Here is a 72,089-nt window from a genome sequence, read left to right as displayed (position 1 = left end):
GAACTCAGGGAAGGTCAAGAAGGCTGGATGAAGCCTATTTCCTACAAACAAGAACAGGGTACATGGAAAGGATTTGTACCCAAGAGGACCCCACAAGGTCCTGCTCAGTTTCATCCCTTTTTAATGTTTCTCTCCTCCCTATATCTGTTCTCTTTCTATCTTGCTTTCCTCTCTTCCTCTTCTTTTCTCTCAATTCTTTCTTTTAGAAAGGGAAGCCCTGAAACTGAGCAGGACCCTGTGGGGCTCTCAGGCACAAACGTCCTTCTGGGTCCCTTTTTTTTTTTTTTTTTTTAATTTTTTTTAAGGAAATCAGCTTCATTTAGCCTCCTTGATTTTCCCTGGGTTCCAAAGGGCAGATTCAAACAGTTGCTAATCTCAGAAGGGAGGGAATGCAGAAACAAAGGAGGAGCAGTCAAGAAACAATAATGCAACCTTCGGGCAGGGTCCTGGTTCCTCCTCAAGGAATATACATAACAGTATCTTTGAGTTCTTCTGCAGGAATTAAGGCCCCCACCCAGGTGGAGGATGATAACTTCTGGCTGAGCACAAGATACCTGGAGCACTGCCCTGTTACCTCACCACCAACCAATCAGAAGAAAGTCACACACCCTGTATCCCTCACCCCAAATTTTGCCTATAAAAACATGTCCCCTCAAACCATCAGGGAGTTTGGGACGTTTGAGCACAAGCCACCCATTCTCCTTGCTTGATCCTGTGATAAAACTTTCTCTGCTCCAAACTCTGACGTTTTGGTTTATTTGGCATCAGTGTGCATTGGGCACATGAATTTGTGTTTGGTAACACCCCCATAACATGGATGGATCTAGAGATTATCATACTAAGTGAAGTAAACCAGACAGAGGAAAACAAATACATAAGCTGTTACTGATATGTGGAATCTAAAAGAAAAGAAAAAGAAATAAAAGATACAAATGAACCTATTTACAAAACAGAAATAGACGCACAGACATAGAAAACAAACTTACGGTTACCAAAGGGGAAGGAGCGGGGAATAAATTAGGAGGTTGGGATTAACATATACACACTACTCTATATAAAGTAGATAACCAAGAAGGACCTACTGTATAGCACAGGGAACTGTATTCAATATTTTGTAATAACTTATAAGGGAAAAGAATCTGAAAAAACTGTGTGTGTGTGTGTGTGTGTGTGTGTGTGTGTGTGTATAACTGAATCACTGTGCTGTAATGCCTGAAACTAACACGACATTATAAATCAACTATACTTCAATTAAAAAAAAGAAAGAAAAAAAGAAAGGGAACCCTCAGAATTCTAGCAACTGACTGTCAGCTGCTGCTTCCTGGGAAGCCTATTGCACAGATGAAACTGTTCAGAGTGCTCCATGTCAAGGTAGTTCTGTGACCTTGGCCATTTGACTGAATTCCTATACCTGAGGTTTCTTATTTTTATACTTGAGATAATTACAGTTATATATCTCATGGAGCAATTTGTGAGAATTAAATTAGACAATTCTAAAGTGCTTACATATTTAGTAGTAACAGTAATAGTTAATAGTAGTAGTACAAGCTCAATATGTCAGATTCTTTTCTTCATTAGTTAAGGAATTGACAGTTTAACCTTTGTGTCAAAGCTACAGTTTTATCTCCTGATTTTGTTTCTTATTCCTCTTCATTAACACCCGAAAAAGGAGATGAAGATGACAGCTGCAGGTTTCTTCTCTTTTTCCCCTTCTCTAATTTGATTTAAGTGTATATTACAAAACATTCAGCATGGTGCCATACCCTATGAGAACTAAAGAAGAATAAAACAATTTATGGGGAGGTGAAAATTGGGGGAAGGAATGGAAAGGCATTATAATCAGGAGACAAAACATTATGTACAGCATCCCAGACCCTTCATAGCAATCTCATCCAAACTGTCAAGCTCCTAGCCTCTCTTCTTGAGATGTACCTACTTCAGCCACATGGGAAGGCTTTCCATGCCCCAGACTTTCCAATATCTGTGCAATTGCTCATTCTATTGTTTTTAACTATAATGTCCTTCTCTCTTCTCTACCTATCAAAATTCTACTCACTCTTCAAGGACCATCTCAAATGTTACCCCCTCTGGGGACCTTACCCTGGTTCTGCCAGGTAAGATTAATTACCGCCTCTCTCTGGCTCCACAGCTTGCTTATAGCACTAGAGTAGCCCCAAAACTTCCTGAAAATGGGATCTTGTCTTATTAATGCATTTATCCCTAGCAAGAAAATTCAGTTAATTTTTATAGAAGATTTAAAAATAAAGATCTATGTAGCAAGCATCCTACAGTCACATTGTTCTTAAATTTATTTTAATAATATTTTATGATGTTGAGTGCTTAAAAGGTATTTCTTCCAGCTTGCCTACATAGCACCCAATTTTTAAGATTCCCTCATGTAAGCACAGTTCCTAACAAGAAACAGAGAGGTTTGGAGAAAACACTAAAATGGTAGAATGGAAACCTGGTTCTATCCCAGCTTTGCCACTCACTAACTGTATCACTCTGAGAGAATCATGTCTTTGGACCACAATCAACACATTTGTAAAATAAAAAGTTAAGCTAGATGACTTCTAAGGTCCTTTCCCGCTGTATAGTCTACCATTCTACAAATACCAGTCCTGAGGTCTTACCATTACATTGCTTTCACCCAAGGATTTACTGATAATACTGAATTTAAATAAAAGCTTAAAGTAAGATGAGGGCGGTGACTTCAGAACAACTGGAGAAGAGTTATCTGCGGGACTTCGCTGATGGTCCAGTGGTTAAGACTTCGCATTTCCACTGCAGGGGTGTGGGTTCAGGAGCTAGGATCCTGCATCTGTACGGCCAAAAAAAAAAAAAAGAATTATCTGCGATTGGGATGCTGTGCCATTCCGTTTTTTTTCTGAAAAGCTTGGGAAAGACACCAGTGTTTGTAACCAAAAGTGGGGTCCAACTGCTCGCCGGCCAAAAGCCAATAAAGAGGCCAGGTTGGTGGAAAGGAAAGTTTGCTTTATTTTGGATGCTGGCAACTGGGGAGTGGAGGGGGGAAGGGTGGACACCTGTCCAAAGGCCGACTCCCCCCGACCTTGACAATAAGGGGACAAGAGCTTTTATACACAGAGGGAGGGGGCTACATGTAGAAACAGTATAGTCAGCTCTGACAGTCATCATCAGTGGTCTGAACAGCGTCATCTTGACTGTGTTAGGTACAGTTAATCTTCAGTTCCAGGGTCAGTTTGTTTCCATTTCTTTGAGGCCAGTTCTCGGAATTGTGGCATCTTATGTCATGGCTACAGCCTGGTCATCATGTAGTTAACTTCTTCCACCTGGTGGGAGTTTCAGTATCTATAAGACAGCTCACAGGATATGGCTCAGAATATTATCTATAGCCCTTAAGGAGGAACTAAATGTTCTTGACTATGCTTAATGACTAAACTATTATTATTTGGTCTCCTTTGACCGTTTTCCTTTGTTCCTGCATTTTCTCACTTCTCTGATTAAACTTATTCTTTGGCTAAAGTTTTTCACAGAAAAAAGGCAGGCTGAGGACATGGGGTGGGGAGGGTAAGGACCATAGGGTCCTGCTCCATTTCCTGTTGACATGTGGTCTTGGTAGCTCTGAGTGTGCAATCGATGAGATCACGTTCCCTAGAAGAGCCAGAGATGGAGATACCTGTTCAAATGCCTTGTTGGAGGAGTGTTCTCAGGAGTGGGGGGGGTTGGGGGGCGGTGAGGGAAGAGGAATAGGCAGGGAAAAATAAAGCTGAGCAGGGATGTATTCTCAGCTAAACAATAGCTTTGATCCCATGGAGAAGCTCTGGAATAGGAATTACACCACAGGTTTCACCTTGAGGTGAAGGGGCTGACTTTTGGACTCCTATGTCAGTCAGTCACTGGCCAAGTTTGGGAAGGTATAGCCTCCAAGGCAGGTCAGGTGGCTCCTGGCTGCCTCTTGACCTAGGGCAATTCTCTGTAAGAGAATTTCTCTATAAGAGAAAGGGGAAGCTTTGATTTGTTAGTAGTTAACACCCGGAGCCCTTGTAGGATGGGTGCTTCAGCTAACAAAAGGAATCTAGGCAAGCACCAACACCATCCTCTGATTAAAATTGCTTTACTTCCCAGAGCAGAACAAGTACTCAAAAAAGTAGAAGTGTTAATACTAGAATATTCTAAGTTCTGAGTGTAGCCATGCATGTACTCATTCATTTCTTCATATAATCAATTAATAAACATTGAGTCCTGCTTACTCTGACCTGCTCCAGTAAACAATGCAACTATGTTCAAGTCAGATGCCCTTGAATGTGCCAAACTAATGGTTTTTAGTGATTTGGTATAAGAAATCATTTTTTGTTGTTACTGTTTTTTGTTTTGTTTTGGGGGTTTTTTTTTTGGCCGCAAGGCTTGCGGGATCTTAGTTCCCTGACCAGGGATTGAACCCGTGCCCTGGCACGGTTTGGCAGTGAAAGCACAGAGTCCTAACCACTGGACCTCCAGGGAATTCCCAAGAATCCGTATCTTTTTAACAAAAGTGTTTATCACTGGATGGGATGGATCCTTACACTATCCTTTCTTCAAAGGGCTTCAGGAGAACTGAATGGACAGCTTAGACTGAGCTGTCCACCCAAGGCTGGACCTGAGCCTACCAGGAGCACCAACCACTGACCTGTTGGTGTCAAGACCCAGGATCCGTGAATATTACCTTTGATATAAACAGAGCTCTTGGCAGTATGAGTCCCTATATGACATAAAAGAACATGTGGGGCTTTGAATACATTTGCTCTGGAAGTTATATATTATCGGTTTGCTTTTGTCCTCTTGCATAATACGTGTTTTTTCCTCTTGATTAAACTTCTTTTGCGTTATATGTGGCCAGTATGCTTGCAAGTAAGGAAGCTGTAGCCAGCCTGCTGGAATGTGCAGAGTTCACTACAACCCTCAATGTAAGCTAGGTCCTGTGGGTCAAAAATATCTCTAATAGCTATGGAAACATATTTAAATCACTTCCCTCCTGAAGACAGTGACTGCAAAGAATGACTCCAAGAATTCTAGCATAATGGAGAACAGTACTGGCAAGTGAGACAGAAAATACTGGAAGAGGAAGCTTGCGAGACAAGAATTTGAATTGGCTCAGAGAACTTAGTCCTTTCCCATGCATGCACATGTCTCTTAAGAGTTCTCCCTTTGTGGGAGGCTTTGCTTCTTCTTCTTCTTTTTTTTAATTTAGTTTAATTTATTTATTTTTTATACAGAAGGTTCTTATTAGTTATCTATTTTATACATATGTGTATATATATCAATCCCAATCTCCCAGTTCATCCCACCACCACCCCCCCGCCACGTTCCCCTATTGGTGTCCATACATTTGTTCTCTACATCTGTGTCTCTATTTCTGCCTTGCAAACTGGTTCATCTGTACCATTTTTCTAGATTCCACATATATAAGTTAATAGACGATATTTGGTTTTCTCTTTCTGACTTACTTCACTCTGTATGACAGTGTCTAGGTCCATCCACATCCCTACAAATGGCCCAGTTTCATTCCTTTTTTATGGCTGAGTAATATTCCATTGTATATATGTACCACATCTTTATCCATTCGTCTGTCGATGGGCATTTAGGTTGCTTCCATGACCTAGCTATTGTAAATAGTGCTGCAATGAACATTGGGGTGCATGTGTCTTTTTGAATTATGGTTTTCTCTGGGTATATGCCCAGTAGTAGGATTGCTGGGTCACATGGTAATTCTATTTTTAGTTTTTTAAGGAACCTCCATGCTATTCTCCATAGTAGCTGTATCAATTTACATTCCCACCAACAGTGCAACATGGTTCCCTTTTCTCCACACCCTCTCCGGCATTTGCTGTTTCTAGATTTTCTGATGATGCCCATTCTAACCAGTGTGAGGTGATACCTCATTGTAGTTTTGATTTGCATTTATCTAATAATTAGTGATATTGAGCATTTTTTTCATGTGTTTGTTAGCCATCTGTAGGTCTTCTTTGGAGAAATGTCTATTTAGATCTTCTGCCCTTTTTTTTTTTTACATGTACATGAAATATTTTTATTGTTGCTAGTTTTACAAAGTTCTGCCCATTTTTAAAATTGGGTAGTTTGATTTTTTAATATTGAGCTGCATGAGCTGTTTATGTATTTTGGAGATTAATCCTTTGTCCGCTGATTTGTTTGCAAATATTTTCTCCCATTCTGATGGTTGTCTTTTCGTCTTGTTTATGGTTTCCTTTGCTGTGCAAAAGCTTTGAAGTTTCATTAGGTCCCATTTGTTTATTTTTGTTTTTATTTCCATTACTCTAGGAGGTGGATCAAAAAAGATCTTGCTGCGATTTATGTCTAAGAGTGTTCTTCCTATGTTTTCCTCTAAGAGTTTTATAGTGTCCAGCCTTACATTTAGGTCTTTAACACATTTTGAGTTTATTTTTGTGTATGGTGTTAGGAAGTGTTCTAATTTCATTCTTTTACATGTAGCTGTCCAGTTTTCCCAGCACCATTATTGAAGAGACTGTCTTTTCTCCACTGTATATCCTTGCCTCCTTTGTCATAGATTAGTTGACCATAGGTGCGTGGGTTTATCTCAGGGCTTTCTATCCTGTTCCATTGATCTATATTTCTGTTTTTGTGCCAGTACCATATTGTCTTGATTACTGTAGCTTTGTAGTATACTCTGAAGTCAGCGAGCCTGTTTCCTCCAGCTCTGTTTTTTTCCCTCAAGACTGCTTTGGCTATTCAGGGTCTTTTGTGTCTCCATACAAATTTTAAGATCTTTTCTTCTAGTTCTGTAAAAAATGCCATTGGTAATTTGATAGGGATTGCATTGAATCTGTAGATTACTTTGGATAGTACAGTCATTTTCACAATATTGAGTCTTCCAATCCAAGAACATGGTATATCTCTCCATCTGTTGTGTCATCTTTGATTTCTTTCATCAGTGTCTTATAGTTTTCTGAGTACAGGTCTTTTACCTCCTTAGGTGGGTTTATTCCGAGGTACTTTATTCTTTTTTGTTGCAATGGTAAATAGGATTGTTTCCTTAATTTCTCTTTCTGATCTTTCATTGTTAGTGTATAGGAATGCAAGAGATTTCTGTTCATTAATTTTGTATCCTGCAACTTTACCAAATTCATTGCTTAGCTCTAGTAGTTTTCTGGTGGCATCTTTAGTATTCTCTATGTATAGTATCAGGTCTTCAGCAGACAGTGACAGTTTTACTTCTTCTTTTCCAATTTGTGTTCCTTTTATTTCTTTTTCTTCTTTGACTGCCATGGCTAGGACTTCCAAAACTATGTTGAATAATAGTGGTGAACATCCTTGTCTTGTTCCTGATCTTAGAGGAAATGCTTTCAGTTTTTCAACATTGAGAATGATGTTTGCTGTGGGTTTGTTGTATATGGCCTTTATTATGTTGAGGTAGGTTCCCTTTATTCCCACTTTGTGGAGAGTTTTAATCAAACATTGGTGTTGAATATTGTCAAAAGCTTTTTCTGCATCTATTGAGATGATCATATGGTTTTTATTCTTCAGTTTGTTAATATGGTGTATCACATTGATTGATTTGCATATACTGAAGAATTTTTGCATCCCTGGGGTAAATCCCACTTGATCATGGTGTGTGATGCTTTTAATGTGTTGCTGGATTCTGTTTGCTAGTATTTTGCTGAGGAAATTTGCATCTATATTCATCAGTGATATTGGTCTGTAATTTTCTTTATTTGGTATCAGGATGATGGTGGCCTCATAGAATGAGTTTGGGAGTGTTCCTCCCTCTGTTATATTTTGGAAGAGTTTGAGAAGGATGGGTGTTAGCTCTTCTCTAAATGTTTGATAGAATTCGCCTGTGAAGCCCTCTGGTCCTGAACTTTTGTTTGTTGGGAGATATTTAATTACAGTTTCAATTTCATTACTTGTGATTGGTCTGTTCATATTTTCTATTTCTTCCTGGCTCAGTCTTGGAAGGTTTTACCTTTCTAAGAATTTGTCCATTTCTTCCAGGTTGTCCATTTTATTGGCATAGAGTTGCTTGTAGTAGTCTCTGATGATACTTTGTATGTCTGTGGTGTCTGTTGTAACTTCTGCATTTTCATTTCTAATTGTATTAATATGAGTCCTCTCCATCTTTTTCTTGATGAATCTGGCTCAAGGTTTATCAATTTTGTTTATCTTCTCAAAGAACAAGCTTTTAGTTTTATTGATCTTTGCTATTGTTTTCTTTCTTTCTATTTCATTTATTTCTGCTCTGGTCTTTATGTTTTCTTTCCTTCTACTAACTTTGGGTTTTGTTTGTTCTTCTTTCTCTAGTTCCTTTAGGTGTAAGGTTAGATTGTTTGTTTGAGATTTTTCTTGTATCTTGAGGTAGGATTGTATTGCTATAAACTTCCCTCTTAGAACTGCTTTTGCTGCATGCCATAGGTTTTGGATTGTCGTGGTTTTGTTGTCATTTGTCTTTAGGTATTTTTTGATTTCCTCTTTGACTTCTTCAGTGATCTCTTGGTTATTTAGTAATGTGTTGTTTAGCCTCAATGTGTTTGTGTTTTTTACATTTTTTCCCTGGTAATTGATTTCTGATCTCATAGCGTTGTGGTTGGAAAGGATGCTTAATAAGATTTCAATTTTCTTAAATTTATCAAGGCTTGATTTGTGACCCAGGATGTGATCTCCCCTGGAGAATGTTCAGTGTGCACTTCAGAAGAAAGTGTAATCTGCCAGTTTTGGAGGGAAAGTCCTATAAATATCAAGTTAATCTATCTGGTCTATTGTGTCATTTAAAGCTTCTGTTTCCTTATTTATTTTCATTTTGGATGATCTGTCCATTGGTGTAAGTGAGGTGTTAAAGTCCCCCACTATTATTGTGTTACTGTCAATGATCTCTTTTATAGCTGTTAGCATTTGCCTTATGTATTGAGGTGCTCCTATTTTGGGTGTATATATATTTACAATTGTTATATCTTCTTCTTGGATTGATCCCTTGATCATTATGTAGTGTCCTTCCTTGTCTCTTGTAACATTCTTTATTTTAAAGTCTATTTTATCTGATATGAGTATTGCTACTTCAGTTTTCTTTTGATTTCCATTTGCATGGAATATCTTTTTCCATCCCCTCACTTTCAGTCTGCATATGTCCCTAGGTCTGAAGTGGGTGTCTTGTAGACAGCATATATATGGGTCTTGTTTTTGTATCCATTCAGCGAGCCTGTGTCTTTTGGTTGGGCCATTTAATCCATTCATGTTTAAGGTAATTATTGATATGTATGTTCCTATGACCATTTTTTAGTTGTTATGGGTTTGTTTTTGTAGGTCTTTTTCTTCTCTTGTGTTTCCCACTTAGAGAAGTTCCTTTAGCATTTGTTGTATATCTGGTTTGGTGGTGCTGAATTCGCTTAGCCTTTGCTTGTCTGTAAACCTTCTGATTTCCCCGTTGAATCTCAACGAGATCCTTGCCGGGTAGAGTAATCTTGGTTGTAGTTTCTTCCCTTTCATCACTTTAAATATATTGCGCCACTCCCTTCTGGCTTGTAGCGTTTCTGCTCAGAAATTAGCTGTTAACCTTATGGGAGTTCCCTTGTATGTTATTTGTCGTTTTTCCCTTGTTGCTTTCATTTATTTTTCTTTGTCTTTAATTTTTGTCAGTTTGATTACTATGTGTATAGGTGTGTTTCTGCTTGGGTTTATCCTGTATGGAACCCGCTGTGCTTCCTGGACTTGTGTGGCTATTTCCTTTCCCATGTTAGGGAAGTTTTCGACTATAATCTCTTCAAATATTTTCTCGGGTGCTTTCTCTCTCTCTTCTCCTTCTGGGACTCCTATAATGCAAATGTTGTTGTGTTTAATGTTGTCCCAGAGGTCTCTTAGGCTGTCTTCTTTTCTTTTCATTCCCTTTACTTTATTCTGTTCTGCAGCAGTGAATTCCACCATTCTGTCTTCCAGGTCACTTATCCGTTTTTCTGCCTCATTTATTCTGCTATTGATTCCTTCTAGTGTAGTTTTCATTTCAGTTATTGTATTGTTCATCTCTGTTTGTTTGTTCTTTAATTCTTCTAGGTCTTTGTTAAACATTTCTTGCATCTTCTCGGTCTTTGCCTCCTTTCTTTTTCCGAGGTCCTGGAACATCTTCACTATCATTATTCTGAATTCTTTTTCTGGAAGGTTGCCTATCTCCACTTCATTTAGTTGCTTTTCTGGGGTTTTATCTTGTTCCTTCATCTGGTACAAAGTCCTCTGCCTTTTCGTTTTGTCTGGGGTTTTTCTGCGAATGTGGTTTTTGTTCCACAGGCTGCAGAATTGTAGTTCTTCTTCCTTCTGCTGTCTGCCCTCTGTGGATGAGGCTATCTAAGACACTTGTGCAAGCTTCCTGATGGAGGGACTGGGGGTGGGTAGAGCTGGGTGTTGCTCTGGTGGGCAGAGCTCAGTAAAATTTTAATCCACTTGTCTGTTGACGGGTGGGGCTGGTTTCCCTCCCTCTTGGTTGTTTAGACTGAGGAGACCCTGCCCTGGAGTCTGCAGGCTCTTTGGTGGGGCTAATGGCAGACGCTGGGAGCGGTCACACCAAGGAGTACTTTCCAGAACTTCTGCTACCAGTGTCCTTGTCCCCACAGTGAGCCACAGCCACTCCCTGCCTCTTCAGGAGACCCTCCAACACTTGCTGGTAGGTCTGGTTCAGTCTCCTATGGTGTCACTGCTCTTTCCCCTGTGTCCCGATGTGCACACTACTTTGTGTGTGCCCTCCAAGAATGGTGTCTCTGTTTCCCCCAGCCCTGTTGAAGTCCTGCAATCAAATCCCGCCAGCCTCCAAAGTCTGATTCTCTAGGAATTCTTCCTCCTGTTGCCGGACCCCCAGGTTGGGAAGGCTGATGTAGGGCTCAGAACCTTCACTCCAGTGGGTGGACTTCTGTGGTATAAGTGTTCTCCACTTTGTGAGTCACCCACCCAGCACTTATGGGATTTGATTTTATTGTGATTGTGCCCCTCCTACCATCTCATTATGGCTTCTCCTTTGTCTTTGAATGTGGGGTATCCTTTTTGGTGAGTTCCAGTGTTTTCCGGTTGATAATTGTTCATCAGTTAGTTGTGATTCCGGTGCTCTCACAAGAGGGAGTGAAGGCATGTCCTTCTACTCCGCCATCTTGAACCAATCTGCTTCTTTTTTTTTTTTTTATACATTTGTTTTTAAATTTATTTATTTATTTTTGGCTGCACTGGATGTTTGTTGCTGCACACAGGCTTTCTCTAGTTGTGGTGAATGGGGGCTACTCTTTGCTGTAGTGCGCAGGCTTCTCTTTGTGGTGGCTTCTTTTGTTGCAGAGCATGGGGTCTAGGCATGCGGGCTTCAGTAGTTGTGTCTTGCGGGTTCTAGAGCACAGGCTCTGTAGTTGTGGCACATGGGCTTAGTTGCTCCGCGGCATGTGGGACCTTCCTGGACCAGGGCTCGAACCCACATTACCTGCATTGGCAGGCAGATTCTTAACCACTGTGCCACCAGGGAAGTCCAGGCTTTGCTTCTTGAGCCTGATAACTCCTTCTTGCCTAACATCATTCCTATCATCCCTTTGGGTTCAGTTCTTACTTTTTTCTCCCTAATTGCAAAATTTCAACCTGTTTCTTGCTTCCTTAGCCACTTTCACTAGTGTTACAATATGTGTTGTTCTGTATCCATGCTTCATTTATGCACTGGGACTAACCTCATTTTTCCATGCATAGCATTGAATTGAGGAATTCCCCAGTCACCAGGGAGAGGAAATATTTTATATATCCTGGGGCTTCAAGTCTTCAAGAGATTTTGGATCTCTGAGACAGTGGTTCTCAATCAGGGGCAATTTTGCCCCTGGAGAGATATGTGGCAATGTCTGCAGATATTTTTGATTTTCACAGTTGGAAAGAGAGTGCCACTGGTGCCTAGTAGGTAGAGGCCAGGGATGCTGCTAAGCCTCTTATGGTGCACAGGACAACCCCCAGGAACAAAGAATTAACTGGTCTAAAATGTCAATAGTGCTAAAGATCAAATCTAGTATACTAAGTATATTAGCGTCTCTCACTTCAAGCCTACACAACTTGGCTCTTCTCTTTACTGGGGTTGCAAAATCATCTCTTCCAGGTAACAAGAAGACATCTGTCTTTACTAACAAAGGGCTCCCCAGTTTCTGCTCAGGCTACTTGCAGCTGCCAATGAATGAATTGACCAAGGAGTTCCTTAGTGGACTTGCTACTCCTCTCCATGGTCTGATCCCTCCCTCTAGTGGTAAGCATTGCAAATGCAGCTGGAAGGACTGAATTCCCCATGCGCTGGCACCAATACAAGCAGGGTGGTATTGGGAATTGGATTATAATATTTAACAGACTATCCCCCATGCCCGAAACTTCCAAGAACAAAGATATTTTAAAAGATGTGTTCTTTTTTCTTAAAAGAAAAAAAACACATCAGGTAAGCTTGAAAGAAATTTCATTTATTCAGTTTCAGTGTAAAAATTATGCATATTTTATGAAGATAAAAATGAGGGCTTCCCTGGTGGCGCAGTGGTTGAGAATCTGCCTGTCAATGCAGGGGACACGGGTTCGAGCCCTGGTCTGGGAAGATCCCACATGCCGCGGAGCAACTAGGCCCGTGAGCCACAATTACTGAGCCTGCGTGTCTGGAGCCTGTGCTCCGCAACAAGAGAGGCCGCGATAGTGAGAGGCCCGCGCACTGCGATGAAGAATGGCCCCTGCTCGCCGCAACTAGAGAAAGCCCTCGCACAGAAACGAAGACCCAACAAAGCCATAAATAAATAAATTAATTAAAAAAAAAAATGGAAACCTACCACTATCAAGTATAACTCGTCTGTTTCCTTTCAGCATTTTAGAAACCAACCCTGGGATTCAGAGCATGAATTTGAGCTCAGGCATTTACTAACTGTGTGATCTTGGTAAAGTAATTTTCAAAGCCTCATTTCCTTCATTTGTTAAAAAAAAGAAAAAAAGCCCCTTTATCTGTTTAATAGTACCTATCCTATAGGGTTTAGTGAGGAATAAGTGAACTGTTGTGTGTGAATCACTAAGAATTAAGTTATCTGGACACGCTAAGCTCTGCGTTTAGACGGGCAGCATTTGTCACCTTCTTGCTTTGCGTTAGGTGGGGAAAATAATAAGCATGCAGTGCCTCTCCTCTGTCCTGCTCAAAAACTACCCCAGGTCATTGCAGCACAAAGCTGCCTGCTTTGTGACTCTATAAAAACGTTCTCTCACAGTTACTATTGACAACCCCATCAGAGGTTTCAACCTGGAAACCTCTGCCTACATCTCTTTCTTGTGAGAGTTGGCTGCAGCAGTCTCCTTGGAGGTTTGGATGCACTGCCTCCCCAAATAATGTCCTCTCATGATCTGAAATTTCAGGGTGTGGCAGCCACAAACTCCCACCAGAAGATCCTTTGGTCAGAAAACTTTGTAACCTTTTATCCCGCTTGAGCCAGCAGATGGAATGAAAATTATTCATAAATAAATGTGTAGAAAATAAACTCTGAATATATTTAATGTGTATGTGTATATATATATATATATATATATATATACACATACACATTAACTATATATTTAAACAATAATAGGAATTACAATAATTCCAAAATCTTGCAGAAAGACCATTTACATAATAAATGATTTTTATGATTGCAATCGAATGCTACTATACATGAATATAATCTCTTCACACACAATGGCTTTGACATAATTGCTGACATTCGTGTAACTCTTCACTTACTTAAAGCAAAGAATAATTAACATATTCTAATCATAACAAAAACCTGTTCACTGACCTATGATAATTTAAAAGCTTTCTTACCTTTCCAATTTTAGGAAATTTCTTTAGGGGTTATTTTTTAATCCCTTCAACAATTCATAGGTGGTGATTGGATGAATGAACAAATGAATCACTCTGTCAATCAACAGATTTTATTTATGGCTCCTATAGAAGAAAAATACTCTCGTGAAGCAAATAGAGCTGACAACTGATTTCATAAGGGACACATTGAATGAGACAGTGTACCTGAAAGCACCTTAGAATGATGTTTGGAACATAGTAAGGATTTAAGTAAGGTTATTAAAATTTCAGTCTAAATGTAAAGCACCTCTCAGTTGCTTATTGTAACATAGGTAAAAATATGGAAATTATAGAGACAACAATATTCTGAATAAAAATTCCTGCCATAAAATAAGCATTTCAAAAATATTTTTATGAATAAGTGAATTCCAACAGTTCTTAGAACTAATTATTATTTTAATAGGTTTTTCCTCATTTTTTTCTGCACATTTTTTATAGAGGTGAGATCATACTCTATAAATTATCTCATATTCTGCTATTATGGCTTTCTATTTTAAAATGTTCTTTCCTCATAAGCACTAAAAACCATTTGAAAATATTATTTTAATGACTCCCTAAAATACTTTATATTCCTTAATTTACAATTTCCCTGTTGTTGGACAATAAGATTGTTTATGTTTTCTTGTTTTCTGGTTTTTAGCATTAAAACTAAAGCTGTAATAAACGCTGATGTAAATCTGCATCTATTATTTCTTAACATTGATTCATAGGAGTGTTATTAAAGGGTGAAATTATGTAGTAAGTATCTATTGATTTTTCCTGACTGGCCTTTTTTCCCCTTCTTTTGGTGGCAGCACCTCACTTTGTATCCCAAGATGTTTGAGTAAAGTCATCTCCATCCCTCCTGGCTGCAGTTACTCATTCAGGACTGAATGGGAGACCCAACACAGGCACCGAGATTCAGCCCTGGTTTTTCTAAGAACTACTGTGGAAGAGTCATTCCCTTTCATTAGGGATTGCTAATGTGATCTGATACAAGCCCAATTTTCTAGTGCCACCGGAGAGAGCCTGCCTTGGTATGAAGCTAACACAGAAGAAAGGCAGAAGCTAGAGATTTAAAAAGACAGATTCCTAATAACAGAATTTCAGTAACAGGTTCCATCCGAAAACTAGGATATAATAATTTCTTTTTTGACATAAGCAGGTGTAAGGTGAGAGTTTCTACAACTTGCAATCCTTAGAGACCAGACTAGTTAAAAGAGTGTAGCATGTTTAAGATTGATGCTTTATTGCTACTTTCAAGAAATTGTAATTTATATACACAGTGCCATTTAATGAGGGTATCATCATATCTTATCAGTGTTTCATATTGCTATTTTTAAATCTCTACTAATTTTATAGGGGAAATGCTATTTTATTTTAATCTATATTTCTTAAACTAGTGGTGGTAATTTTTTAAATGTGTTAACCATTTTGATGTGTTTGTTAATCTACTTTTCCCATTTATATATGATGATTATTGATGGGGTTTTATGCAACCTCTATTAGTTTTATACAAAGTTTTCTAGCTTTTCTTTTCCATATGTGTTACATTTTTAAAAATCTATTGCTTAACTTTTAGATATGTGATATCTATTGTTTCCCCTAGTGAAATTTCTCCAATTCAAACTTGAGAAAGAGAGAGATTGGGTCAAGATTGCAGAGTAGAAGGACATGCACACATTCCCTCTTGCGAGAGCACCAGATTCACAACTAACTGCTGAAGAATCATCGACAGGGAGACACTGGAACTCACCAAAAAAGATACCCCACATCCAAAGACAAAGGAGAAGCTGCAATGAGATGTTAAGGGGGGCTCAATCACAGTAAAATCAAATCCCATAACTGCTGGGTGGGTGACTCATAAAGTGGGGAACACTTATATGACAGAGGTCCACCCACTGGAGTGAAGGTTCTGAGCCCCACGACAGGCTCCCCAACCTAGGGGTCTGGCAATGGGAGGAGGAATTCCCAGATAATCAGACTTTGAAGGCTAGTGGGATTGATTGCAGGACTTTGACAGCACTGGGGGAAAAAGAAACTCCAATTTTGAAGGGCACACACAGGGTACTGTGCACATCGGGATCTGGGGGAAGGAGCAGTGACCCCATAGGAGACTGAACCAGACCTACCTGCTAGTGTTGGAGGGTCTCCTGCAGAGGTGGGGGGTGGCTGTGGCTCACCACAGGGACAAGGACATTGGCAGTAGAAGTTCTGAGAAGTACTCCTTGGTGTGACTGCTCCCAGAGTCCACCATTAGCCCCACCAAAGAGACTGCAGGCTCCAGTGCTGGGTCGCCTCACAGACAACCAACAGGGAGGGAACTCAGCCCCACCCATCAGCAGACAAGAGGATTAAAATTTTACTGAGCTCTGCCCACCAGAGCAATACCCAGCTCTACCCACCACCAGTCCCTCCCATCAGGAAACCTGCACAAGCCTCTTAGATAGCCTCATCCACCAGAGGGCAGACAGCAGAAGCAAGAAGAACTACAATCCAGCAGCCTGTGGAACAAAAACCACATTCACAGAAAGATAGACAAGATGAAAAGGCAGAGGGCTATGTACCAGATGAAGCAACAAGATAAAACCCCAGAAAAGCAACTAAATGAAGTGGAGATAGGCAACCTTCCAGAAAAAGAATTCAGAATAATGATAGTGAAGATGATCCAGGACCTCGGAAAAAGAATGGAGGCAAAGATCGAGAAGATGCAAGAAATGTTTAACAAAGCGCTAGAAGAATTAAAGAACAAACAAACAGAGATGAACAATACAATAACTGAAATGAAAACTACACTAGAAGGAATCAATAGCAGAATAAATGAGGCAGAAAAACGGATAAGTGACCTGGAAGACAGAATGGTGGAATTCACTGCTGCAGAACAGAATAAAGAAAAAAGAATGAAAAGAAAAGAAGACACGGGGCTTCCCTGGTGGCGCCGTGGTTGAGAATCTGCCTGCTAATGCAGGGGACACGGGTTCGAGCCCTGGTCTGGGAAGATCCCACATGCCGCGGAGCAACTGGGCCCGTGAGCCACAACTACTGAGCCTGTGCGTCTGGAGCCTGTGCGCCGCAAGACGAGAGGCCGCGATAGTGAGAGGCCCACGCATCGCGATGAAGAGTGGCCCCCGCTCGCCGCAACTAGAGAAAGCCCTCGCACAGAAACGAAGACCCAACACAGCCAAAAATAAATAAATAAATAAATAAATAAATAAATAAATAAATATTTTAAAAAAAAAGAAAAGAAAAGAAAAGAAGACAGCCTAAGAGACCTCTGGGACAACATTAAATGCAACAACATTCATTATTATAGGGGTCCCAGAAGGAGAAGAGAGAGAAAAAAGACCAGAGAAAATATTTGAAGAGATTATAGTTGAAAACTTCCCTAACATGGGAAAGGAAATAGCCACCAGAGTCCAGGAACCACAGAGAGTCCCAGGCAGGATAAACCCAAGGAGCACCACGCCGAGACACATAGTAATCAAATTGACAAAAATTAAAGACAAAGAAAAATTATTGAAAACAACAAGGGAAAAACAGCAAATAACATACAGGGGAACTCCCATAAGGTTAACAGCTAATTTCTGAGCAGAAACTACAAGCCAGAAGGGAGTGCTGTGATTTAACCCATTTAAAGTGATGAAAAGGAAGAACCTATAGCCAAGATTACTCTGCCAGGCAAGGATCTCATTCAGATTCAATGGAGAAATCAAAAGCTTTACAGACAAGCAAAAGCTAAGAGAATTCAGTCCCACCAAACCAGCTCTACAACAAATGCTAAAGAAACTTCTCTAAGTGGGAAACACAAGAGAAGGAAAGGACCTACAAAAACAAACCCAAAACAGTTAAGAAAATGGTCATAGGAACATACATATCGATAATTACCTAAAAAGTGAATGTATTAAAGGCTCCAACCAAAAGACACAGGCTCACTGAATGGATACAAAAACAAGACCCATATGTATGCTGTCTACAAGACACCCACTTCAGACCTAGGGACACATACAGACTGAAAGTGAGGGGATGGAAAAAGATATTCCATGCAAATGGAAATCAAAAGAAAACAGAAGTAGCAATACTCATATCAGATAAAATAGACTTTAAAATAAAGAATGTTACAAGAGACAAGGAAGGACACTACATAATGATCAAGACATCAATCCAAGAAGAAGCTATAACAATTATAAATATATACACACGCAACATAGGAGCACCTCAATACATAAGGCAACTGCTAACAGCTGTAAAAGAGGAAATCGACAGTAACACAATAATAGTGGGGGACTTTAACACCTCACTTACACCAATGGAAGGTCATCCAAAATGGAAATAAATAAGAAAACAGAAGCATTAAATGACACAATAGACCAGATAGATTTAATTGATATTTCTAGGACATTCCATCCAAAAACAGCAGATTACACTTTCTTCTCAAGTGTGCACGGAACATTCTCCAGGATAGATCACATCTTGGGTCACAAATCAAGCCTCAGTAAATTTAAGAAAATTGAAATCATATCAAGCATCTTTTCTGACCACAACGCTATGAGATTAGAAATGAATTACAGAGGAAAAAACGTAAAAAACACAAACACATGGAAGGTAAACACTACGTTACTAAATAACCAAGAGATCACTGAAGAAATTAAAGAGGAAATCAAAAAATACCTGGAGAAAAATGACAATGAAAACACGACAATCCAAAACCTACGGGATACAGCAAAAGCAGTTCTAAGAGGGAAGTTTATAGCTATACAAGCCTACCTCAAGAAACAAGGAAAATCTCAAATAAATAATCTAACCTTACACCTAAAGGAACTAGAGAAAGAAGAACAAACAAAACCCAAAGTTAGCAGAAGGAAAGAAATCATAAAGATCAGAGCAGAAATAACTGAAATAGAAACAAAGAAAACAATAGCAAAGATCAATAAAACTAAATGCCAGTTCTTTCAGAAGATAAGCAAAATTGATAAACCATTAGCCAGACTCATCAAGAAAAATAGGGAGAGGACTCAAATCAATAAAATTAGAAATGAAAAAGGAGAAGTTACAACAGACACCTCAGAAATACAAAGCATCCTAAGAGAATACTACAAGCAACACTATGCCAATAAAATGGACAACCTGGAAGAAATGGACAAATTCTTAGAAAGGTATAACCTTCCAAGACTGAACCAGGAAGAAATACAAAATATGAACAGACCAATCACAAGTAATGAAATTGAAACTGTGATTAAAAATCTTCCAACAAATAAAAGTCCAGGACCAGATGGCTTCACAGGTGAATTCTATCAAACATTTAGAGACGAGCTAACAGCCATTCTTCCCAAACTCTTCCAAAAATTGCAGAGGAAGGAATACTCCCAAACTCATTCTATGAGCCCACCATCACCCTGATACCAAAACCAGACAAAGACACTACAAATAAAGAAAATTACAGACCAATATCACTGATGAATATAGATGCAAAAATCTTCAACAAAATACTAGCAAACAGAATCCAACAACACATTAAAAGGATCACACACCATGACCAAGCAGGATTTATCCCAGGGATGCAAGAGTTCTTCAATATATGCAAATCAATCAATGTGATACACCATATTAACAAATTGAAGAATAAAAACCATATGATCATCTCAATCGATGCAGAAAAAGCTTTTGACAAAATTCAACACCCATTTATGATAAAAACTCTTGAGAAAGTGGGCATAGAGGGAACCTACCTCAACATAATAAAGGCCATATACAACAAACCCACAGCAAGCATCATTCTCAATGGTGAAAAACTGAAAGCATTTCCTCTAAGATCAGGAACAAGACAAGGATGTCCACTCTCACCACTATTGTTCAACATAGTTTTGGAAGTCCTACCTTTGGCAATCAGAGAAGAAAAAGAAATAAAAGGAATACAAATTGGAAAAGAAGACGTAAAACTCTCACTGTTTGCAGATGACATGATACTATACATAGAGAATCCTAAAGATGCCACCAGAAAACGACTATAGCTAATCAATGAATTTGGTAAAGTTGCAGGATACAAAATTAATGTACAGAAATCTCTTGCATTCCTCTACACTAATGATGAAAAATCTGAAAGAGAAATTAAGGAAACAATCCTATTTACCATTGCAACAAAAAGAATAAAATACCTAGGAATAAACCTACCTAGGGAGACAAAAAACCTGTATGCAGAAAACTATAAGACACTGATGAAAGAAATTAAAGATGATACCAACAGATGGAGAGATATACCATGTTCTTGGATTGGAAGAATCAACATTGTGAAAATGAGTATACTACCCAAAGCAATCTACAGATTCAATGCAATCCCTATCAAATTACCAATGGCATTTTTTACAGAACTAGAACAAAAAATCTTAAAATTTGTATGGAGACACAAAAGACCCTGAATAGCCAAAGCAGTCTTGAGGGAAAAAAATGGAGCTGGAGGGATCAGGCTTCCTGACTTCAGCCTATACTACAAAGCTACAGTAATCAAGACAATATGGTACTGGCACAAAAACAGAAACATAGATCAATGGAACAGGATAGAAAGCCCAGAGATAAACCCATGCACCTATGGTCAACTAATCTATGACAACCGAGGCAAGGATATACAATGGAGAAAAGACAATCTCTTCAATAAGTGGTGCTGGGAAAACTGGACAGCTACATGTAAAAGAATGAAATTAGAACACTCCCTAACACCATACACAAAAATAAACTCAAAATGGATTAGAGACCTAAATGTAAGACCGGACACTATAAAACTCTTAGAGGAAAACATAGGAACAACACTCTTTGACATAAATCACAGCAAGATCTTTTTTGATCCACCTCCTAGAGTAATGGAAATAAAAACGAAAATAAACAACTGGGACCTAATGAAACTTAAAAGCTTTTGCACAGCAAAGGAAACCATAAACAAGATGAAAAGACAACCCTCAGAATGGGAGAAAATATTTGCAAACGAATCAACAGACAAAGGATTAATTTCCAAAATATATAAACAGCTCATGCAGCTCAATATTAAAAAAACAAACAACCCAGTCCAAAAATGGGCAGAAGACCTAAATAGACATTTCTCCAAAGAAGACATACAGATGGCCAAGAAGCACATGAAAAGCTGCTCATCATACTAATTATTAGAGAAATGCAAATCAAAACTACAGTGAGGTATCACCTCACACCAGTTAGAATGGGCATCATCAGGTAATCTGCAAACAACAAATGCCGGAGAGGGTGTGGAGAAAAGGGAACCCTGTTGCACTGTTTGTGGGAATGTAAATTGATACAGCCACTATGGAGAACAGTATGGAGGTTCCTTAAAAAACTAAAAATAGAACTACCATATGATGCAGCAATCCCACTACTGGGCATATACCCAGAGAAAACCACACTTCAAAAAGACACATGCATCCCAATGTTCATTGCAGCACTATTTACAATAGCCAGGTCATGGAAGCTACCTAAATGCCCATCGATGGATAAATGGATAAAGAAGATGTGGCACATATATACAATGGAATATTACTCTGCCATACAAAGGAATGAAATTGGGTCATTTGTTGAGACGTGGTTGGATCTAGAGACTGTCATACAGAGTGAAGTAAGTCAGAAAGAGAAAAACAAATATCGTATATTAATGCATATATGTTGAACCTAGAAAAATGGTACAGGTGATCCGGTTTGCAGGGCAGAAATTGAGACACATATGTAGAGAACAAACGTATGGACACCAAGGGCGGAATGCTGCTGGGGGATGGTGGTGGTGGTGCGATGAATTGGGAGATTGGGATTGACATGTACACACTGATGTGTATAAAATTGATGACTAATAAGAACCTGCTGTATAAAAAAAATGTGATAAAATGTATTCTATTGGAAAGAAGCAAAAATAGACCATGTTTACTGTCTAAATTATATAATAATTTAATGATATTTAGCATCTGTTGCAGATGTATTTATTATTACAGATTGTATTTGCTTTATCAATGTCTTTGCTTTGGTAATCAAAATAAAATAAAATATAATAAAATAAAGTAAAATCTGGGAAAAAGAAAATGGAACGCTTCATGAATTTGTGTGTCATCCTTGTGCAGGGGCCATACTAATCTTCTCTGTATCATTCCAATTTTAATATATGTGCTGCCGAAGTGAGCACTAGACTTGGTTTTATCATTTAGTACTGTGACTTCCGGCAAGATACTTAACTTCCCAGAATATCTGTTTGATCGTCTGTTAAATAGATATATAATGCTTACCTAATTTAAGTAGTATGAGGATTAAATGAGATAGCATATTGACATGGTAAAAAGGAAGAAGGGATTATGTTCCTGTGTTACATAACAATCTTTCTTTCTAGATTTCATTGACATCTACTTGTCATTGTTCAATAATGCCAGGACTGTAGTGAGAGAGTCAAACACATTACCAAACCAGTCAGTTATAACTAGCAGTCAACTGATGAAGCTTTTTGGGGGGTGAGAGGAAAATTTTATTTATTTTTTTCGGTAAAAATAATTTTTCTGACCATCCTGGTCTTAAAAAAAAATGGATTCATGATTATTCTTCAGAGGAGCCTCTCCTTTAAATGCTCTGGTTCTAAACATTCCATTAGCTCAAGATTGGTTATAGATTTTGTGTGCCAAGCAAATTAAAATGCTGCTTTTTTTTTTTTTTTTTTTTTTTTTTTAGTTTTAAGACACCTTTTATAGAAAAAGGCAATATTTTAAAAATCTTATGGGAGCAGTTCCACTTCTAATGATGATGGAATAAGATCAAACCAGACTGAATCCTCCACAGAAAACAACCATAAAATCTGGACCTAATACAAATAGCAGCTATGTGTAGCACTGGAAAGTAAACAGAAAAAGATCGACTATAGTGGATTATACTGGTCTAGAAAAGTGGAGTTCCCATTTTTTGAAACTTTCAGCCTGAGACCAAGTGCGAATGGTGCTGAAGGCAGTGGGGACATGATGGAAAATGGCCTGGTAAACCAGAATACTGAAGCCAGAAAACTGTGAGAATAGGTAAACTCTGGAAGAAAAAAAATCACAAAGAGGGTTATCAAATTCTTCCTACCCATATCTTTGACTGACCCATTAACCACACATGCATGAAACATAGAAAGCATCTTGGCCAGTAGTAATCGAACTGAACGGAGACTAAAGCTGCCACCCAAGAAACAAAGTTTGCATTTTCAATTTTGCATAGATTGATAATTGAAAGGATTTATCAGACTCCACAGAGCACACAGTTGGCCCTCTCTATCTGTGGGCTCCACATCTGTGGAATCAACCAGTCATGGATTGAAAATATTCAGAAAAAAAGAAATTCCAGCAAGTTCCAAAGAGCAAAACTTGAATTTTTCTTGTACAGGCAACTAGTTGCATAGCATTTACATTGTATTTAAAACTATTTACATAGCATTTGCATTGTATCAGGTATTAGAAGTAAATGTACAGATGATTTAAAGTATACCAGAGGATATGGGTAGGTTATATGCAAATACTATGTCATTTTATATAAGGTACTTGAGTATCAGTGAATTTTGGTATGTGCTGGGTGTCCTGGAACCAATCCCCCGTGCACACCGAGGGATGACGGTACTCATGTAAGACTTTTATTAAAGGCAGAGGATATGGTACGGCAAGAGGAAAAAAAGTTAAAAAAAAAGCACTGAGGGTGCTTGAAACCTCCAGGCACGGCTCCCCAGGGTCTGTTATGTTCACAAAATGAATATGTATTTCACCTTGGGATTGAATTGCCAATATTTCTCTGATAAATCTTGGTTTCAGGAGAGCTGCCCAAAAGTTTCCAGCAGGCTCTTTTGTGCTCTTCTGGGTATAAAAGCCAAGCCCAAAAGTTTAAACGGTCATGCCAGGTGTAATTCATCAATAAACAAGCTGATCTTGGGTGCCTCCAGGGAAGTTTTGAACTTAAAACAGGATATTATAAATCATTAGTTAGCTGACTGATCTTTTCTTGGCCAGGATAAGGTGCCAAACTTCCAGATGTCCCTGGAGATAAACAGAGCTGTTCTAGTCCAGATCTAAAATAATTTTATCCTACACAAATTCCAATAAGATAATTGCCTGCTAAAACAAAAGAAATGACACACATCAGGGGAAAATAATAGAATCCAGAATCTCAACAACTTAACGTTTATAATTCCTAGGGTATAATGAAAAATTGCCTGACATATGAGAAACCAGATAAATGGAACATATTGCCAATAGAAAAGAAAACCAATTAAGAGCAACTCTGAGATGACACAAGTGTCGGTAGTAGAAATTAAAGGTTTTAAAGTGGCTATTTTAACTTACCTCAATGAAGTAAAACAAAATATATTCACAATTGAATAAAAAGGTAGGAAATCTCAGCAGAGAAATAAAAATGGTAAAAGAAAAACCAAATGGAAATTTTAGAACCAAAAAATATAATATGTTAAAAAAAAATCACCAATGGTTGGACTTAGAGGAATGGAGATGACAGTAGAATGAATTTGAAGATAGATCAAAAGAAATTAGCCAATATGAAGAGGAAAAAAAATAGAGAGCCTCAGAGATCTGTCAGATGATAGCAAATGGTTCTATATGCATAATGGTTCAAAAAGGATATGAGAATGAAACTATAATAGAAAAAAAATTAATTGAAGATATAATGGCCAAAATTTCCCAAATTTGATGAAAGACAGAAATTTTCAGTTACAGTACTTGCACTATTGAAAATGAAAGATAAAGAGCAAATTGTGGAGAAGCAAGAGAAAAATGACATTTTACATATAAGAGAATAATAATCCAATTAATCAGCTCACTTCTCATAAATTATGAGGCCAGAAAAGAATGGAACATTATGCATGAAAATACTTAAAGAAAAAACTGTCAACCCCAGATTCTATAACCAGTAAAAATATCCTTGAAAATAAAGGCAAAATAAAGAATAAAGAATAAAAATCTATAGAACCATCTTAATGCCATCTCAATCAAAATCCCAACAGTTCAATTTTCTTGTTTATCTTTTAAATACCTTGTGTGTATGTGAAAACTGAGAAGATGATTTTAAAATATCATATGGAAATGCAGAGCCAAGTACAGCGAAGACAATCTTGAAGAAGAACAAAGCTAGAGTACTTATACTATCATATATCAGGACCTATCATAAAAGTATAGTAATTAAGGGAACATGTTATTGGTGCAAAGATAAACAAACTGACCAATGGAACAAAATACAGAGTTCAGAAGTAGACCCAGACATGTATGGTCACCTGATTCATAACCAAGATAATACTGGGAAAAGGATGATCTTTTTAATAAATGATGCTGAGTAGACTTAATTTCTATAGCAACAAAAATGTATTCTGACCCCTAATTTATACCATACACAAAATCAATTTCACAGGTATTGTAGATCTAAATGTGAAAGATAAAACAGTAAAACTTTTAGAAGGAAACATGAGAGAATATCTTTTTTTAAAAAATATTTATTTATTTATTTGGCTGTGCCAGGTCTTAGTTGTGGCACAGGGGATCTTCATTGCCTTGTGCAGGATCTTTAGCTGTGGCATGTGGGATCTAGTTCCCTGGCCAGGGATGGAACCCAGGCCCCCTGCACTGGGAGTGCAGAGTCACTGGACCACCAGGGGAGTTACGAGAGAATATCTTCTTGATTTTAGTTGGAGGAGGCAAACATTTCTTTAAAAGATTCTAAAAAGTACTAACTGTAGAGAGAAAATTTGATAATTTAGACTATATTACATCTACAATTCTTTTTTTAATCAAAAGAAACCATTAAGCAAGTAAAAAGGCAACCCAGAGAAAGAAAAGCTATTCACAATACACTTACCTGACAAAGGACTCATAGACAGAATAAATAAAGAACTCCTACAAGATGACAGACAACTCAAAAGACCTGTACTAGAATGTTCAGAGGATTTTTATTTATAAAATCCTCAAACTGGAAATTACCCAAAAGCCCATTAACAGTAGAAAAGTTAAATAAATTGTGATATAGTCATACAAGGGGATATTACACATCAATAATAATGAATGATCTATGACGGCCTGCAAGAATATGAATGAAAATGAAAGAAGCCAGACACACAAATAAGTTAACACACTAGCATTATTTTAATAATCATAATAAAGTTTTTAATAATCCAAAAAAAAAAAGCCAGACACACAAAATAGTACATTCTTTAAGATTCAACTTAATTATTAAAGAGAAAGGGAAAAATAGGAAAGAATTAATAGTGATTATGCTTATGGAGGAAGTATTAATGAGAGGAAGGGCCTTCAAGGAAAGCTACAGGGATGCTACTGATGTAATTTCCACTTCTTGATATGACTGCTGGTTAAACAGGTGTATCTGATTTGCAAAAGTCCTCCAAACTTTACATTCAGGATGTGTTCCCTCTTCTTTAAGTATGTTATACATCAAAAAGTTCGTATGAAACAAAAGAGAGGCAGAGGGAATTAACCAAAGCAAAATTAACTAGCAAGTCAGTGGCAAAAGAGGAGTTCTAACTTCCAGCCTGGAATGCAGAACCTTTCACTCAGAGGCTGGGGACAGAGCAGGGGCTGGACAAAAAGGCCATTATCAGAAAGACCATTTGGCCTGGGCCTCCTATTCAGGAAGGGCCCCCAATGTGAAGTTTTTACATCACTTCCAAATAAGATTATACATATAGCTAGGAAATAAACTGACATTTTGAAGAGCATGTTCATCAAACATCTTTAAACATTACCAGCTCACCCTACCTTATGATAAACTATTAAGCAACTGTATACTGTTTTAGTAGATCCTGTAATTTATGATATGAGTAGCAAAGCTATACATCTTTATGGGGGCTTATATTAAAGTTATTAATTAGTTAATTTAAATTTCAAAGTATATCAAGCATTTTATAATATGGCTTTGGCATGTCTTCTTTTTTTTTTAATACATTTATTTTTATTGATTGATTGATTGATTGATTGATTGCTGCGTTGGGTCCTCGTTGCTGCCCGTGGGCTTTCTCCAGTTGCGGAGAGCGGGAGCTACTCTTCGCTGCGGTGCACTGCGGTGCACTGCGGTGCAGTTCTTTTTGTTGCGGAGCACGGGCTCTAGGCGCACGCTTCAGTAGTTGTGGCTCTCGGGCTCTAGAGGGCAGGCTCAGTAGCTGTGCCTCACGGGCTTAGTTGCTCTGTGGCATGTGGGATCTTCCCAGACCAGGGCTCGAACCCGTGTCCCCTGCATTGGCAGGCCGACTCCCAACCACTGCGCCACCAGGGAAGTCCCATGTCGTCATTTTTAAGGATATCGGAAGCCCCTCCAAATGAATCTGACTTATTAGAATTGCCTGTACGTAAAACCACAAAAATATTAAAGAAATAATAGGGTTTCCATAAATGTTTCTTGCATCTGAATCCAAAATTGCAGTCTTCATTGCCTAATTAAGGTCTAAAAGAAGATTGATTCTATGTCCTATCTGGTTTAGTGGTCAATTAATTACAAATTTCTGTTAAAGTTGGCTATATTTTAGAATTTAGTCTAAACACACAATATGCTATCTTTTTATGGATGAGTGTAATCAAAAAGTCTGATTCACAAACCTGTAGTCTTTTCCCCCAATGGATAAACTGTTTCATAAAAAGCCAAGAAAGTTACTGAAACTCTTTATATAGAAATCCATAAAAGGACAATCATATCACTGAGCTATATCCATTGCCTCTATTAATGCTTTGGAATTTAAAACAAAAACGAAGAAAAACTTCTATTATCTATTATCTATAATAATCAAAGCTTGATTTCTTTCACTTTCCACATGTTAATATTTTGAACTTTAATATTTAAAATCCATTCATACTTTATTCAGGAATGAAAATAAAAGAACTACTAAAATTATTGAGGGGAAATCAGTTATTGGAATGAATCCCATCCAATAGATTTAAAAAGTCACCTGAATCTTCCAAACACATCAAGTTTGCTGTTTTGACTGGAAATTTTATAAAACAGGATTGCCAGGAGAATACTGAACACCAACTGTTGCTGATGCTTGCAAGATCAGAAGTTAGGTGATAACAACCTCCTATCAGTATTTCAACATGAGTGGCCCAAGGCCAGGAAAATGACAGGGGTGCAGGGGTGGGCTGAAGAGGGTCAGCATGAAACATAAAGGAAAGCCCACTGAATATGAATCAATCTGAACTTCACATGATGTAGGATTCAAGTTACTTATGAAGCAAATATTTAGAAAGCATTGTGAAGCATTAAGAACACATATTAACTTCAAACAAAAAGCATTTAAAATAGCCATGCTATTTTTAGGGGAAGATATATATCGTCTTGAGATGGGGCCATTCAAATGTAAAATTGTTAAAATATCCCTATATGTTCTTAAGATGCTCCAATTCTTCTGGTATCTCCTTTCAACTCATGGCTTTTGCTTCCATCTCTTAACACCAGGAAGCCAGGAGCTAATTCCATTTTCCAGTGTACTAAGTTGCACTATATAAGCAATACACAGTTTCCCTGTTTTATGATGTCTGTAATTTACTTTTAAAAACTTCAGCAAAGATGCAGTACTATAAACGTGTGTGTTGGTTGGTTGCATACAGAGTTAGTTACATGTAGAGTATGGGTACTTAATCAAGAATTCATGGCTTGGCATGGGTGGCAAACATACATCAAAAAGGCCACCTCAGAGAGGACTACAGTGCTTCCGTATTCATGTCTTTGAAACACACCAGATATTTGCTAATTAGCATCCTGAATGTCAGATATGGATTTTTACTGATGAAATTAGTGATTTGTTAATTAGCATAATGAACGGTAGAAACAGGCTCTCCTTGGTGAAATGAGTGGTATTCAATTTACGTAGATTGCCTATAATCTAGAGATCTTTGTGTGAACAGAATTTAAGAAACTATTTACTTGACCCCCAAATGGTCATGTATCCAGTCATTGGTTGGGAGGATATCTGGTGGCTGAGTCTTTCTATTACGATCAGGTGCTGTTTCTGGAATATTGTCACTTCTGCTTTAAAAGAACTTTTCGGGCTTCCCTGGTAGTGCAGTGGTTAAGAATCCGCCTGCCAATGCAGGGGACACGGGTTCGATCCCTGGTCTGGGAAAATCCCACATGCCACAGAGCAACTAAGCCTGTGAACCACAACTACTGAGCCCACGTGCCACAACTATTGAAGACCAGGCGCCTAGAGCCCGTGCTCTGCAACAAGAGAAGCCACCACAATGAGAAGCCCGCGCACTGCAACAAGTAGCCCCCACTCGCTGCAACCAGAGAAAGCCCACACGCAGCAACGAAGACCCAATGCAGCCAAAAATAAATAAATAAATAAATGTATTAAAAAAAAAAAGAACTTTTCATGCAAGGTGGTAGTCTCAGCACCTAAAAAGAACAGAGAGTTGGGACTTTCTAGAGAATACAAAGCAAGTTGTATGAAATGTTTAGAGTCTGCTTACTAATAGGTGTTTATTCAATAAGTATCTAAACGTGAAGCCAAACTTGGTCTAAGGCTTGTTTTATTTTGAGCCGGTACTGGTGTCATGAGGGAGTAGCTTTAATATACCTCAGTCTTTTGTGATGTGCACTAATAGGTGCCAAAAAGAACTAAAGGTCAGTTCTATCAAATTTAGGTGAGTTCATAGGCCCCTTGATTCATTTCTGCTCATCCCCATAAGAATTTATATCCTCAGTCTTTTCAAACTGTCTTTGTTAAGTCACAATGATAAACTAATTTTTGTTAATTTTTCTTTTACCCTTTCCAAGAATATACTTTCATCTCCATTTTCACCTTCTTAAAAACTCAAGTGTCTTAATCCAAAGGTGGAACTTAATGATGGAAAACCTAGCCTCTACAGGGAATGAGCAAGTTGATGGTTTCGGTCTGAAAGAGCTTTGCATGTCCTTAAGGTGTACTTCACTGGGTGATAATATTCTGACTTTATATTGAGCTGACCTTGGCCTCTAGCGTTTTGTTGTAGGTGACAACATGAATCTCCAAGAATTTAAAAAGTCACCTAAAACTTCCAACAGATTGGACCTTGTTTTTATATCAGTAACTACTTTCCTGCATAACTAACAAACCCTCACTAGCATAGTTCCTGAGACATAAATATTTGCTAAATGAATTAATGTAAACATTCACAAATGATCAAAAAAATTAACCATGCTTAATAAAAAAGGTGAAAATATTTAAAGTTAAAGTATTAAATAAATGGTTTACCAGTTACTTCTTCTGATGCTGATTTTCACTCTGTACAGAAGGTGGAGCCAAAGACATATTTATCTACTGGCTGGGAGTCTCCCATTAAACAAAACAAAACAAAAAATTCTTCCTTTGACAAATACTTTGTGTGTAGCCTCACAGAAAAATTCACTTGGAAATAGGTGTAGGCCAGAGAATAAGTTCAGATTTTACCCAGGTTGAGCCAACCTTTTATCCTCAAACCCCTCTCAAGGATGACAGAATGATAATAAATGGCAAGCAAGTTTCAGTTAAGTGAATACTCTAGAGTTCCAAAGTAAATTGTCAGACCCCAGAAATATATCTATGGAAAAAGGATTCTAGCACAAGTGGGTAATATGTTGGGAAATCTACACTATTCCAAAGGAAATATGATTGATCAACAGTCACTTTAAGAACCCATTTCCTGGCTGGTTTTACCAGTTTGGGTAGAGTATTTCTGAATTTGCATACTTTTGGGGTTGCAAATTAATTTTTTCTCCTTCCTTACAGTCCAATAAACATTAGATAAAATGGAAATTTGGTACCTGGTTAGAATTATTCTGATGTTAATGAAAGGAAATCCATAAGACAATGCCATCTTAATCCAATACAAAATCATCCTAGACCCTCCCAGTCTTTGATAATCCTTTTATTCTTCTATAGCTGCCTTTGGATTCCCACAGAGGTATTGCAAACTTCAACTCTGATCAACTTGTTCTAATCTGAGAGTCAGCTGATAACCTCATCTTTATTTGAGAAGTTACTTTTAAACCCTAGCTTTCTAAAGCACATACTCTCTACTTTAAAGCATATTTTTTCCTTTATGGTCTTCATTCACTCTTGTTTGAAAGGAGTAACTGCCCTTTTTTCCAAAGTTAAGATTCCCCAAGTACCAGGGTGATATTTTCCTTACAAATAAACCCACTTTCCTTTACCTGATTCTACCTTGCCTCTTTCTTCATTCTTTTTCTTTGCCTGTATTAAATAAGGAAATCCACTGAGGCTGTGTGAGTGCTGTCTTTTTGGCACACTACCTACATACTATCTCAGTTATATTACCTGTACCTGTGGTTTCAAATAGCAATTCTATGAGTAAAACCCCAAATCTTATAGCAATTTTAAACTGAACTCCACAGCCCATGTTTGAAACTGCCAGCCAGATATCTTCACCAAGATGTTTCAGTTCTTCATACCAAATTTTCCAAGTTGAAATTATTAAATATCTTTCAGCAAATCAGTTCCTCCTCCGGACTTCCTTTTTGTGTGTGTGTTAGTAACATTTTCCCAATCAAAACTCCAAAATCAGTTTCCGCACTCCTCTCTTGTCCTCCCCATTCAATCTGTCATCAAGTTCTGGTAAATCTACCTTCTTGTCCTTTCTTACTCCTAGTACCCTAGTTCAGGTTCTTTTTTTTTTTTTTTTTTAAATAAATTTATTTATTTATTTATTTATTTTTGGCTGTGTGCGGGCTTTCTCTAGTTGTAGTGAGCGGGGGCTACTCTTTGTTTCAGTGTGCGGGCTTCTCATTACGGTGGCTTCTCTTGTTGAGGAGCACGGGCTCTAGGCGCGTGGGCTTCAGTAGTTGTGGCACGCGGGCTTCAGGAGTTGTGGCTCGTGGGCTCTGGAGCGCAGGCTCAGTAGTTGCGGCACACGGGCTTAGTTGCTCCGTGGCATGTGGGATCTTCCTGGACCAGGGCTCGAACCCACGTCCCCTGCATTGGCAGGCAGATTCTTAACCACTGTGCCACCAGGGAAGCCCCCTAGTTCAGGTTCTTATAACTAACTCACTCCTCTACCATTACAATATTCTCCTTACTAATCTTCAATCTTTATCCATCAATTATTTTTTAACATCCATGCTACGCATTGAAGTGGGAGTAATCCATCAGAGTTTGTGTGAGATAAGCACTCAAAATCCTTAAAAATTAATCCATTCATCTCTTAAAATTTCAAAAATTGCTATTTTGAAACAAAGGTAAAAATCAAAAAATGCAGTTGGTTTTCATATTAAGAAATACTTCGCACGATTCTGAAAAATAGTCTACTCTTCACTGTGCCAATAATGTGTGTTTCTCAATACACAGAGCAACATGGATAAAACGGAGTCCAAGGCCTGGCTTATGGTGGCACCTAAAGAAATTCTGCAGAGGACAGAACTCTAAGGGACTGTCCCTCATCTCTCAAAGAGCAGTGTTGCCTAGCACATCAGGCCGCATCCATTTCTTCTGCATAGACAGGGCCTGGCAGTCAGAGAATATACAGTTCTGAAAAGTCAGTGTTTATATTAATGAAATGGCATTGGCATTTTTGAGAATATGAGAAAAACATTTAAAAAAACCTATCCCACAATTTTTGCAAAAGATTCCAATGGAGATAAGCTTCTAAGGTCAGATAAATGGGATGCTTTAAAAAAATGTATATTATTGGTCAAAATACAAATCACCAGCACTGCTACAGTATGAAGTATAATAGGAGTTGCTGCTAGACATTTGGAGAAGCTTCGAGGGGTCCATGAAAGGTAACTGTTGTCAATGTTCCAACAAGGAAGCCATTCAGTGGCCCAGCTCTTCTTGAGCACTCTTACTCATAGGATCAAATCTTGGTGGCATTATTCCAAAGGAAGAGAAGATCACATAGAATGTCTTCATCTTTTATGAAAGATTTTGTGGAAATCACTTTAGAAATAAAAGATATAGTACAGTCCATGTTAGGAGAACTTATCATTTAATTGCTGGCTAATGCTATGACTAATCTCTTTGGCTTAGAAAATGGTTTAAGCAATTTCCATGAGTAACTTATTTTGGTATAAAGAAGTTCTTTCTTTCTCTTTCCAGTTGGTCACATAAGCAATAGACTAAAAAGAAAAGGTTCCAGAATACTTAGATAACAATTTCATTTTATACACCTAACAAAACAGAATTGGAAATAAACACAATTTTTCATTAAAAAAAAAACCCTGTTATAGAATAGCCAATTGCAACTTTTCTTTCATGTAACTAATTCTGAATTAGCACTTTAGGAAATTTTAAAAAATAAAATGGATGATTTCAGTAATAATTGTACTTGATAAATCCTTTTACAAAAGTAAACCAAATATTTACATAAATTAAATGAAGCATAGACTTCTTTTTTTTTTTAAGGGGTAGGGAAAGCAGATTTTCTTAAAATAAAAAGAATAAATTATATTTTCGTGAATGTGTTCTGAATCACGGGAAGTAATTTTTAGTTAGGACAAAACAATAAACTCATTTGAAGGAAAGGACAATATAAATACAAGACCAAAACAATATTTATGGATTGCTGAGCTTGAAGACTTGAAAGTCAGATTATAATTTCTATTTTTTCCCCCTTCTTTAACATAAAGAAAAATGTACCCTTAGAAATAGCATAGCCAGCAAATAAGAGAGCAAAACTGTGTCTTAACACTACAACATTTCAAAAGGTGTTTTATTAACCATTTCAATGAAATGAAATTTAGGGAGAGGTATCTATCAGAAAACATTTGCCATCCTCTTCTTTTCTGATATCTGTACTACTGAGAAGAGTAAAGAGTATTAAGGCTGGATGAGTTTGCTTTGTTTCCAGAGAATAATGGCCAAGAGATTTCCCTGCCCAACCTCAGGAGAATCACTGAAGCCAGTTTATGGGAATTGTCCTACCACAGCCCTCTAGTATGGCATCTGGAGTGTCCTCAAAGGATCTACCCACTCTAAGATTGAGGCCACATGACTCAGGCTATTATGAACCCTAATGCAGAGTGCTGAAGAGGGAGGACCATGGAAGTGGTGGAAAAGCACATAAAAATTATATGCAGACCTCTGCTCTCATCAGGCAGAAAACTATCCAGTGGGTTTTAGAGACGGAGATGGTTTCAAGGAAGGCTGATAGTTTCGGGACCCACCTAATGCCAACTTAACATATGAGTATTTCATAAAAATATCTTGACATTTCACTACAAGAGAGATTTCATTTTTAGTGAGTTGGCATGAATGGGGCTGAGATATAAATTTTCAGTTCCCTGGAGATCTGGCAGAGGTCAGATATCAAGATTTTCACAGTCAAAATGTATAATATATTATACAGTTGTAACTATTGTTATATGAAACTACATTGTTTTTGCTAAACTGCAGTAAAGAATAAAATTCAAAGCAGTCAAGGGGATGGAAGGTGGATTTGGGATGGGCATACCACCATAAAATGTTCATTTTTGAAATTTCTCTCTCCCATCTCCATTTCCTTTGTTCACTGTCCCTACTTAAACTAAGAGGAGAGGAATTAGCTCAAATAACTCACTCACACCCACCTTTAACTTCACCTTTAACTTCACACACCTTGGCCAACAGGAAACAATTATGCCTTGGCTATACTCTTTTCCACCACATTAATTTACTGTAATATTACAGTAAGTAAAATTTTAGAAAAGGTAGTAATATTCTAAAATACACTGCTTTTTATCATCCCTGGACTTTTGGTGAAAAAAGCACTAACTAAAACCCATAATTGTTGTTGTAAGGAGCAACTACAAGTAGTGGAACTCACGTCTCTAATGCTATTTCATTTCTCTCGTCAGCAGATTTAGAGCACAGCTTTATCCGGGCTGGCTACCCCTCTTTGCCTCTTCTCCCTCACCCGTCCACATTCGCCGGCTTCCTCTCCACTCTCCTGCCCGCCTTTCCTCTTCCCCGCCCCTTTCTTCTAGGCCCTCCTCCTTGTTGAGTCAGTGGCTTGAAACTTTTAAAAGCTCTGCGCTCCAAGTAAGAAAAAAGCTTTTATGAGGTATCAGCACTTTTCGTTCATTAGGGGGAAGGAGTGAGGAAAGTACCAAATAGCTGAAGACGTTTAAACTTTAAATAGACAGGTCTGAGGGCCTGGACTTGCTTTTGCATTTGACTTCATCCTCTGAGGAGTTCAATCACTTGGCGTGCCTACTTCACTTCTTTCAAGAGAAAGAGTAAGTTTTTTAAAAGACCTTTACCTATTCCTTTCTTTTTCTACAAGAAAAACTTTTCTAAAGTTTTAAAATTTGTTAAATGTAGCTTTCATATGATATTGTAAAGGGAATGATGAACTTGAAAGTGTCTATAGTTTTAAACTTAAAATTGAACTTACGGTATTTACTTTTTGACTGTTAAAAAGTTTTCTTTTAAAAATGCAACAGGTAAATAAGATTCAGATCTTTCTGATTAGGATTAGAATATTAGAATAAAGTTACTGGATATTTGGTTCTCCATTTTAGAGGATAATTTTACTTTTTTGGGTAATCAGTAATAGTCTAGGTGCTTTGTAACTTTGAGGGGGGCGGGGTTAGGGGGCCTAGGTTGGGGGTTTGAATGACAACAGCAGAAAAATCAAAGTGCAAATTTGCTTAGCGTGCTTGCTATAGAATTCTACTCTTTGTACTTTTTCATATGGAAATCTTGATTGATGTTCTATAGCCTTGCAAAGCAAACTTCTTAACAAAGTGCTTTGTTAAGACCTTGCTGCTTGACTTCCACGTGGTCCCTTCCTAGAATTTTACCCGGTAAACAAAAAGGTATAAAAATCAGAGCTGTAATATTGAGGTTCTTAAAGCAACAGTAAAGGGTTACTTTGTATTAGCAACCACTATGCAAAAATCTTGAGAACCTCAGGAGAGCCACCACTGAGTCGACCACGCTGGCAGTTCAGGAGGTGAAATCCCTTGAATGGGTGGTGGTTACTTAACAAAGCATTAACAGAGAGAGAACGGACGTTTAGAAGAGAGTATATGCCAGGGTGCATTTCCAAAACGGTCTCCGAAGACAGGGGCTCCTAGAAAGAATAGGAAACGAAATTTCTTAAATCGGAGCCTTAGAGGGAGCTAGCTCCCCCCAGCCCCACGCCCCCGCAGCCTTCCGCTTGTCGGAACCTGTAGCAGACTTCAGAGCTCTTGGGCAACTTTTTTGAGTTTGAGCCGCAGGGTGCGGTGCTGCCAGTAGGCAAAGATAACACTGATTTGTTATTTAAAAGGACTCAATTTCCTACATGTTCTTATGGGTAACACACATTCTGTTAGCCAGAAATGCAACCGTGCGTTTTCGTGTCCGGTAGGGATTTTGTCTGTTCTAACTCCACAGACTAATTAGTTTAAATTCTTGGTGTGACCCTGCAGTTTGAAGTATTTGCACCAGAGAATGCTGAAAAGCAAATAAAAATGAAAGCTTTGCGGAACGAGGACGGGGGCCTGGGGCCGGGAGGGCTCGGGCCGCCTCCTGCCATCTTATCATCTGCCCGGCTCGCCCGGGGCTCCTGCACTGCCGAGCCTCCGCGCTTTGGGAACGTTTGCTGAGAAGTTTCCCTCAAATCCTCACAGTCAAACCCAGCGCAGGTCCGAGTTCCGCCACTGGAAAGGAAGGGGGAGGGGGAGAGAGGCGGGGGGGAGATGGACTGTGGCCAAATAGTAAAAGAAGAGCAAGTGATTAATTGAATTAAATGTGTCAATCTAATTTCCCTTCCAAAACCCGCACCCGCAGTGTCCTTTTTTTTTTTTTTTTGAACTTGTTGAATCCTACTGTATCAACCATAAAGAAATCTGAGTACCTTGGAAATTACCGTGCCTAAATGGCACTTGTAACACTTCAGTTCTCAAAACTTCCCAAGAATAGGGATGGGGTGGGGAGAGCAGAGGAAGCCCCATAATGAAATGAGTAAAGAGCTAATGACGTGTCCAGAGGCAGATCAGTACAGAATTCGGAAACTCAAATCTTGAGTTCCCAGCAGCGGCTCGCCCACCCTATCCTCTTGGCTGGCCATCCAGATGTTTACAGAGCATCTCTGATAAAGCTTATCAAAAGCTCTCCTTGACCAACCTCATCCTCACCCTAGGGCGTGCCTGTGTTTCTCTCCAGGAGTACAAAGTGGGGGTGGGAAGAGGAGAGCTATAAACTGTTGGAAAAATAGACGTGGCTTTATTTGGAGGTGGGTTTAATTTCTTCTGCTTCCCAAACCAAGCTGGTAATGAAAAGATGCTTAATCTCACCCTCTGATCATTGGGCACACTTGAACTCAGTCTAAAATGCCTCAGGCAGTTTGAAGAGTAGATTATGAAAAATTTTTAAAAAGCCTAACTTATACAAGGATTGCCAAGAATAAAATCTTGCAGTAATGCAGAGACCTCATTAAATTAACTCTGTCTCAAAGAATGAAAAAAGCCAGGTAGAAAACCCTTCAGGAGAAAGGGTAATTCTTCTATGTAGGCCAGATTGCCAGAAGGTTATTCTGTCCTAGCAGTGTGTCTGTCTGGTGCTTTGTAGTTTCCAAAGTCAGTATAGTTATCACCTGTCCTTTGCCTGGAAAATGCAGTGGTAATGCTTTAATCCTACTCTCTTCACTGTTTAAATATGTTCCACATTTTTCTACTACCTTTTATAATTTATCACTGCCACCCCATCCACTCAATTCCTGGCCCTTTACAGTGTAATTCTTACGTTGCTGACCCTGGGAAACACGGTTCCAAGCAAGCGTCTGAAAGGGTGTGTTTTCAGATACTGAGAGTTGTTTTGTTACTTACATGTTTCCAATTCCTGCATAGAGAAGAATGGAAACCTCACATTACAGTGCATTCCTTCATTTCTCTGATGATATCCAGAGGGGTAGCTTGGTATGAGCCTCAGAGCCTCTACGTATGATACCGAGGGAAGGGAATGATAGGAAAGTCACCAGTGATTAATACCTTCTACTCCACCTTTCCTGTTCTGATCTGACTTCCCTTCAAGATTCTCAATTGTTTGAATAGATTGTTGGAGCGTATTCACACACATTAGTTAGTTCAGCTCTGGGGAGACAAGTTATTAATTATTAATTATCTAGTGTTTACCACTAATGTCAATATTCAGTATAGATAAGTCAAGTTTAAAAAATATCCCCAGAGTTTCTCCTCAATGGGAGTTCCCCCCAACCTCCTTCGGGTAACTACCTAAATTCTCCACTTTGTCTCCACTTTGCCTGTCTAGATTCACCATTTGGCTATGTATGTACATACTGTCTTTTGCCAAAGTTAAAACACAAATCAGGGTGAGCTATATATATATATATATATATATATATATATATATATATATATATATATATATGTAAAAATTTTTCTTTAAGAATTTCTTAACTTTCAATAACCTTCACATCCAAGTTTTCCTAGCTTTCTAGGCAGATACATTCTATAGTATATGACTTTTTCCATGATTTAGAGGAGATGCCTCCAAATAGCAACACAAAGACCCTCTTCATGGTCTTTTCTCCCTATTAATTGATAAAGGGTAAATTCCTCCTTCTCATGAATCTCTTTGAAGTTGCTAAAATAGCAATATTGTACTCATTACAGGAGCATCTAGAAAACTAATTTTGATTACCATTAGGAAAATGTTAATCACTTCTTAGTTGCTATTTTGCTAAAGAAAGGATGCCAAAGTTAGAAAATAAGTGGCCTATATCTATATCTAAAAATCATTTAAAGAGTAATAGCTAAACTTTACTGAGCTTTTATTAAGAGCTTCATGTGCATGAGCTACTCATTCAATGCTCACTAAGGAAAATAGACTGTTCTTAATCAATACACTTGTGAGGGCTCTAAGAGTGTGTTTATATGATGACAAAATAACTAGGCTGTTCAATAAAATTAGTAAATTTGGAGGTGACATTTGGGGGAAGCACCAAAACTGATAGAAATAGCGTTATTTTAAAGTCCATCCGATCACAATCTAAGAAGATGGCTTTTAGCCTGCAGCTTCTGACTTAGGCTCTTTCCTCTAGCACCCCTCAAGTGACCATTAGAAACTTCCGTTAGTAGGGGAGTTGAGTGATAGCTATTGGACGAGGGAGGGGATTGTCTCTTTGGATGGAGTCCCTCACTCCTCGACTGCCATCGCATCTCATCATTCTGTGGAGGCTGATGTATGCCGACTGGGTGATGAAAAAGGGTGAGGGCCAAGGAAAGAAGGCTTGTTAGTGTGTACCCCACCCCACCTCCCTCAAAAAAGCAATGCCACACATCAGATACCTGCAGAAATGTAGCAGTATTTCAGTCTTTACGAAGGAATCTAAGGCTAATCAGGGAGCCCTGAGACAGAATTTTAAATAGAGCAGAGGTTTACACGGAATAGGTTTGATACATCACAGAGTTAGGCTAACTACCCAGGTATAAGGAAACAAAGGTTGTATATTACCTGATGAACTGGGAATATACATTTTCTATGGCACCTGATTCAAATCACTTAACTGCCTAACATACACTCAAACTATATAGAGATGTTATATTAACCAGGGTTGGTATCAGCTGTTATTCTTCCCTTCGGAGCCCCAATCTTACCCCAAGATTTATCATTCTTGAAATAAACACAAGTTTTAACAGGTTATTTCTTCTATTGCAAGACACTGTGGGGTCTCTTTCAGCGACAATTGAATTGTGTAGTCCAGTCAGAATTAGAATACTACAGAATTGGACAACACAAGTTTTTTTTTTTAGTGTTATTGTTTTAAAATCTTAACCTGTGAAACAGCATAATAGTGAAACTGCATATATATCTATGATACCTGGTGCAGTTCTGCAAGAATCCCAAATCACTATGCCCTTGTGTAATAAATTCAAGACCTTGTTTAAGAAATTCTTTGTTAAAGAGCCTGTTTTCTTAATTCAGTCATATTGCCTGTTCAGGAATCATTTAAAGTATGCTGTTTCAGACAGTTCTCTGTTACAGCAATTATCACTTGAAAATTTAAATGTCCGTGTAATATGAGATGCTGACAATACCACTTTTTTTGTTTTTTTTACTGTGGAAGTCTCTTTTTACTTAATTTGAAACCTCGGAAGTTTGGGATATGTAACTATAATTAAGAGAGTCCCAAGGAGATAGTAAACAAACAAACAAAACTGGTGAAACCTTTCAAAGAAAGGTGGTACCTTTCTTTGTACAAGCCGCTTTTAATTCATTCAATAGATATTCAATATCTCTTAACTCTTTTAAGCACTGGAGATACAGCAGTGGACAAAGGAAACTCCCTAATGGAGCTCACATTCTAGCTGAGGAAAGCAGATAGTGATAAGTCCTTGTCATGGAGGCAGACAAACAATAAACAAGTAAATACATAATATATCAAGTAGAGCTAAGGGCCATTAAAAAACAAAAACAGAACAAGGGGAGTAGCAAGGGACAGGCCTAGAGTGCTGACTGATGAGGTGATACCAGAAGAAGCCATGGGCATGGAACCGAGCTGATCAAGGCAGATCAGCTTGTTAGTTTTTCAAGACTGACTAAGGAGAGTAGATTGGTGAGCAGGGTAACTAGGCTCTTGTCATATAACCTGAAGAAAGGTGGCATGTAACCTGATGATGGCTGAGATCAGGCTAAGAGCAGGGGTGGTGGTGAGACTCATAGTCTGTTTTCAGGGGAAGATAAAGCCTATAGAATTTGCTGACAGATTGAATGTGGATTATGTTAATTATGTGTGGCTATGAATATTACCAAAAGCACATCTGGCTGTTGTAACTAGAGAGGAATGGTCACAACTGAGCCCACTCAAAGACACTTACTGCAAGGGAGAGGGGTTCTTACAAAAATTAAAGAAAAACATTAGGAGAGTTTACAGTTTAGTTTTGGGGCTTATAGTTTTTTTTTTTTTTGGCTGCACCCTAGGGCATGCCGGCTCCTAGTTCCCCAACCAGGGATTGAACCTGCGCCCCCTGCAGTGGAAGCTCGGAGTCTTAACCACTGTACTGCCAGGGAAGTCCCAAGGGGCTTAGAATGTTTTGGTTTAGGATATTAGAAACACACACGGTACTTCCGCCCCCTCCCCCCCAAAAAAATCCATTAAGTGGATTTTTACCAGGAAGCAATCCTTTTACCTTTATTTTATTTTAATTCCCCACTCTCAACTCATTACAGTGTCTCTTCTTGGGAAAATCTTTAAAATTGGAAGTAAAATATATTCTAATTCTCCTAATAATTATTAGAACATTAATGACATAGCAACGTGACTGTAGCTTTGGCACAGTGATTTGTTTATATGGCTCTGGAAAAGGGGACGGTCAAAAGTAACTTAAAATAGAAGGTTTTTTTTTTCATTTTGAATAAAGCATTTGAGTCCCTGTGCTCTTGGGGAGCAGCCGATGGAGGTGGAGGGACGGGGGCTGTACAGTAAAGGGTAAGCTCAGTTCCCAGTTGCCCAGAGACCTCTGCTTCTCATACTAACCCTGCCCACCCATCCCCTTGGCCTTTTTAGACACTCAATCCCTTTCTGCTCTCCTGACATTTCCCCACTCCTAAATATTTTGAACGAGAGACGAGACAGAGCACCAAAAAATGTCAAGAAACATTTGCCTCTTGGCCTGAAAACTTACTTCAGAATCACCTGGTGCATTTGTTTAGAAAAAGAAAAAGAAACAAAAGAATGATTCACAGCCACCCCCCACCCTCACCCCATGATATTCATTCAAACTGGTGACTGTCAGGAATGTATGTTTTTAACACATGCTGCTAAGTGATTCTGATGCCCTTCGGAACCGCTGCAAAGGGCCCAGAGGGTCCTTGGGCGGGTCACACCTGGCATGACTGGTTTTTGGCTTCTAGTCTAGAGGGCCATGAAGAGCAATGGAAAATGTGATCTAATATGGTACATAGAGGACACAAGAAGGACGGTTCAGCTACTGTTAAGCATTTGCTTCTAATGAGAATTTTGTACAACTCCTTAACCTAGACCTTAATCTACATATAAATTTCCACCCTGGGAACCTAAAGGTGAAGGCATGAATATACAGGATATATGCTCAACTGCCATGATTTTATCATATATCAAATAAGGAATATACCTGTCTCATACTAGTGAATGTGAATGGGGTATATAGTCTGTAAATCAATGCTAGGGACTCTATAAACATAATTATGACCTCTTCTTATAAAAGGGCATTACTTTTTCAACTATGACTTGGAAAAATGAAAATAATGGGATGAGGGGACAACCAGTTGATAGAACTTTTAATTTACAGCAAAGTGAATGACTACCAAAAAGATAACGATTTTTGTTATCTTTTTTTTTTTTTGTTAACTATTTTTGTTATAGTGCTAATAACAGGTATCTACATGTTACAAGATACTAGGTGTCCAGTTGGATAATTCATCTCATTCAGATGAAAGAGTATAACTCAGTTAATGCAAATGACAACTGGGTGGCTGCTTAAAGAAAAGACAACTTGGCTACTACCTAGAGAGCTGCCCAGTGACCCAGTTCACATACTGTGGCACTGTAGGGTATTTTTGTGGAATCTCAGAATTATATGAAAGTCAAGTTTTATTTTTCCATAGAGTGTAAAGAAACTTAGTAATTAATTGCCACAAGCATCTACATATTTTACTTTGAATAATAATGAAACACTGACTAAAATGACAACTTCTCAGTGTACCTGAAGCACGTTAAGTTTTTCTTGAGCTCGATCATTGCATGAATGTGATGAGATGTGTGCAGTTTATCATTTTATACTTGATTATTTTTGTCATTCATCCCCCCCCACCCCCATCCCCCCAAAATTGGAGTATTGAACAAAAGCAGATGACACTGGCAAAATATTGTAATTCTCTACACAGAATCAGGACCAATTTACACATCATCACGTCGAAACTGTCTATTGATAGAGCTTCAAAAATTCTGTTCTATTTGTTTGACCCTCATGGACTGTGCTTCTTCATTCCCAGTGTAGTGTCTTCTGCTAAATTGTAGTTTCTTTCTTTTACATTCTCTCATATCAAACTGTCCGTCAAAGCTAAATTTCTCCCTCTCTTCAAGCTTTTCCAGCTTTTCCAGCTTTTCCCTGGCTATTTAACTCTCTTTGTCAGTCCTACAAGCCTTTGTTCTTGTTTGACTGCTCTTTCCATACATCAATTTCACAATCTAAAATGGCCCTTCCTAGAGGGGAAGCTCCCTTTTTTATGACCACTGGCAGGGGGGCATTATTTCCTGGAACTTGCCCACCCACCTCCAACCTTTACCATGCACCTCCAACCTTTACCCGTCACCCACCCCCCTTTCTTTGGCACCAGTCTCTGGGCCAGCCCAGACTGCTAATTTAGATAGCTGATATAGATAGCTGCTACAGTTTCAGTTTATGGATCAGGCATCTCTTCTTTGTTCCATCCAGGAAATCCCAGGCCAGGTTTCCAATTTATTTTTTTCTGGCCTCTATAGCCAGGAGGTACAGGCATTAGACAGAAATGTAATATTGCTTGGTGGGGAAGAAGATTCCCATGGACCTCATTTACTTCCCACAAGGAGAAGATGGCTTATAGTTTAATACCAGGTGAAAAATTCTTTATATCCAGACAACAAACATATTTCTAAGAAGCCTATATAATCCTACTTTTAGTTATACTATTTAAAATTCAATAAGCTCCTGAAAAGTCTTTGCTTTGCTTGTTTTTAATTATTAAATAATCTTTGACTACTTCATCCCATTCTGAACCCTCCAATTACTCTCTGCTGAAAATTAGACTATATTCTCTCTGGCTGCCACGTGCAGTGTTATTCATTTCTTACCAGATTTCAGCCCCCGCTAAGATTGTATATATTAAAGCACGGAAACATTTCTAACGTTAACCCAGCTTTTCTATAATTTTAAGACCAGTGTCGTGCATTGGGAAGCCTTGGTCTTGGGATTGAAAGTCTTTTCCTGGCTCTACGGATAGCTGAATATTTCCTATATACTTAAGACCTCAATTTTCATCAGTTAAAAGGACTATTGGCATTAGAAGAATAAATTGAACTAAATAACTTTTGGGATTCCTGTCATATCTGTAGATGAGGCTATTTCTCATCCCCAATAATGGGGAAGTCCTAGGCTTATGATATCTAGGTATTGATAGGAAGTTAAATAGAGTACGTGGACTGAGGGCCCAAAGCCCAGTAAAGGAACTTACTTGTACAGCAATCCAAAGATTAAAACCAATCATTTTTACTAGAGATAACACTAAAGTTGTCTTTTTATTTCTCAGGCTATAATTAGTATCGAGGTCAATTGAACTCTTACTTGAAATGTGATGTGCATTTAGTCTTGTTTTATGAAAGTAGGTTCCTGCATCTAGTGACACAGTGTGTCAAAATGGTGTGTTTCAGTACAACGTATTTTCCTCTGGGCAGAAGACAGACTTCTGAACCACATAAGTCACTGCTTAAGAAGAAACAGAGAAGTATAAATGACTACACTGTAGAGTATGCACAAATGACACTTGAATTACCAAGGAGAAACATTTCAGGATACAATTAGGAATAAAGTACTATATGTAATAGGAATGAGGTTTGAAAACAGGTTGCATGCGTGTGCATGGGTATCGGCATTCTTACCTCAATTCTTAGGTACCCATGCTTTTTGAATACCACATATCAACATTTTGCTCGGGTGTGCATGCAGACACAGGCCTATCAGGTAAGAACAGTCCTCTAATTGGACCATTCAGAGGGATAAAATAAGCAGACACTTAGCGCAGACAACTTCTCAAGTCACGTGGTAAGACAGTGGTTGAGCAAGTAATACATCTTCGCAAGGTTAAGATCGCAATTTACTCTGCACATGGGCGCTGCTGTTTCTAAGATTTAGCGTATCTCAAGAAAATTTGAGAGCTCTTTTCAGGGGAGAATGGAAGAGTTTGCACTTGTGGTTTTTTTGTTTGTTTATTTGTTTGTTTTTGAAGAGTGCTAGAAAGATAGGAGACCTTTTACAGTACTTTGACTGCTGGCTGAAAGAAACTGTATATTAAACTAACAATCTGTAGTCTATGATCATTTAGTTGTCTTTTTCTTTTCAGGTGGTGCCCAGGCAACATGGGTGACTGGAGTGCCTTAGGCAAACTCCTTGACAAGGTTCAAGCCTATTCTACCGCTGGAGGGAAGGTGTGGCTGTCAGTCCTTTTCATTTTCCGAATCCTGCTACTGGGGACAGCAGTTGAGTCAGCCTGGGGTGATGAGCAGTCTGCCTTTCGCTGTAACACTCAACAACCTGGTTGTGAAAACGTCTGCTATGACAAATCTTTCCCAATCTCTCATGTGCGTTTCTGGGTCCTGCAGATCATATTTGTGTCTGTTCCCACACTCTTGTACCTGGCTCATGTGTTCTATGTGATGCGAAAGGAAGAGAAACTGAACAAGAAAGAGGAGGAACTCAAAGTTGCCCAAACTGATGGTGTCAATGTGGATATGCACTTGAAGCAGATTGAAATAAAGAAGTTCAAGTATGGCATTGAAGAGCACGGCAAGGTGAAAATGCGAGGGGGCTTGCTGCGAACCTACATCATCAGTATCCTCTTCAAGTCTGTCTTTGAGGTAGCCTTCTTGCTGATTCAGTGGTACATCTATGGATTCAGTTTGAGTGCTGTTTACACTTGCAAAAGAGATCCCTGCCCGCATCAGGTGGACTGCTTCCTTTCTCGTCCCACAGAGAAAACCATCTTCATCATCTTCATGCTGGTCGTGTCCTTGGTGTCTCTTGGCTTGAACATCATCGAACTCTTCTATGTCTTCTTCAAGGGTGTTAAGGATCGCGTGAAGGGAAAGAGCGATCCTTACCACACTACCACCAGCCCACTGAGCCCCTCCAAAGACTGTGGATCTCCAAAATATGCTTATTTCAATGGCTGCTCCTCCCCAACCGCTCCCCTCTCACCCATGTCTCCTCCCGGGTACAAGCTGGTTACCGGAGACAGAAACAATTCTTCCTGCCGCAATTACAACAAACAAGCAAGTGAGCAAAACTGGGCTAATTACAGTGCAGAACAAAATCGAATGGGGCAGGCAGGAAGCACCATCTCTAACTCCCACGCACAGCCTTTTGATTTTCCTGATGACCCCCAGAATTCTAAAAAGCTCGATGCTGGCCATGAACTACAGCCTCTAGCCATTGTGGACCAGCGGCCTTCCAGCAGAGCCAGCAGTCGTGCCAGCAGCCGACCTCGGCCTGATGACCTAGAGATCTAGGTCCAGTCTTGAGAGCATAAAGATTCCACTCAATTGTGGAGAAGAAAAAGGTGCTATAGAAAGTGCACCTTAGGTGTTCATTTTTTTCCATTGGAGGTGGTACTCAACAGCCTTGTCACGAGGCTTAGAAAACACAAAGACATTAGAATACCTGGTTCACTGGGGGTGTTAGGGATAGGCAGGTGGAGAGGGAAGGGATGAGGGAGGTACATGTTGGTATTTAATGTAGTTGATTCAAAGAACTTAAATTTTAAATAAAAGTTACATTAGGTGATCCATAGTTAAGGGTTTTTTCTTCCCCACACACCCCTAAGAATACTTCTGTGTATGTGAAAGAGTGGGTGGGTGATATTTTTAGTTAAATACTTTTTTGTTTTACCAAGAAACTGAAATAACTTTGGCCAGGAGAAAATACTTCCTGAACATCCTACTTCTTCTCTTTATCAAGAAGAAGACAAAGGATTGTCCTTATGTCCCTGCTAAAACATTCCATTGTTAAAATTTGCACTTTGAAGGTAAGCTTTCTAGGCCTGACCCTCCAGGTGTCAATGGACTTGTGCTACTATATTTTTTATTCTTGGTATCAGTTAAAAGTTCAGACACGGCCCACAGAAGAAGACTTTCCATGCATTTGCAAATCTCAGCCAGTTATACATACATTCTTTTTTACATCCACGTTATTATTACCATCACTTTGCATCATTCCTCAACTACTATTCACATTCATTTAATGATTTCTGTAGACATTTAAAAAACAGTTGGGATATCACTTAACATTTTTTGAGTTAAAGTCAGGGAAGCAAGCCATGCTCAATATTTAACAATCACTTGTATGTGAATGTGTGTGGAACAGTGTGTTTTATTTGTCATGTATTGGTACAAGCAGATGCAGTATAAACTCACAAACACAGATTTGAAAATAATGCACACATGGTGTTCAAATTTGAACCTTTCTCATGGATTTTGTGGTGTGGGCCAATATGGTGTTTACATTATATAATTCCTGCTGTGCAAGTAAAGCACATTTTTTTTTTCCCCTAAAATGTTTTTTCCCCATGTATCCTATTATGGATACTGGTTTTGTTAATTATGATTCTTTTTTTTTTCCTTTTTTCTTTTTTTAGAATATAGCAGTAATGCTATTGCTGAAATGAATGATTTTCTTTTCCTGAAATGTAATCATTGATGCTTGAATGATAGAATTTTAGTACTGTAAACAGGCTTTAGTACTTAATGTGACAGACTTAGAAAAAATGCTTAGAGTGGACTATTAAGTGTGCCTAAATGAATTTTGCAGTAACTGGTATTCTTGGTTTTGTCCTACTTATGCACATTAATTCAGAACTTGTATTCTGTTATGAGTTTGACAGTCTTTTGGAGTAACCAGCAACTTTGATGTTTGCACTAAGATTTTATTTGGAATGCAAGAGGTTGAAAGAAGTTTCAATAATTGTACACATGTAACTAATTTATTTGAAATCTATCCTAAAGAAATCTACCAGTTTCTTCAAATGTCTTTTTAAAATTCATCACGGATGATTAGTGAAAATGCAGAGTATCATACTTTTCTTCTTGCATGTCAACTACATAAGCAGTTTTGTACAATGAGAAATACTAATTTGTTTGACATTCCATGTTAAACTACTGTCATGTTCAGCTTCATTGCATGTAATGTAGACCTAGTCCATCTGATCATGTGTTCTGGAGAGTGTTCTTTATTCAATAAAGTTTTAATTTAGTATAAAGATAGCCTTTATATCCTGTGTGATTTTTTAAAACTTTTATTGCATCAATTCACAATTATCAAAGACATTTCCATTGGTTATGAGGATATGGGCAAATAAGATTCACAAGATTCCAGAATCTTTAAAAGGACAGTATTTGTTATTAGCTAGATTCAGTGCAACATTGATTAACATATTTGGATATTTATTCAACAGAGAAGATAAAGTATTAGAGTGTTGAATTTGGAATATAAAATTAATGAGATGTGTGATAGAGTCTAAAGTGAGTAATTTAGTAGATCCACACATGACAGAAGTAAGCATAAAAAGATGAGGATGCTAAAATTTTAAAGCTATAGGGCCTCCCAGATATAAAAGAATAAGAGCAGGGTTGGTTTGAGTATGGTTATGCTGTGTGACAAAAGAATGAAATAAATCTATGATTCTATTATTCCAAGACATTGTGAAAACACAGAAAATACGATTTTTAAAATTCTTAACACCCAAGGAAAATTGAACCATTCATAGGGGCAAGAACAATTTTGGGCAACTGATAGTATTGCTGTAATTTAAAATATAAAATGTATTAGCACTTTTAAGTCACATTTCAACAAAGTTTTTTTTTTTTTTTCCACACCATGTGGCATTTGGGATCTTAGTTCCCAGACCAGGGATCAAACCCATGCCCCCTGCAGTGGAAGCATGGAGTCTTAACCACTGGACTGAGGGAAGTCCCAAAAGCTTTTTAACTTACTAAAATTGTTTACATGAACACATCACAAAGCAAACTAGTAAATGCCTGGAACATAAAAATATTACTAGTTTAGAAATAACTTAGTTCAGTTCGGTGGCTTCTTTTTTTTTTTTTTAATTAATGAACAAATGTTACGGGATGTGCCTAAAGTCAAAGGATTGTCTACTAACCAGTTTCTGAGTCAATATAATTGGTAGTATCAACATTTCTTCAAGTATTACCATTTGCCTGGCTGAGAATCTGAAGGGAGAGGCAAGTTTTCTCTGTGCATGTATGTGTTTGCATTTACAATGGGGAATAGAGAAACGTGGTTTATTTGAATGTGTGTTCACAAACAGTTCATAGGGTACAGATGGACAAATAATTAGACTACTGAATGTAGGTTTCTGATGTATATGTATGGAGGTGGGAGGGCAAGTTACATCTTTAAAAAATAGTCCATCTTAAACATTTCCCAAACTTTAAAGCTTGTCACTATTTAAAAAAAAAAATCTAAGTATATTATAAATATACAGTTTTAAACTACAGTTTTATTATAAGAAATTGAAAATCAAACCTCAGGTCTCCCCATTCTCCAACAGAGACATCAGAGAAGTTCTAATTCCAGAGGAAATCACTGTTAAAAATTTGAGACACCAGCCATATATCAGACACTTTGTTAAGTAGTGGTGATTATTAGAATGACCCCATAGTCCCCTGCTCCATGAAGCTTACAATGTGAAGCCTTCCAGAAGTTTTAAAAATGATGTTCCACTCTGTTTTGCTTACCTTAATTGGCTGCCTATTTTCCACAACTAAAAATTGAATTGAGCTGTGTTTTAAAATTATGAGAAAACTATGCAGTTTTATTCCACAAATATTTATTAGATACTCATTTTTGGCATAAAATTTCAGGTTTAAAAAATGGAAAAGTTTTGAATCTTCTAGAAGTAGTAGAACTTTCTGTTGTGGAAATGTTCTATTCTGTGCACTATAGTAGCCACTAGCTACATGTGGCTATTGAAGCACATGAAATATGGCTAGTGAGTCTGAAGAAAAGGATTATTATTTTTTTTAATTTAATTTAATTAATTTGTTTTTTATACAGCAGGTTCTGATTAGTCAGTTATTTTATACATATCAGTGTGTACATGTCAATCCAATCTCCCAGTTCATCACACCACCACCACCCCCTCCCCTGCTTTCCCCCCTTGGTGTCCATATGTTTGTTCTCTACATCTGTGTCTCTATTTCTGCCTTGCAAACAGGTTCATCTGTACCATTTTTCTAGATTCCACATATATGGGTTAATATATGATATTTGTTTTTCTCTTTCTGACTTCACTCTGTATGACAGTCTCTAGGTCCATCCACGTCTCTACAAATGACCCAGTTTTGTTCCTTTTTATGGCTGAGTAATATTCCATTGTATATATGTACCACATCTTCTTTATCCATTTGTCTGTTGATGGGCATTTAGGTTGCTTCCATGACCTGGCTGTTGTAAATAGTGCTACAGTAAACATTGGGGTACATGTGTCTTTTTGAATTATGGTTTTCTCTGGATATATGCCCAGTAGTGGGATTGCTGGATCATATGGTGATTCTATTTTTAGTTTTTTAAGGAACCTCCATACTGTTCTCCATAGTGGCTGTATCAATTTACATTCCCACCAACAGTGCAACAGGGTTCCCTTTTCCCTACACCATCTCCAGCGTTTGTTTGTAGATTTTCTGATGATGCCCATTCTAACTGGTGTGAGGTGATACCTCACTGTAGTTTTGATTTGCATTTCTCTAATAATTAGTGATGTTGAGCAGCTTTTCATGTGCCTCTTGGCCATCTATATGTCTTTGAAGAAATGTCTATTTAGGCCTTCTGCCCGTTTTTTGATTGGTTTGTTTTTTTAATATTGAGCTGCATGAGCTGTTTATATATTTTGGAGATTAATCTTTTGTCCGTTGATTCATTTGCAAATATTTTCTCCTATTCTGAGGGTTGTTTAGAAAAGGATTATTTTAATTTTAATTTAAATAGCTGTATGTGGCTAATGGCTATTGAATTGGGAAGTGCAGTTCTAGAATCTGCTGGGGAAAAATAATTAATATTGGGTGGAAATGGGGGAGAGGATGGTCATGTTAGAAACAGGAAGGAGAAACTTCAGGGTCATTTTTATAGTCTTATAATAGTGTTTCTTACTCTGTAAACAATAGGAAACTTATTTAAGCAAAGCCTCTGCTTTTACATGAAATTACCTAGTCTTGTTAGATAATCATATATTTTATATTACCATCGTTTTACTTCAGAATTTCATGCACAAACTTATGCTACCTATTATTAAAAGCGGTAGGATTGTCTAAAGTCCTTAAATATTGGGAAGAAGTCTAGTGAACTCTTTTGGTTCAGTGCATTATCATCCTAGCCCCTGTGGGTCCTAAAGAAGCTTCCAGGCCATGGGCTGTTCTTTCACCTTATTTTGAGAAACTTGCTGAACCTCTACCTGCCCAGGGTGCTAGGTCCTTGCCCACACACTGCCTCTCCTAAAAATTCCAAAGTTCAAATTCCAACATGCCAAAACATGCTTTGTACTTGGAGGGAGAGCAAAATAATGAAGTTTGGGGGCTTATTAAAGTCTTAAAGTGGGTTCTTTTTATAAACGGCACACCAAAAGTATAGAAACATGTTTATAATCTTTACTGGCTCCAAGATTCTGTTTTTACCTTTTCTTGGTTGGGCAAATATAGCTGAGCCCTTGGCATGTCAGAATTTGCAGCTGGCAATTTTCAGAACTCAAGAGCAGACGTGGAACTTTGCTTCAAGGACAGTAGAGTAACAAGAATACTACATAAAGAAGGAAGCAAATTTGGAGGAAAATTTTTGCATTTGTTTCCTGGTCTTCAAAGTGTTGAAATTTTAAGTCAGATTTTTTCTTCTGGTCTCCAGATGTTTCTCTCAAATGACCCAATGCTTATTTGGGCTGTGACGTGTAGAGTAATTTGAATGCCCACACACTTTCCTGTTGAATATAAAAACTGTCTCAAGAGGCACCCACTTTAGAAAGCCAACCCTGGTCTCAGGTCTTATTTAATGTAATGAGCCATCTGTTCCTACAAGACATGGAATGAAATGGAGCCTGGGGGGGTATTTGTGCTGGAATCTCTTAGTCAGTTACTTTTTACAAAACTGTTCATCAGAATTAGTATAGACAATAAGAGAACTTTTAGTTGCTATGGTAGCAGAAACCATGAGGGTTATTTTATTTTAAAAGTAAATGGAGAGAAATGTAAGACTGCCTTCTGCTTTGAAAAGCTTGGGTCAGAGTTATATATTTCATATATTCAGGTATATTTATTAATTCTGAACACAGTTAACTAATTTAGGAACCCTTCCCTGAAAAAATTTAAACTAACCTTAAGCCTGTGAGAAAACAACTTCAATTGAGGTTAACTCAAAGAACTCTGGAGGGTAAAGGGTAAAAGTTTGATATTCTTTAAAACACTACTTGAAGCCTCAACTCCACCCAGAGTCCTAGAGTATAAATTGGCCGTTGCTTTTGAAGACTTTGATGTGATTGCGGCTCACGTTCAAGTTTTTCTCAACTTAGAGCAACTGGAATTAAATTGACCTTTATAATTTGCTAACATATTAATTTCTAATCATTCAAGCTACTCCCTATATAAAGACATTTTCAAAGATAGACACAACCAGAGAGCTAGTTAAAGAAAATGTTTATTCTGAGACAATTTTTCATATTTTAGCCAAGCTTGTCAATGACTGCCTTTCCTTGGGCAGGTTAATTCAAAAATATTTGGGGGAACCATGAGTTTCAAATTTCAGTGAAACTGAGTAATTTGGAAGTTAAATGTAACTATATCCAGCATCCTGTCATTTGTAATTAAAGGTAAATATAAAACTATAATAGAGATTTTCCTGTTATATTATTTCTGTATACTTGAAATATCATATAATTTATAATTTTATAATTCATAATTTGTAAAATAAAAATGACAGCAGATGCAATAAATTATAATGTTATTGAAGTTATTTCTTTCAGTTTAGAACTTTCAATCATATTTCTTCTCCATTTTCACATTCTTTATTTCTTCAGTCTAATCTCTCACTAGAATTTTCTGACTTTTGATAGCTTAAAATATAATATATACATTCTATTCCTCTCAGGTTTTGTTCATAGCTGGAGTTTCAATTATGGAATTTGTTTCCCACCATGAATCTACAGTAGAAGTTAAAACAATTTCAGTGATATAAAGCTTCCATCAAATTCCTTTCTTTCTTTTTCTTACACACATTTAGAACAATTTTGTTGTTGGGTTTTGTTTGTTGATTTTTTGTATCAAATACTTCCTTTTGCCATATATACCTTACACCTTGTTCCCTTAAATATTTACCTTTTAATAAACTAGTGCAAGTTAAACATTTAGATAGTAACTCTGGAATAATCTAGCAGAAGTTTAACATTTGTAATTAAAGAGTATCATCGGAAACCATCAAAAAATTTGTTTAATTTTCATTTTTACTCTCGTCCTCACTTGTCTGGAGGACTTGCAACACTTTATGATTAAAGAGTGTAAGAGCTGTAGGTGATGGTTATCCAAAATTCCAAATGTGGCAAATGTGGGAACCAGGCTACCATTTGGCATTTGACCAGTCTTTTTAGTCAGCATTATAGCCAAACTCTGCCTCTAAACTGATGATTCTACATAATAAATAGCTATTATGTATGAGAGAAAAAGAGCTAAAGAAGCTATAATGTGTTATAAGTAACATCAAATTAGAGAAAGATTTCTGTGTGGGCACATGTTCATATAAAAGTATTCTAATCTTGTAAGATAAAGAAGAGTAGTTCTAAGAGAAAAAAAGTGTAGTTAGCTAGTTAACTAAGGAATTTACTGCTTTTTTGTTTGTTTACAGCAGCATTTTAGCTTTGGAAATAAATTATTAAAACAAAATTTCACTCTTTAAATTTGTTATAAATCAGTCTACCATAGTGTTAACCCCATAGTTTGTGATGACAAAAATAATCTGATTGGTTCAGGTATTTAGACAGGGTTTTGTTTTTCATTCAAAAAATATTTCGAACAATCCTCTCAATTTGTGGTTAGATGCAAGATGACCTTTAAAAAGCAGGCACTGTTGTTAAAAGCCACATTACATTAAAGCTGCAAATGTCTTCAAGAATTATAAACATGAATGTCTTAAGATTTCCCAAAATTCCCAGGACTTCTGGGGAATTTCCAATATTTGTGAGACATAAACTCTGTTGTCTCTTAAAAAGTATTCACAAAACTTGGATAATCAATAAAAATGTGCTCTGTGGTGAAATGATATGTCAAGCAAAAATGATGTAAGTGGAACTAGATGAGAAATTTATAAGAAAAGGGTGTCTGAAAAAATTCTTGCCACATTAAATAAGATTTGGTCTTGTGTTCATCCTTGCACGCTACACATTTTTAAAAGATGCTGCTTTAAACAAGACTTCTGCCCTTTCTTGTTATTTTTAGTATCTCCTCAAACCATAAATACAACCATGTGTCAGGGCAAAGCTGTATTGATGGTTTGGACGTGGAGTACTCACTTTTATTCTTACCATTCAGTTCCATTTATAGCAAGTAATGTGTATTTTTCATCAATGATCAGATTTTGCATATTTTTAGGTGTTTGTGGGCCAGAGGTTTGAGGAGTAGAATACTCTTCCTCTCACCTTCTTCAGTGCCTATAATTTCAGACATGAATTTTTTGAGAGTCTATCTAGGAATACATTTTTTTAAAAATTTACATTTATGGTTCTAGGAACTTTTGAAGTTGGCAGAAGCACAGGTAAACTGAAACTGCCTATTTGGGGAAGTGTTTGTCATTTATTTACCCTGTGACCTTGAACAAGATATATAACCTCTGAGCTTCAGTCCCCCAACTCTAAAGAAAATAGAAATTCATTCCTGCAACGTTATTGTGATGATTAAATGAGATGTGAGTGACGTGTATAGGACAGTCCTTGATAAATGGGTGGCATTAACTAATGGCTACAATTTCTTTCAAAGGAAATGAACAAAAGGAAAAGTAGTATGGCTAGGGAAAAAAAAATCCAGTGTGGTCAAATTCTGAGTGTCAAAATATTACCTCTGTGTTTTCTACTTCTGTAAAAAACTGTAATAAGTAAAACACTGATAGGACAATTTGTGTAATCAGAAAGCCATTGAAAAACAAACCTTAGTGTCTGACACCACATTTGGTGATATACATGAGATCTAGAAAATTAAGACCACTACAAATATGAAAAGAACACAAGGTGAGAATACTTTAAATAAATTCAGTTCTTACAGTAGATAGGGACACATAGTCACTTTCAGAACTCTGAGAATTTGATGAGTAAATATTAACCTTACAAAGAATAAGGGTCAGAATGTGTCCCCACTATAAGACAGCTAAAAGGAGTATTATTAACATAAAGGAAAAGAATGGAGAAGGGAGACAGCATGAATTTCCAGTTTAGAAATCTTTAATGACTCGTTTTGTCTTTGCGGAAATAATGACTGCAATCCTTCAGTCTGCCTCTAAGCAGACTGGATCTGCAGGATCTGACTTTTTTGCAGTCTCATTGCTCTTCATAGCCCTCTGTCACAGCTGTTCTCGACTTTTCCTAGTACCTCCAAATCTCTCAGTTTCTTCCCACCTGTGGTCCTTGCACAAACGGTTCCTTCTGCCTGAGTCACACTCCTCCTCCTCCTCTTTGTTTACCTAAAACAAATAGACTGCCAGTTATTTCTCCAGCAAAAATGGGTTTATTTGGGATCAGCAGAGAATTGCAATTCGGGGTCTGCAACCACAGTGAGCCACAGGCAAGGCCCACACAGCAAGGGAAGGAGGATGCTTTTATAGAGGGGAAAAGGAAGTTGGGAGGGCTGTAGTAAACGAAATGTCCATGGCTTTTCCTTGGCTGAGTTGTTGTCAGGAAAGAAGAGGAGCCTTTCTTCTTCCTGTTGGGCTCTGCTATTGGAGCTGGGTGTGAGAGTCTTCTGACTTTATTTAATTGAGGTTTCTGTTTATTCATTTCTTACATCTTTCACTTAGCTAACTCCTACTCACCCTTCAATTCTCAGTTGAAATGTTGCTTCCTCCTGGGACCTTTCTCTGATTTCCTTGGGCTGCCCATTTTACAGTCCCATGGCACCTTGCTCTCTTCTTTACAATGTGGGCTGAATGGTTTAGTGTTTGACTTCCCTAATACAGATCTTCCTTGGCTTAAGATGGGGTTACGTCTTGATAAACTCATTGTAAGTAAAAGTGTATTTAATATACTTAACCTACTGAAAATCATAGCTCAACCTAGCCAAACTTAAACATGCTCAGAAAAACCTAGCCTAACTTAGACATGCTCAGAACAACCTAGCCTAACTTAGACATGCTCAGAACACTTACTTTAGCCTAGAGTTGGGCAAAGTCATCTTTACAAAAAGCCAATTAAAGATAAAGTGTTGAATACCTCACCTAATTTATTGAATACTGTAATGAAAGTGAAAAACAGAATGTCTGTATGTATGGGTACAGAATTGCTGTAAACGTATTGGGTGTTTACTCTCGTGATTGCATGGCTGACTGCAGCTGCCCAGCATCATGAGGGAGCATTGTACTGCTATCGCTCACTTGGAAAAGATCAAAATTCAAATTCTGAAGTATGGTTTCTACTGAATGCGTATCACGAAGTAAAAAAATCATAACTCCAACCATAGTAAGTCAGGGAATCACTATGAAAACAGGAGCCTTTTTTTTTCTTTTTCTCTGCAGTATTGTTAGTGCTAGCGTTTTGTCTGGCAAAGTAATAATATATTGACTGCTAATTAATGAATGCAATTGTAGCAGATACAATTCTCTGGCTCTAAGTCAGGTATACCTCCATTAGGGAAATAGACATATAGGTTGAAACTAGCCATCCACATCAAATTCTTCCCCCATTTTCTATGCTCATCAAACTACCTGCTCTGTATATTCATATACCATTTTCTGCACAACAAACTTGAGAGATAATTATTATCTTCTTTTTACAGATGTGTAAACTGAGGTTAAGAAACTTGACCAAAGTCAGTAGCAGTAAGTGGCCCAGTTAAGTTCTACAACCATATCTGCACCCTTGCCCACTCTGCTCTCCCAAATGTCCTTGTTGGTGAGGGGATGAGGTTGATCAGAGAATGTGAGGCTCTGGGTCAATATTTACATCTATTTCTAATAATAAATGTATGCAGTGGTTTCCTAGTTTTTACATCTGCCTCATATTTGGAAAAAAACATCAGGCCTCAATTGCAGAAATAGATCAGCTCTTGGTAAACTGATATTTGAGCTATAAAAATTTAGAACCATATGGTGGCCTACAGTGATTTCACTAAGACATTGCTGTTGTGTGACACCCTCTGTGGATAGTCAAGACCAACTCTAGAGAATGGCTCTATATCCATCTGGTGGCGTCAGTTGCAAATTCTCCTTCCTTTTTTCCTTTCTTCTTTTCTTCCTTCTTTCCTTCCTTCCTTGCTCTGTTGCTGCTCCTGTTACTGTTGATTCTTCCTCCTCCTCTTCCTCTTCCTCCTCTTCTTCTCCCTCTCCTTCTTCTTTAGTTATAAAAGCAACATCTTCTCATCCCAAAAATGCAAAGGCAGAAGGATGTAAAAAAGTGAAGGCCCCTTCCAACCCACGCCCTAAAGAGAATCAAATTATACACAGATATACATATAGCTTGTCAATTATTTTATTTATTCTTTACAAGAAACTTCCATGTCAAAGTATGTGGACCTACCTCATTTTTTAGTGGTTATATAATATTCCACAAGGATGAATAGTCAGTACTGTATTTAATTATGCCTCTATTGTTGGGCATTTCAGTTTTTTCCCAATTTGCCATTATTATAAATAATACTGCAATACTTGTATGCATATTTTAGCCATGTTTTTAAAATTAAAAGAAGAAACTTTAGTAGGCAGAATGCTCTTTTTCCCCTAAATAACATATCTCAAATATTTCACTATGTTCCATGATCAGCATGTGGTTATTAACATTATTGACATTGTGTTAGGCTCATGATAGAAAATGTCTTGATCATGATGGCAATTTTTGGTTCAGTATAATATGAGGCATTACCTTTCGGAATCTCCAAGAATTTTGCTAAGGGAAGATCAGTAGCTCTGCCAGAGACCTTTATTTCATCTTCACCCAGCCATTCCTTTTCACTTTCTGCCTAGCTAGCTGCTTGATACAAAGATCTATAATTAAGGGAAAAGATAAATTTCAATATGACATACTATAACACTATGAAGATCAAGGAACAGCTCAGACTGCCAAACTTCTATGTCATTTTTTCCTAATAAATACACAGTGTAAAGTTGTTTACACTGCGAGTAGAGCACACACTTTTTCCAAATTATATTTAACAAAATCATAAAAGTAGTGAGTATTTATTAGAGGAAATTTGAGAGAAATTTAAAAGTTAACAAAAAACAGGGAAGAACAAAATCATTTAATCTCAACATCCAAAGGAAATAATGACTAAATCGATTTTATTTTGAATCTATGAAAAAGTTAGCCTTTAATTTGAAAATATTAGTGACCATTTTTATATTAAAATCTACATCCTTTAATTTTTTTAGACTTAACCTTAAAACGTAAACATTTTTGCATTAACAGAATCTTTTAAAATGTTATTAAGCATTTGAATCATTATTTATCTAATCATCTCCTACTGTTGAACATTTGACTTGTTTTCACCTTTTTACTGTGATAAGCAACATTTAATGAACAATTTATTTTTTTAATAAGATTTGTTTCTTTAGGATAAATTCTAAGAATTAGAGTCAAAGATTTGAATATGTTAAAGACATTTTTGGACTGAGTGAGAACTATATTTGATACATTTTTATTGCTGTTTTGGTAGGTAAAAACTCTCATTTACCTAACAATTATATTAATTAATAGTGACAAGAATAATATAGATATTTATATAGATATGCCTGTGGTATTTTTCTCATATGAAATGACTATTTATGACCTTAGCCTTTTGCTCTTCTGTGATCTTAGTATGTTTAAGAGCTTTTTTTAATAATAAAATGTTTGACCACTTGTCTTTTTTTGCTATGGCTCTTTTTCTAGCTTATTATGTGATTTTAACCCTTAAAACATTTGTATGTTTTGGGGATGAAATTTTTTAGACTTCGTATAGTAAAAATTTTGATTTTTACTTTCAAGATTAGAAAACCCTATCTTTTACCTACGTATGTTTTACCTTGATATTTAACCACAATTTTATTTTAGCTGTTCATTTTATGCTTTTTATTTTACATTTGACTTTTTACTACTCTTGTATTTTTGGAGTAGAACCTACGTTAAGGCATCTATTGATTTTTTGTCTGAGTAGTTGACCTATTGCCTCTACACCATTTTCTTTTTAAAAAGCATCCTTTATTAAGATGAAAACTATGGTTAGTCCCATGATAAAATATTCTGCATATAAGGACAACAAATCAAAAGATGAATAACATATTTACCAAATTCTCAGGCACCAAGAGCAAGGGAAGGGGTGAAGTCAGAATGTATACAGGGAGATCCCTACCTGGGCAGGTGAAGAGGGGTTTGTGCAGGAAGGTGAGTACTCCTATAAAAAGATCAGCTATGGGATGGGAAGAGTCAACTCGGACACCGTGGTGCTTGGAGAGAGCTCTGCTGTCTATCAGCTGAGGGAATTGAACCAGATGCTGCCGTTCTCACACCATGTTCCACAGAGACATTTCAGGGACTCTCCTGGGAAAGGGTCAAGAGCTAGGAGTTTGTAGCTCTCTTCTCTCTCTTCCTTCAGCAAAACACTCTGCTTTGTTTCAATGTGAGATTTATTTGAAGAAATGATTCCAGTGTTTTTTTAGAAAAACTTTTTTACAGAAATTTTCAAAACAACTTGAATGTAGCAAAAATCGTGTAATGAATCCCCATACTTTCCCAATGATTATTTTGTCTTTCTTATTTCATTTCTCCTTCACTCTTTTTTTCTTTTTTAATCTTGAATATTTTAAAACAAATCCCAGGTATCTGGTCATTTCACCTGTAAATAATCGAGTATGCTTTTCTACCTGAGAAAGACACCTCCTTTTTTCAAAATATAATTACCATGCCTTTATCACATGTAACAAAATTTAAAATAATTTCTTAATATTGACTAGTACCCAGTCCATAGCTCATGGTTGTCTTTTTACAATTGATTTCTTTGCATTTGAGACAAAACAAAGTCCACATGTTGCATTCTGTTGTGTCTCTTCAGTCTCTAACCGTCTCTTCCCAACTTTCTATGACATTGAATATTTTGGCCAACACAGTTTTTTAAACTGCCCATCTGTTTCTAATTGATTTGATGCTTCCCATATTATATTATAATTTACATATAATAGAGTCAGTTCTGGTCCATCAAATCTGTTTTATTGAACTGTGTCTAGTGTTGTGTTATAATGGCGTTATAAAAGTTATTTTAATTTCAAAATAGGTTTTATTATCTAGGACCTTTTAGGGCTCAGTCTACTATTTCACAATCTATTTTTATTAAATGTTCTTACCTACTTATTCTTCTAGATGTTACCTTAGATCCTTAAACTTTCTGAAAACAAAAAAGGTGTTTTTAAATCCAAAGGTTTGGGGCAGAGGCTCTTAAAAGACATAAAAGACTTGACATAAATGAATAAATTCTGGAGTTATCTATTATTTTCAACTTTTCTCCACATAAATATTTTCTGGAACCAAATCTAGAAACCACATCTACTCAATACCTTTATTTAGTTCAAAGGGTAATGTTGAGGAAAGAAATTATTTCCTAGTAAACCAACTGAACTTAATGCAAAAGAAAAGAAATGCCATGAAGGAGAATTGGGGTTGCTGTGGTTTAAGCAACAGATGAAGACACTTTTCTCTGCTGGATTGAATCCAGGGGAAAAGTGAGATGGGAAGCTAGAGATAATAATGTTTATGAAATCAAGGTAAGAGTTTTAAAAAATTTTATTGATTTAATAATCTTGATCAAGAAGGAGCAGAATAGGAATGAAAGGCAAGGAATGAAGCATAAGCATTTTCACTCAGGCTTTAAAAAATTATCTTCTTTGAGATCCAGCCCCCCATTGCAGAGAGAACTTTAGATGACCAATTATTTTCATTTTATCCTCTGTCTTGGCATGCTAAGTCCACAATTTATTGCTACGTTTACATACTGTGAGGATGAAATCTCAAGCTTTTGCAACTTGTTTAACTTGTTTGTAGGATGAGATCTGATTGATTTTGACATCTATGGTTGCTTAGGGATGACTGGCTGATTTCTCAACTTAAGGTAGGACACTGTATTAAGGTGAAAAGGCAATTAAAGATAAATTAGCTAGATTTTCTGAGGATACCAAAATGCGGGACCCCAAAGTATGGGCCTCAAAAACACAACTGACCCTCTTCTTCCTGGCAAACGTCCTGCATGTTAGGCCAGCAGAATGACCAAGACTAACACGGGACATCAGATAATTTCTGCAGTTGTTTTTGCAGCAAAGAATGAGAATTCACTGGATTGGGTCATATTAGGAAAGCTAGCACCTGTCATTTTAGTCAGTTGCTGACAAAGGCTTGTGTTTTCTCATATTTTAATTTGACAGGTATTGGCATCTCTCACAAATCACAAATATGTTAGTACAAATTTCTTCTTGGCATGATGGATTGAATACCATCTCCCCACTCTACTTATTGGCCCAGAACCAACAAAATACCTGGAATATGGTACCTCCTGACATTTTGTGGGGGAAGGAAGTTAGGTTTTATCTCTTTTCTTCTCCTTATTTTACCTTTCACATTCTCTTTTTAACAATGTCATTGAGTTTTACTCAGACACGATTCCATCTTGCACTTTAACTATTAATCCTCAGTTTAAGAAAAGTCCCTGGATGTCTGGTGGATTGAGGTGCAGGCCCAGACAGAGGTCATGTTGTAAAATGAAGCAAGGAGGCTTCTGGAAAAGAAATTATCCTGAGTGCCAGCACAACCCTGAAAATGTCAGGCTCTCTTCCAACTCCCTGTTTTTGCATATGTGATTCACATTGTCTGCAGCGTATTTCCTCACCTAACTAACCCTTTCCCATCTTTCACAACCTATCTTGGTCATCATATCTTTTCTCATTAGCCCTTCCAGTCTAGGTTAAGTACTTTTACCCTGTGCTTCTATATTCATATATCCTCTCTGTCATAGCATTTATTATACTATGTTGTAATTGTCTATTTTTGTCCCCTACCTTTTCTACGAGAATGTCAACTTATTGATGGCAGGAACTGGGTTTATATTCACTGTTGTTCACCAGTCTTCCCCATCGTGTGCTGCAGGCATAATAACTTCTCAGAATAAATGAATAGAGTTCTATTTAAGGATATTATCTCAGGAAGAGAAAAAAGGGACAGTGATTCTGAGTGAAGGAATGTGTCTGTCATTGAGATAATCTTTTGGCCCAGTTTCCATGGATTCATTACTTTGTCCTGAGAGAAGTGTTGGGGAATAAAAACTGAGAGGAGTGTTTTATTAAAGCTCCTGTAAGATGCAAGGAGCTCATGGCAGCATTGCTTTAAGATACACATAACTGAATATAATACATTCTTTTCACTCTCCTGATCACCAGTAGGAGCAGGGACAGCATCTAAGTATCAGAATCCTTAGCATCTGGTGACCAAAGTGATCCAAGTAGAAAAGGTGGCAAATCTTCCACCACCATAGTACCAGATAGTTCTGTTTCTGAGCACATGGGAGACAAATTGGTAACTTTCTATTCATCGCCCTTGTTCTTTGTTTCTTTTCTGCTTCCCATTTTTCTGTCTTCTCTAGTATTAACTGAGCCTTTTATGATTCCATTTTCTCCCTTCTCTTAACATAACAATTATACTTCTTAAAAAATTTTTAGTGGTTACCCTAGAGTTTGCAATATACATTTACAACAAATCTAAGAGCATCTTCAAGTAACACTAATGCTTCATGGACAGTGCAGGTACCTTATAACAGAGTGTTCTCAAGTCGCCTCTCTCACTCTTATAACATTGATGTCATTCATCTTATTTAAAAACTATAATTGAAAAAAAAAAAAGAAAAAAACAAAAACAAAAACTATAATTGCCCAATACATTGTTGCTATTATTACTTTAAAATAGTTGTCTATTAGCTTGATTAATTTTTATTTTACTTTCATTTATTCCTTCTCTGACACTTCTTTTTACGTAGTGCCTGGTATTAGGTCTGTGCTGAATGATAATAACCCAAGATTATAACATAGTTTTGAAGGTAGAGAGGGAGAAGAAAGGTAAGTGGTGGTTTAAGTGCACTAATTCCCTCACTTTTCACAGCTGGGAATAAATACATAAAGAAACAGGGCTCTATGGTTTAAAGTTATAATGGGGAATTCCCTCGCAGTCCAGTGGTTAGGACTCTGCGCTCTCACTGCTGAGGCCCCAGGTTGAATCCCTGGTCGGGGAACTAAGATCCCACAAGCCAGGTCGTGTGGTCACAAAATTTTAAAAAAATTTAAAAAAAGTTATAATGGAACCACTGGAAGAACTAAAAACAGAATATATGTATGATCATGACATCCACAGAATGGACTTAAGGTGTTGGAGTCTTTCTATACTCTAGGTTTTGTTGGAATACTTTTCTATGTATATATATGACAATAATAATTATACTTACTATTATTTAATAAAATGGATAGCTGCTAGAAAATTATATTCAGAAAATATTTATGCATGTGGGAAAAGATTTAGCTACAAATATGTTTCATGTCAGTGTTGGTTATTATACTGAAATATCAATAACCTGAATATGATTAGAGAATTGGTTAAATAACTCTGCAATGAAATCCCACTCAGCCATTAAAATGGTATAACTATAATGATATGACAAAATGTTTACAATATACCAAGGGAAAAAAGCAGGTTAAAATATCAATTTGTCTAGTATGGTTCCTTTAAAAAATATACATGGTTTTAAAAACATAAAATGTTCATAACCTATTGGTGGGATTATTGTGTGTGTGTGTTTTTTTTAAGGAGTAACTGTACCAAGTACAGTATTTATTTATTTACTTAATATTTATGTATTTATTTATTTGGCTGCTCCTGGTCTTAGTTGCTGCACTTGGGATCTTTGTTGCTGCATGCGGGATCTTCAGTTGCGTCATGCCAGTTCTTAGTTGCGGCATGCATGTGGGATCTAGTTCCCTGACCAGGGATCGAACCCGGGCCCCCCTGCATTGGGAGAGCGGAGTCTTAGCCACTGGACCACCATGGAAGTCCCAGGGATTGTTGTGTTTTTAAATATTAGGTCTTTTTTTCTCAAACATTATTTTACAATGACAATATATTAATCCTGTAATAAGAAATATTGTTAATTTTATATTGTAACTTTTTATTTTGAAATAATTAAAACTTCAGAAAAGTTGCAAGAATAGTACAATGAATTTCAATAGCTCTCTCATCCTAATTCACCAATTGTTTAACACTTGCCATGTTTACCATTTTCTCTGTGTGTATATATACACACACAAACACATTTATATGGTGTGTTTGTGTATTTTTTCTGAACCACGTAATAGTAGATTAACATCATGCCCCCTTACCACTGAATTATCAGTTGTGCATTGCCTAAAAACAAGAATATTTCTTACATAGCAACAGTATCACATTATGTCAGGGAATATATGCTATCAGCATAATTTATCACTGATAATGTTAACCTTGAATCACTTGGTTAATATTGTGTCAACCAGGTCTCTGCACTGTAAAGTTACTATATTTCCCTTTCCATACTCTGTTGCTTGGAGGTGAGTCATTAAATGCAGCCCACACTCAAGGAGAGAGGAGATTAACCTCCATCTCCTAGAGGAGAATATCTACATATTATTTGTAATTCTTCTATGAAGGGGAATTCTTCTATTCCCTCTTTTATTTATTCATTCAATTATTTATATGTATCAGTATGAACTCCTGTAAGTTTATTTTATACTTTGGATTATGATCCAATAGTATGTTATTTATTGTGTTGCCCAAATTGTTCTAGCTTTGGTTAATGGGAGATTTTTCAGATAGGCTCCCATGTACTTTTCACATCTTCTATCCTCTTGTTTTTTGAGCATTTATTTACTCTCTTATGTTAAAGATGCTCCATGCTCATCTTGTATTTCCTCTGCCCCAGTCCTAGAAAAGTCATTTCTCTTTTTATTGAGTATGATATTAGAAACAAAGAACTGGGTGCAGGTGTCTAGGGTGCTATTGGTGTAGCCTTGCTTCTAGTGAGCAGTGCTGGGGAATATGTGAATGTATATTAATCAGTGTATTCACATAGTCTATAATCATCTGTTTATTATCTATTTATCTGTACAACTAAACATGGGTTCATATTGATGTCTGAACTCTAACCTGCTATCCCGTGGTTCATTCTAGACTTTTCCAGTTGATTGTAATTTCTTTCTCTGACAGTGAGAAAAAATCTAGCTCTCATAATCTAACATTAATTTACCTATTTGTTCATCCCTAGTATAGACCTACTTTCAGAATTGTTAAACTATACTCCAGTGAGAAACAAATTTGCGAACTAGAGTACAATGTTTATGCATAGTTCTTTTGTCTTTAGCCTTACAGTTTCTGGTCAAAATATTGTTTTCCAAAGTTATTTAGGTAGCTCCTTTTACTGTACCTAATTCAGAGAGGTTATGTCCTACATTTGTATTACAGTTAAATTCATTTGTCACAGTCTGAATTTGATAATCAAATTGTCCTGAATTTGGTCCGTTGTTCCCCTTCAAGCTGACTTCTGTGTCCTTATATATCTCTATAATTTTCTGAGCACTTCTTTACTTTCTGGCACCAAAAGGTGTTCAAGGCTCATATTTAACTCTGCCTATACCAGCCCCAGAATCAATCATTACTTCAAGTAGTCCTGGGGATATCATTGCTTTAGACTCTTTTAGTGGATAGATTTAAGAAGGATGTATGTATCTACTAATGTACATGGGCCGTGTGTATATGTGTGTGTGTATCTAATAGTCATTTTGAATTTAAAATCATAAAGGGAGAACCACAGAAATTAGCTGTTAATGTGCTTGGAAATGTAACACCATCTCCTTCAAAAACATCTTCTTTATCATTTTCTAGTTAAACATGTTTTCCCTCCAGAACTACTATTCAGCATAAACTATTATAGTTTTCTTTCCAATCCTTTTGATTAATTTTTGTTGACATTTCTGAGACGGTTTTGTTATCTACCTTTTTTTTCTTCCTTAAAAATAAGTTCTTACAACTTGTATGGAAAAATACATTCAATTATTTAAAAATCTACTTAAAAACAAAATTTTGGAGCATGCATAATTTAGGGAATTTTATACTTTATAATCATAAATTGTGATACTTTATACCTGCTGAAAATTTTAACTTGAGGGAAGAATATTACCCAGAATATATATTCAAATTTTATAACTGGGGTTTTTTAGACAATTTTGGTACCATACGTCAAGTTCAAATGACCTCATCAATGATCTTCTTCCGAAATAGATACATTATTTGCAAATGACAAATGAAAGATTTGGGAGAGGGGAGAAAAATATTCTCACTCTCAGTTGTTATCTCACAGCCATTTGAACTAGGCAGCTGTTTATGCTGATCTTGAAAACCCAGTAAAATTCTGGAACTGTTGTCTAGGGGTAAACTTTTCCACTATCAATTTGAAAACTCAAGACATGTTTTAATATCATTACTCTATCATCTCACTGTAAATATTTAAATCTTGCTTCTGTTTAATAACTTATATAATTAGATTCTTGTGGAAATGTCATATTTCAACCATACCTTGTAACATGAAATTAATCACTGAAAAACTTACAGTACTTTTTTCTGTCATAAAAATTTAGGTTGGACCCTAAACATAATATAGAAACTTGTACAAGTATCCAGTGCCTCTTTAATTTCTCAGGTAATCTGAATAAGGTGAAAATTTGGGATATTAATATTGGTTTGTGATGATTAAAGATTTAATAATAGAACAACATTGCAACTGGATATACATAGACCATTTTATGAGACATGAGTTAAGAGATAAATTTTGTGTTTTTAAAATATTTAAAATATTTTTACTGTAATTATAATATATTTTATTTATATTATAAATATAAATAGAGGGGAAGATCTCTTAGGTCATTTAGAGCAGAGGTCCCCAACATTTTTTGGCAGCAGGGACCAGTTTTGTGGAAGACAATTTTTCCACGGAGCTGGAGGTGTGCAGATGGTTCAGGCGGTAATGCAAGCGATGGGGAGCGGCAGATGGAGCTTTGACGGCTTTCCTGCCGCTCACCTCCTGCTGTGTGGTCCTGTTCCTAACAGGTACTAGTCCGCAGCCTGGGGGTTGGGGACCCCTGATTTAGAAATTTGCAATTGCTCTTTAAACATGTCTTTTCCTTGATAGGTAATCTTATCTAAGAACCATAACTAATTTTCTGTAAGAAACATGCATCATCTCTGACTTGTCAATCAACCAATAAGCAAAAAGTACCCTATAGGAATTAAGACAGTATATGTAAGCTGTCTATCTAAGATATATTAGGTATATCGTTTCTCTATCAAATTGTTCCATTAAGCTTAAAGAGGAATGGATCAATGGTATCCTAAGAATGTTCTCAGGTTTATCTGTTTTTGTTTCAAGCAAAGTTTGCAATTTTCACATAAATTTTTATTTTTACTTTAGGAAAAAGAAAAGACAATGAGAAAAAAGTTTGTAGATGTCTAAGTTCCTTTTATGAAGTATTGCAACAGAAACCAGCAATCACATGTACAACCATCAACTCTGAATATAATATGAATTATATGTAAGAGGTAGAATTTACCTAGATTAGTCTGCCTGTGTTTTTTAAAATTATACAATCATATTATAGAACACCGTGGCTTCTACAATTTGAGTCAATTTAGGAACACAAACTCCTGCTTCCATAATATAAGGAAATAAGAATAATTTTTCTATGTAAGTCATCTAGTATAAACAAAGTTCACAGTCTGATTTACTTTTATCAAAAGGTAAAATGATTCACTGTTATATTCGATCCTAAGTAGTTCTGAAACACAAAATAAATTTAGCATGTACTTATACTATTTGGGTTTCCCAAAACAAGATATTGATACAAAATGTGTTAAAATGGCTGAAGTTTATGGCTAAAGAAAAGGGAATTCAATAATTAAATATAAAAATTTACCAACTTTATTATTTCTAATTTTACAACAGATTCAGGTGTTGAAACCTGATTGGTTTCCTGATCCTGCCCACTATGAACATTACTTAGTCTTATATTTTAACACCCCCAGTGTCACCTTTTCTTTGGTGTTTCATTTTGCAATTTATATGATCATTGCATCCAACTGCAATTATTCTTCCAAAGGTTTCATTCCACTATCATAATGAATTATATTATCTTTAGTAAGTTGAATATATACTTATTTTGGGGACTGGGCAGATTTTTTCAGTTTTCACTTGCAGTCATCAGCTTTGCCTATGATGAACCATCCTTAGCCTTTTGAAAGCTTTCAAACATAAAAATGTTATAAGCTGAGCAAGGTTTTCCATACATTGTTATCTCTCTCCCTCTCTCTTCTCTCTTTTATTAATTCTTTCTTTTTTCTTAATTTTTATTTTATTTATTTATTTATTTATTTATTTATTTATTTATTTATTTTTGGCCTTATTGGTCTTTGTTGCTGTGCATGGGCTTTCTCTAGATGCAACGACAGGTGGCTACTCTTCATTGTGGTGTGCGGGCTTCTCACTGTGGTGGCTTCTCTTGTTGGGGAGCACAGCATCTAGGCATGCGGGCTTCAGTAGTTGTGGCTTGTGGGCTCTAGAGCGCAGGCTCAATAGTTGTGGCACATGTGCTTAGTTGCTCCGTGGCATGAGGGATCCTCCCGGACCAGGGCTCAAACCCGTGCGCCCTTCATTGGCAGGCGGATTCTTAACCACTGAGCGACCAGGGAAGCCCCTAATGCTTTCTTTTTAAAGTTTTTGCATGATTTCTTTTTCCAAAGCTATAATATGACTTGGAGTTAGCTGTTCTTGAATTCTGCTGCCTTTTGCATCTTCATATACCTGAGTTCCAAACTTTAAACATAGGTAGCTGTTCCTTAGAAAACTGAAGGCATGAAGTCAAAGTCAAAGGTTTCTTTGTTTCTGTTTTTGTTTTTTTTCTGTCACTTATTCTCTTTAACTTTTTTTTTCTTCTGTTTTATTAAGATATAATTAACAGGACTTCCCTGGTGGTCCAGTGGTTAAGACTCAGTGCTCCCAATGCAGGGGGCCTGGGTTCGATCCCTGGTCAGGGAACTAGATCCCACATGCTGCAACTAAGAGTTCACATGCTGCAACTAAGAGTTTACATGCTGCAGCTAAGGATTCTGCATGCTGCAACTAAGACCCGATGCAGCCCAATAAATAAATAAATAAATATTTTAAAAATTGACACAGCACCGTGTAAGTTTAAGATGTTCAGCATAATGGTTTGAACTTACGTACATCATGAAATGATGACCACAGTAAGTTCAGTGAACATCTGTCATCTCACCTCACAACATTAAAGAAACAGAAAAAAATTTTTTTCTTAGTGATGAGAACTCTTAGGATTTACTTTCTTAACATCTTTCGTATATAATATACAGCAGTGTTGATTATCAAAGGCTTCTTTGGATGACTACACAAGGTGGATGAAAATCATCTGGGTACATAGACCAAACTGATGTGTAGTCCACTTCCACAGCCAGTGCAGAGCTCTGCTCCCGACTTTTCCTGGACGCTCAGCGAGCCCCACATACCCAGAGAAGCACCATCGTGTGTGGGAATGGTGCAGAGAGCCACCCTGACACAATGAAACAACCCCAACCATGACACCTGGAGTCCATGTGCCCCTCCTGAGTTTATCATGCTTGCTTTTTTGGTTTGGTTTGGTTTTGTCTTTTTTGTTTTTTTTAAAAAAATCCCTCTTAGAAAACATCACATGATTTTGTTTTAGATTTGGGTAATGCATAAAATGACATCAATTTGTTTAGTCTCTGTGCAAATATTTGTAATGTTAATATTTTAAGATACAGTCTGCAGTATCTTCAGTATGTTTTCTTTAGGCTTTCATTCAGCATTCAAACATGCCCAAGTCTCTCCCATAAAGAACACAAAACAAAGAAAACAAAAAATAACCTTTCTCACCTCAGCCTCTGTCTCTTTTTTCCTCCCCTTCACAGCCAAACTTCTTAAAAGAATCTCCTCTCTACTCCATTTAAACATGTCCCATTTACTCTTCCACCCACTGAAATCCACTGCATGTTCAAGGAAAACCATTCTCATGTGATCATCGATGACATAAATTGTCATAACGAAGGAACAGTTTTCTATCCTTGCTTGGTCCTTGGGAAGCATATGTCACTATCAACAGTTCCCTCCTTGGGGCTCAGAACTGTCTTCTGGAAAATACTTGGACGTCTCAAAGGAATGCAAAACACAACACATTCAGGATAGGATTAATGATATTCCCCAAAACTGTTCCTTAGTTGGAGTTCTGTAGGTCATGAATGGCACCACTATCTACTCCATGGATGGATATAATTTTAGTCAGTAATATTTACATTTTTACTACTTCACAGTATGTATATACATTGATTTGGGAGACAGAAGGATATTTTTTGGAGTAGAATGCAAAACATAGCATAATTTCATTAACTAAATAAGAAAAAATGTATACTTTTTTTTCCCAATCAAATTGAGAACTTGTTTTGCAACCAGAAATAAAGTTTGTAAGTAGAACCTAGAATGTGTGCTACTCAAGCACTTGGAAATTAGGGAAGAAGATGACTTCTGAGAGTTAAACTAGTAAAATCTATAATTCTTCGGTAAGATTAGTTATCTATGAGAGTAACCAAAAGTTGCTTTAAATTTTTAACTAAAGACTTTGGAAACACCCAATATATTAACATAGCATTCTGGGTGTAATCTCACTGGAATGTTTAGTAAACTCAAATATAATCAATTGTAAAATGAATGGAAAGCTCAAACTGAAAAGATATTTAACTAGAAAACAGAAAATAAAATTGCAGCGAGTCAGACATTGACATGTATCTAGTGAAAGTCTTGAGGCAGGTATCCCATCCATTTGGTGCAGATGTAGGCCTCAGACTCTTAGAACTTACTGACACTAGATATTTCAGTTACATAACCAATTCCCCCTTCATGTTCGACTATCTAATCATAAACTGACTTTCCATGGAGACCAGTCTACATGAAAAGAATATAGCTATGCCACACATATTTACAGGTTCCAAAATATAAATAATACAAAAATACATTAGCCCTGAAGCTATACCTCAGTCTCTTTTGAGTTAGCTAATCCAGTCATCTTTGACTTCTCAATTTTAAATTCATCCATGATTTCTAGGCTCAGACTCTAGAATATGAAGGTCTAATTAAAGTAATACAACCCCTTTGCAGGGAGACAACCTTTACAGTAGTCCCTCCTCTGCAGTTTCACTTTCCTTGGTTTCAGTTTGGGACCCTAGGTCAGTCTTGGTCCCAAAATATTAAGTAGAAAATTCCAGAAGTAAACAATTCATGGGTTTTAAATTGTTCTGAGTAGCACAATGAAATCTTTCGCCCTTCTGCTCTGTCCTTCCCAGGATTCCCAGGCACCACATCATCTGCTCCTGATGTTCAACCATTGACATCATCAAGGCTTAATGATCCGGGAATCACCTGAAGCTAATGATCCTCCTGACATATTGTCAGAAGGTCAGTATATCCAGTGCTACATCATGATGTCTACATCATTCACCTCACCTCATTTCATCAGGTAGGCATTTTATCATCTCACATCATCACAAGAAGAAGGGTTAGTACAGTACAATCAGATGTTTTGAGAGAGAGAAAGGCCATATTCACATAACTTTTATTACAGTACGGTGTTATAGTTATCTATTTTATTATAACTTGTTAATCTCTTATTGTGCCTAATTTTTTTAAATAAATTTGTTTATTTTATCTATTTATTTTTGGCTGTGTTGGGTGTCTGTTGCTGCACATGGGCTTTCTCTAGTTGCAGTGAGTGGGGGCAACTCTTCTTGGTGGTGCGCAGGCTTCTTATTGCAGTGGTTTCTTTTATTGTGGAACACGGGCTCTAGGCGCACGGGCTTCAGTAGTTGTGGCACGTGGGCTCAGTAGTTGTGGCTCATGGGCTCAGTAGTTGTGGCTTGTGGGCTCTATAGTGCAGGCTCAGTAGCTGTGGCGCACGGGTTTAGTTGCTCTGCGACATGTGGGATCTTCCTGGACCAGGACTCCAACCCGTGTCCCCTGCATTGGCAGGCGGATTCTTAACCACTGTGCCACCAGGAACCCTGAGCCTAACTTATAAATTAAACTTTATCATAGATATGTATGTATAGGAAAAAAAAGTAGTATATATAGGGTTTGGTACTATCCTCAGTTTCAGACATCCACTGGGGGGTCTTGGAACATATCCTCCATGGATAAGGGGAGAAGACTACTGTACTAGTGAAATCCTT

General features: G+C 37.3%; 1 protein-coding gene and 1 long non-coding RNA gene across 2 annotated transcripts; one reads left to right on the top strand and one right to left on the bottom strand.

Annotated features, from left to right (window-relative positions):
* Positions 1-34,827: 34,827 nt before the first annotated feature.
* GJA1 (gap junction protein alpha 1) lies at positions 34,828-47,772 on the top strand. Its single transcript, XM_082406222.1, has 2 exons — positions 34,828-35,011; positions 44,859-47,772. Exon 2 carries the CDS (start codon positions 44,875-44,877, stop codon positions 46,021-46,023), a length of 1,149 nt encoding a protein of 382 aa, XP_082262348.1. The 5' UTR covers positions 34,828-35,011; positions 44,859-44,874; the 3' UTR covers positions 46,024-47,772.
* LOC309635312 lies at positions 47,117-62,596 on the bottom strand. Its single transcript, XR_014248755.1, has 2 exons — positions 55,883-62,596; positions 47,117-55,852 (listed from the first exon to the last, which is right to left on the bottom strand). It is a non-coding gene; the product is annotated as an uncharacterized lncRNA (long non-coding RNA).
* Between the last annotated feature and the right edge of the window lie 9,493 nt (positions 62,597-72,089).

The sequence above is a fragment of the Balaenoptera borealis genome (assembly GCF_965194805.1).
Source record: "Balaenoptera borealis genome assembly, chromosome: 9".
Taxonomy (NCBI): domain Eukaryota; kingdom Metazoa; phylum Chordata; class Mammalia; order Artiodactyla; family Balaenopteridae; genus Balaenoptera; species Balaenoptera borealis.
This window is presented reverse-complemented; position numbering and strand designations above follow the sequence as displayed.

What these genes read in the sequence shown, in the direction of transcription:
- GJA1 (XM_082406222.1), top strand. Translation starts at nt 44,875, where the DNA reads ATGGGTGACTGGAGTGCCTTAGGCAAACTCCTTGACAAGGTTCAAGCC.